Source organism: Dendrobates tinctorius, unplaced genomic scaffold (genome assembly GCF_039654945.1).
Source record: "Dendrobates tinctorius isolate UK_male_01 unplaced genomic scaffold, ASM3965494v1 ptg000270l, whole genome shotgun sequence".
In the NCBI taxonomy this organism is placed as follows: Eukaryota; Metazoa; Chordata; class Amphibia; order Anura; family Dendrobatidae; genus Dendrobates; species Dendrobates tinctorius.
This window is the reverse complement of record NW_027361937.1, coordinates 7,464,111-7,524,965: the sequence shown is the minus strand read 5'-3', so window position 1 is coordinate 7,524,965 and position 60,855 is coordinate 7,464,111. Positions and strand designations below refer to the sequence as shown.

At 45.5% G+C, this 60,855-nt stretch overlaps 1 protein-coding gene across 1 annotated transcript; it reads left to right on the top strand.

Annotated features, from left to right (window-relative positions):
* The first annotated feature begins 17,718 nt into the window (after positions 1-17,718).
* On the top strand, positions 17,719-45,660 carry LOC141069666 (fer-1-like protein 4). Its single transcript, XM_073559446.1, has 7 exons — positions 17,719-17,868; positions 32,707-32,868; positions 33,842-34,004; positions 35,649-35,743; positions 36,410-36,535; positions 36,842-36,890; positions 45,518-45,660. The coding sequence occupies exons 1-7, from the start codon at positions 17,719-17,721 to the stop codon at positions 45,658-45,660; spliced, it is 888 nt and encodes a 295-aa protein (XP_073415547.1).
* Positions 45,661-60,855: the final 15,195 nt, after the last annotated feature.

The following is a 60,855-nucleotide window of genomic DNA, read 5'->3' as shown; positions in this document are numbered from 1 at the left end:
GTCGGGCAGGGGTTTCCAACCTATGACATATAGGTACAGGAGCTGTTCCCTCGTGATCTCCACCTGGAGTTCTTCTTACATGATAGCTGAGCCTCGGCTGTCACAGCCAGGAGAGGTGCCCGCACTGCCCCAGGCTGTTTAACCCCCTAAATGCCGTGATCAACATTGATTACAATATTTAAGAGACTGGAAGAGGGACAGAACTCCCTCTCTCATCTGATTGGCACCCTAGCAATGTCATCGCAATGCAATGGCCTGATGTTCGCCATGGCAATCCGAGGTCTCTTTAGACCATGCTAGGAGCATGACAGGTATAATGTAGTGCTAGTGCATTGCAATGCGTTAGACCAGCCAGTAATAAAAGTTAAAGTACCATTGAGGAACTTGGTAAAAAAGTAGAAAAAAAAAATCAACATAATAAAATATAGCCATAAATATTTCTTTATGTAGAAATAAAAAAAGACATATACGTTATCACCTGGAATGACCTGTTCTATAAATCACACTAGTTAACCCCTTCAGTGAACGCCATAAAAAAATGAATAAACATGGCAAAAATGATTCTTTTTCATCATTCTGACAAATGAAAAGTGTAATGTAAATAACAGTGGTATAGCTGAAAACGGCATCTCCTACCGCAAAAAACAAGCTGCCATACAGCTCCATCAGCGGAAAAATAAAAAGGCTGAGCTGTATGTCCATTACTGCAGTAATGCAGTTAAACCTGTATTAGAAAAGATGGCTGAAAGTACAGGCTATTTGTGGTGCCAATAACTGTGTGTATACAAGAGAAGCTATCCATGATTTGGCTTCACACCAACACAAAGGATGTGCGTAGTTCAATTTTGTCCCCCACCCCTCCCAAGCACATATAACTAGATCATCCACTGCTAGTCTCTGCAAACTTCTATCTTCTCCAATCCTGTGCAGTACATCTCGAGACGATGCCCTCAAAGATAGCAATATTATAATGCTCCTGAATTAAAATATCTGCGCTACACTGAGCCCCTTGAATAAATAATTGCCCCCTACTATATTCCGTGCACAAAATGACCCCCAAATTGTCCCTCTGATGGTAAATGCTCTCAACACTGCCCTCTACTTCCCTCTTCACACTCTCCTCTCACACTGTGTCCTCCCCTTTAGACCCAGTCTCTATATTGTGCCCCTTCAGCACACTTCCCCCCCCCCCCCCCCCCCCTCCTTAGCTTACTAACCATGGCTGTGCCCTTACCTGTCCCCTCATGCTACTTCGCCCATTGCTCAGTCTTCATTCTGTGCCCACTCACACTTTACTCCCCCATGCTGCCTCCTCACACATCACCCTCGATCCTCATACTGTGTCTACACGCATTCCCTCACTCGAAATACTATCTTCACCCATCTCCCCATGCTGTTTCCACATACATGCCCCATCTCCCACTTGCTCCCCATATTGTCTGCAGCTGTCCCTTCCTTACATGCCAAACTTGTGTCCTCAATTCTTCCCCTCCCGTTACACTAAATATCCCCGACCCAGTAAATCTCCCCTGTTACATTTAATCTTCAGCGTCCACTCGTGTGGAGCACTTGCCACCAGTGTTCTTCCAGCTTCTGTGTGCCGACATCAGCATCATCACATCACCTGACCCAGCGGTCAGAGCTTGTATTCGTGTCTGAAGGATAGGCATATAACTTGGGCTGATGTGAATAATTTTTAGACCCTCCGTATAGCCATTAAGTTAAGTGCTGGTAATACAGTAACATAGTTTTGAAGGCTGAAGGAAGACCTTATGTCCATCTAGTTCAGCCTATTTTTAGTGCAGCTGTTCTGCATTGTTGATCCTGGGGAAAGCAAAAAACCCACAGAGTAGAAGCCAATTTTCTCCATAGGGAAAACAATTCCGTCCCCTAAGCTGGGTCAACCATCCACCTATAATATTCTGTTATTCGTACCCTTCTATACTGTTACTCACAAGAAAAGCATCCATTCCTTTCTTACATTCATTCAGTGAGTTGGCCATCACCACTTCCTCAGGAAGAGAATGGTGTTCATAGATTTCCAATGACAGGCACAAGGGTCATCTGCAGACCCCCGGCTGTCGTGACAACCCATTGGCATGACAGGGGCTCTGATGGGCGTGTCTTGTGATATGCTTCTGCTTGGAATGTGTTTTAATTTATAGAGCTTCCGTATAGCTATTAACCCCTTTCCGACATTGGGCATAATAGTACGCCGGTAGTTGGCGCTCATAGCAAGTGAGTATTTTTGCTACACACAGGCGATCTGATCATCATCTGTGTGTAGCAGAGGTGATCGAAGTAGTGCCGCTTCTAGTCTCCCATGGAGACTATTGAAACATGCAGAAAGTAAAAAAAAGTTTTTAAAGATATTAAAAAAAATAAAGTTCAAATCATTCTCCCTTTCGCCCCATTCAAAATAAAATAAAAAAACATATACACATATTAGGTATCGCTGAGTGCAGAATTGCCCAATCTATTAATATAAAAAAGAATTAACCCGATGGCTAAACGGCGTAATGATAAAAAAAAAAGTCAGAATTACGTTTTATTTTGGTCGCTGCTACATTGCAGTAAAATGCAGTAATGGGCGATCAAAAGATCGTATCTGCACCAAAATGGTATAGATAAAAACTCATAATGACTTGGAAAATCCTAATTGCAGGTCAGTTTTAGCATTTAGTGAGCATGCCGTTTCACCGCACTTCGAATTTTTTTCCCGTTTTTCCCTTACACGATATGTTAAAACCATTGGTGATGTTCAAAAGTACAACTCGTCTCGCAAAAAAACAAGACCTCACATGGCCATTATGACGGAAAAATAATAAAGTTATGGCTCTTGGAAGGGGTGCAAAAAACGAAAATACCTCTGGTCGTGAAGGGGTTAAGTAATGTGCATTGTCTAGAATTAATCCACAGTAGAGTTAAAAATAATAGCAGTGTGTTTTCGAAAACACGAGTTAATCACAAACTCTTTATACTAGTTTTTATTTCCATGCATTGGGAGCATTGCACACTGTTTTCTGATTCAAAACATAAAGAGAAATGTAGATAATTTTTAACTACTTTAAATAACAAAAAATGAACATTGGGCTCTTCGAAAAAAAAAAAAAAAAAAATAGCAGTGACCACTTTTTTTGTGGATTTAGCATTCCTGAGAATCACTAACCTAATATGTAGGTGTATACCCACAGTATTTTCGATCTGCTTCACATCTATGTTGCATAGTCATCAACTTCTGGCCCCTGTCAACTGTTATTCCAGCCCAGGATGCTTAGACTAAATCCCACAATTTTTTTGACATTTGCAGATTTTGCTTCAAAAACAACATTTTTAATGTCACCCCACAAGGGTTCTATCGAATTAAGGTCCGAGTATTGGGCTGGCCACTCCATAGCCTCAATTTTGTTGGCCTGGAACCAAGATTTTGCTCGTTTACTGGTTTGTTTAGGGTCATTGTCTTGTTGAAACTCCCATTTCAAGGGCTTACACTGTAGAGGGTAAGGGCCCCGTCACACATAGCGATCTCACCAGCGAGATCGCTGTGTGTGACAGCGATCAGCGACCGACCCCCCCCGCCGGTATCGCTGATCGCTGCAAGAAACTTCTGGACATTTTTTTCGTCGCTGATCTCCCGCTGGCCAGCTTGCATCACTGCGTGTGACAGGCGGGAGACCAGCGATCAGCTGGTAACTAACATACACATCGGGTATCCAAGGGACGTGCGTCCCTTGGATACCCGATGTGTACATTAGTTACGAGCGAGTTACAGGTGCCGCCTCCGCCTCACGCTGGGGACCAGGAGCCAGCGGAGTATGTACCTTAAGTTTGCCGCCGCCGTACGCTGGGGACCAGGAGGCAGCAGGACGCTGCCAGGAGAGGCCGGGGATGCAGGCGCACCCTCTGCTGGTGGAGGACTGGAACAGCAGGCACACTTGTCCGCTGCTCCCGGGCTCGCTCCTCACCTCGGCGTCAACGTGCTGATCGCTGGTGAAGCTGTCTGTGTGACAGCTCACCAGCGATCACATAGCGACTTACCAGCGATCCTGACACGTTGATATCGTTGTCGGGATCGCTGGTAAGTTGCTATGTATGACTCCAGCTTAAGGCAACATGATCTAATCAAGTACTTTAATATATGCAAACTGGTCGATGATCCCTGGTAATGCGGTAAATAGGTGCGGCACCATAGTAAGAGAAACATGCCCGTATTGTGATGCTTGCGCCACCATGCTTCACTGTCTTCAGAGTGTACTGTGGCTTGAATGCAGAGTTTTGGGGTTGTCTGATGAAGTGTCTGCAACCCTAGGACCCAAGAAGAACAAATTTACTTTCATCAGTCCACAAAATGTTTCTCAATTTCTCTTTAACCCCTTTACCTCCAAGGGTGGTTTGCATGTTGATGACCAGGCCAATTTTTACAATTCTGACCACTGTTCCTTTATGAGGTAATAACTCTGGAACGCTCCATGGATCCCGGTGATTCTGACAATGTTTTCTCGTGACATTTTGTGCTTCATGATAGTGGTAAAATTTCTTTGCTATGACTTGCGTTTATTTGTGAAAAAAAAAGAAATTTTTTGAAAATTTCACAATTTTCCAACTTTGAATTTTCATGCCCTTAAATCACAGAGATATGTCACACAAAATACTAAATAATTAACAATTCCCACATGTTTAGTTTACATCAGCACAATTTTGGAACGCAATTTTTTTATTAGGAAGTTAAGGGTTAAAAGTTAAACGGTGATTTCTCCTTTTTTATAACACCATTTCTTTTTTAGGGACTACATCACATTTGAAGTCACTTTGAGGGGGTCTATATGATGGAAAATACCCAAAAGTGACACCATTCTAAAAACTGCAAGCCTGAAGGTGCTCAAAACCACATTCAAGAAGTTTATTAACCCTTCAGGTGCTTCACAGGAATTTTTAGAATGTTTAAAAAAAAAAAAAAATTAACATTCAACTTTTTTTCACACAATTTACTTGAGATCCAATTTTTTTAATTTTACCAAGGGTAACAGGAGCAATTGGACCATAAAAGTTGTGCAATTTTTCCTGAGTACGCTGATACCCCATATGTGGGGGTAAACCACTGTTTGGGCGCATGACTGAGCTCGGAAGGCAAGGAGCCCTGTTTACTTTTTCAACGCAAAATTGGCTGGAATTGAGATCGGACGCCATGTTGCGTTTGGAGAACCCCTGATGTACCTGAACAGTGGCAGCCCCCCACAAGTGACACCATTTTGGAAACTAGACCTCCCCCCAAGGTACTTATGTAGATGTGTGGTGATATCTTTGAGGCCCCAAGTGTTTCACAAACGTTTATAACGCCCGGGTGTGAAAATAAAAAAATCATATTACTCTGTCGCCTCATTGGGGGACACAGAACCATGAGTGTTATGCTGCTGTCCACTAGGAGGCGACACTATGCATAATCTGAAAAAGATTAACTATGGCTCCTCCTCTGCAGTATACACCCTTGGACGGCGTTAGCCTTCTCCAGTTTTTGCTTAGTGTCGCATAGGAGGCACGCCTAAGGATTACAGTTGAAGAAAAGTGGGTCTCCTGCGAGACTCCCGACATGGCTCCTTCCTCGGCCCCTTTTATAGGGTATAACAAGAGAACATAGAATGGCAGATTTGCAAAAATTCTCTGCAGCCAAAAATATGGCAGTAATCAGCAAGTGCTGAACAACAAATACAGGGTTTTTTAGTCAATACGTTTTTTTGCAAAAAAATGTATACCAAGCTGCCTCACCAACGTCAAGGTAACCCGTGTCGAAGCAGTCCCTATCTGATGTATTTAATACCTGAACATCTGAACAGTGTCTTGACATGAACAGGATTCAGACAGGCTGCTCCACAGTGTGGGCTTATGGTCTGAGACAGCTCTTTTGTACACCTCACACAGGAGAGGGGTGGGGTCTCCCAAACCATGCTAAGCAAGGAAAAAATGGATTAAAAACACATGTGAAATGCACAAATGTGAACACGTCGGTCAGACAGTGTTTTAACCCTTTTATAGGGTGCCCGGTTGAAGTCGAGATGGCTATTCCCCATGTCGCTCCTTCCCCAGTCCCTCGGGTGCTGGTTCAAAGTCGAGACCCCCCTCCTTCCCCAATTCCCTTTGGTTTCTGGGTTGAGGTCGAGGCGAGGATAAAGCCCCCTGAAGGTGACAGCAGCACCCTCCCTAGTCCCCCTCTGGGGGTATTAGGTTGAGACGCCTCAGGTAGGGCGTGCACAGGCAGCACTCTGCAGCTCCCAGCGGTATGGGCCAGCACACTGCGCCTGCATCCAGGGACCCCAGCCCAGCTGTGGGCTCCTGTCGGGACCGGGGGGAGTGCAGGCAGGCATGGCACATCTGAGACACAGGGCTCCCTGCGCCCTGTTTCTCTGGCGGGGGGGATCCTTCAGCCCACCCCCCCACCACCTATAGCCCCACCGCTATCCTGCCTTCAATCAGGGAGGGCCCGGTTCAGATCCGATCCAGCTCCCGGGCTTCCGCGCCGACCTGGAGCCCTCTTGGGCATCAGACATCTACTTTAGGCTGCGGCTTCGGCCTAGCCGAGGCCGCCGCCCCCCCCAGCCCTCCCCCCGGATGAGAAATGTGACACTCTACAGTGTCAGAGGGGGCGGATCGAGACGGAAAGGGCGCGTTTTTTACACAGCCCTGCCGCCTTTTTTACTGCTCTCCGCCCCCTTTCTCCTTCCTCCCCTTCCCTACGGCGCCATTTCTGCTGCAGGACAAGATTAACCCTGCGCATCGTCCAGGCCAGCCAGTCTCCGGGGGGGGGGGGGCACAGGACTGTGGATCTTCGGCGCTGGACTTAGGGGCACACTGGTGGGGTAAGATCACAGCTGGGGTTCTTACTCGGCTGTGATTCCATGTTCATATAAGGCCCCCTATAGGTTCCTTTGCATAGCCACCCCTGTAAGGCCCCTCTGCATAGCCATCCCTCTCGTGCACTATGCCAGGCTCAAGGCCCAAGAGAACCAGGCAGGACTGCTTTTGTGCATTCTGCACAGCCTGCAGAACCACTCTTCCCAGTGGCAGCACGTACCCGCACTGCCGGGACTGTATCCAGACTACTGGGTCAGAACCCCAAGAGGCCCCTACCAATGCTTCGGTGTCTGATACCACGCCAGAATGGGCTACTCAGATGTCGCAGTCTATGACACAGTCTATAGATAACCTAACCTCCACATTGCTTCATGCTCTGCAGGGTCATGCCTCGGCTATGAACATTACCCAGCAAAGGGAGAGCTCGACTCAGGAACATGTCGTTCTGGGTACATCCAGATGTAAGCGGACCCACAGGTCGCGTTCATCTGCGTCATCCCATAGCACATGGTCATCCCCCTCTAGGGAGAGACACTGTAGTTCCAGGTCACCTAGACCGTCCCCTACCAGGGACAGACAACGCAGATCTCCACAGCGATCCTCGACCACAGAAGACCTCCACCCCAGTTGACCCACCAGGGGACGCCTCAGCGATACAAAGGATTCGGAAGGCATCTGTGTCTCGGACAACGAAACGGAGGGGTCCCTGATCCCAATTCCCCCTAGCAATACAGCGCTAGTTGAGTATGTAATCTCTTCCATCCATCGGGTGCTGGATATTTCTGATCTGCCCCCGGAGGCCCCAGAACACAAGATTTCCTTTGAAGGTGTTCTGAAACCGCCTAAGGTCTTCTCTAATCACCCAGAATTTAAGGCAATCCTTAATAAGCAGTTCTCACAGCCTGAGAAGAAATTCACCAATCGCAAATATTTGGAGGCAAGGTACCCCTTCCCGCAGAAGTACACCAAAGAATGGACAGATCCACCCGAAGTGGACCCCCCAGTCTCTAGACTAGCAGAACAGACCCTCCTCTCACTGCCAGATAGCTCAACCCTCAGGGACGCAGCAGACCGGCAGGTAGAACGCATGGCTCGTTCAATTTTCGAGGCTGCAGGGGCCTCCCTGGTTCCTGCGTTCGCTTCAGTTTTGGCTGCCAAGGCCATTCTCGCTTGGGCCAAAAAGTTACAAGCTGGCCTCCAAGCACCAACTCCTGAGCTGTCGGACCAAGCGGTTCAAATAGCAGTTGTAGCAGATTACATGCATGGATTCAGCAAGGGGTGTAGCAGGGATAGTATCAAACGCCATCACGATTCGGCGTATCCTCTGGCTGCGGGAATGGACAGCGGCCGCGGCCTCAAAGAAGACCCTCACGCACCTCCCGTACCTCAATGGGCGTTTTTTTGGTGAAAAGTTGGCCACAATGATATCCAACGCCACCGGGGGTAAGAGTACCTCTCTCCCTCAACGAAAACCTAAACGCACTTACAAAAAGCGTAACCAAACACGATTCCGATCCTTTCGGAATTCTTTGGGCTGGTCCGTCTCGCGTCCAGCACAAAATCGTAACCGATCTCCACGCAGGGACAACTCGAGGTCGACGCAAAGGCCGGACAAGACCTGGCAGTCAAAAGCAGGCCAGTCGAAGCCCAAAGGAGGAAAACCTCAGACTTTCTCCTCATCATGACTCACGAACTCTGGAAGACACCCCAACCGTAGGCGGACGACTTTGCTCTTTCAGCAAGTCTGGCTGCCTATTACAGAAGACAGGTGGGTCAGGGAACTAGTGTCCGAATACAAGATAGAGTTCACTTCCAACCCACCGAACCAGTTCTTCCTCTCTGTCCCCCCAAAACTGCCAGCCAAGGCTCGTGCCTTCCACCAAGCGGTTTCCTCCCTTCTTCAAGCAGGAGTCATAGTACCAGTTCCCGCGGCCGAGCGCTTCCGAGGGTTCTACTCCAATCTATTCGTAGTCCCCAAGAAAGGCGGCAGCGTACGGCCCATATTGGACCTAAAACAACTCAACAAATATGTACGGGTTCGTCACTTCCGCATGGAGTCCCTTAGGTCCATCATTGCGTCCATGGAGAAGGGAGAATATCTCGCCTCCATAGACATACAAGACGCATACCTGCATATACCGATTGCTCCCGCCCATCAGAGATTTCTCAGGTTCGCAATCGACCAGGACCACTACCAGTTCGTGGCTCTCCTGTTCGGACTCACCACGGCTCCCAGAATGTTTTCTAAGATCATGGCAGCCACCATGGACGTTCTACACTCCAGAGGCATAGTAGTCATTCCATACCTGGACGATCTCATCAAAGCTTCCACCTTCAAGGACTGCGAGCTCAGCGTCTCAATCACAATCGACACCGAGTCGCCTGGGCTGGTTAGTCAACCTACAAAAGTCATCGACTACCCCGAGTCAGTCTCTGACCTTCCTGGGGATGCTATTCGACACCTCCAGGGGTCTGGTGCTCCTTCCCAAGGACAAGGCACTGGCTCTCCGTCTAGGAGTTTGCATCCTCCTTCGCAGCCCCCCCCGATCTCTCCGGTTTGCCATGAGAGTCCTCGGCAGGATGTCGGCAGCAATGGAAGCAGTCCCATTTGCCCAGTTTCACCTCAGGCCTCTTCAACTAGCCATTCTCAAGTCCTGGGACAGGAATCCTTTTTCCCTCAAAAGGGAGATCCCGCTAACATCAACCAGGAGGTCCCTGCACTGGTGGCTCAAGCCAACCTCACTTGCAACGGGGAAATCATTTCTCACAGGTCAATGGAAGGTCCTGACCACCTACTCGAGCCTGACGACAGGTTGGGGTGCGGTGCACCTACATCACAGGGCAAGTGGTCACCAGTGGAAGCGAACAGGCCCATCAACATCCTGGAGATTCGGGCCATCCTCTTGGCATTGAGAGCCTTTCGTCACTTACTGGCAGCCTCTCATATCAGAGTACAGTCGGACAATGCCACGGCGGTGGCATATGTGAACCACCAAGGCGGGACCCGCAGTACCCAGGTGATGAGAGAAGTGACACACCTCCTCCGCTGGGCGGAAGACACGGGGTCGGTACTCTCTGTGGTCCACATTCCGGATGTGGACAACTGGGAAACCGACTTCCTCAGCAGACAAGGAATGGACTCGGGAGAGTGGTCTCTCCATCCTGAAATTTTTCGCCCAGATCTGCCATCGCTGGGGGACCACGGACGTGGACCTAATGGCATCCCAGCTCAATGCCAAGGTCTCCAATTTCATGGCCAGAACACACGATCCGCGGTTGCTCGGCGCAGATGCCCTGATTCAAGACTGGACCCAGTTCCAGCTTCTGCACATTTTTCCACCTCTCCCCCTGATATCCAGAGTGGTGAGGAAGATCAAACAAGAGGGAGTTCCAACCATCCTAATCGCGCCGGATTGGCCCAGACGTACATGGTACGCCGACATCGTACAACTTACAGCAGACGCCCCCCTGGCGTCTCCCCGACCGTCCCGATCTTTTGTCACAAGGCCCGTTCTACCACCAGAACTCAGGGGCTCTCAATTTGACAGCCCTAACCCAGGCAGGGCTCTCGCCGGACGTCATTGGAACCATGATCAGGGCACTGAAGCCAGCCTCCGCCAAGATTACCGTACCTGGAGAGCCTTCTCTACCTGGTGCGAATCTCGCGGCCAGATCCCACTCCATTATTCCCTCCCCAAAGTACTTGGTTTTCTCCAATCGGGTCTGGACGCCAGGCTGTCCCTGGGCTCGCTTAAGAGCCAGGTGTCAGCGCTCTCAGTGCTTTTTCAGAGACGCATTGCTAACAAGCCGCAAGTAAGGACTTTTCTTCAGGGGGTTTCCCGATTGGTTCCCCCCCTACAGACGTCCACTAGAAACGTGGGACCTCAACCTGGTCCTGACAGCATTGCAGGGACCACCTTTCAAACCCTTTAGGGAAGTCCCACTTTGCCACCAGAAAGACCACCTTCTGGGATAGAAGGCGATCACCTCGCTACCCAGGGTGTCTGAACTGTCAGCACTCTCCTGCAGATGGCCCTTCCTGGCTTTTCACCAGGACAAGGTAGTTCTCCGTATGGTCCCATCCTTCCTTCCGAAGGTTGTGTCCAACTTCCACCTCAATGAGGAAATTTCACTGCCATCCCTTTGCCCGGTTCCGGTTCATAGGGTGGAGAAGGCTCTGCATACGCTTGACCTTGTCAGGGCATTGCGTATATACGTGTCTAGGACTGCGCCCTTCCAGAAGTCTGATTTCCCTTTTCCTTTTTCCGGAAGGTGTCCGCCAGGGTCTACCGGCTTCCAAAGCTACCCTTACCAGGTGGAGCAAATCCACCATACAAGAGGCTTACCGCCTTAAAAATTCTCTTCTGGCCGGTATTACACTCTACACGGGCGGTAGGGGCCTCCTGGGCCATTCGGCACCAGACTTCGACACAACAGGTGTGTAAGGCGGCCACTTGGACTAGCCTACACACGTTTACTAAACACTACAGAGTTCATACCCAGTCCTCAGCAGACGCGAGCCTGGGTAGAAGGTGCCCCAAGTTTAGGGACCTGTCTGCACAATATTCGTCCATTGCTTCCCACCCAGGGACTGCTTTGGGACGTCCCATGGTTCTGTGTCCCCCAATGAGGCGACAGAGTAAAGGAGATTTTTGTGTACTCACCGTAAAAAATCTCTTTCTCTTAGCCTCTAATTGGGGGACACAGCTTCCACCCTGTTGCCCTTACTGGCCGTTATTACGGTTGAGTTCTCATATTGTTCTTTGAGCTCGTACATAGTGGCCTTCTTACAGGCATGGTTATGTTATTTCTGTTATGTTCCTCCTAATGCTTTTGCACAAAACTGGAGAAGGCTAACGCCGTCCAGGGGTGTATACTGCAGAGGAAGAGCCATAGTTAATCTTTTTCAGATTATGCATAGTGTCGCCTCCTAGTGGACAGCAGCATAACACCCATGGTTCTGTGTCCCCCAATTAGAGGCTAAGAGAGATTTTACGGTGAATACACAAAAATCTCCTTTTTCCCCACAAACATGATCTTTTAGTCCCCAATTTTTTATTTTCCCCAAGGGTAACAGGTTAAATTGGACCCCAAAAGTTGTTGTCCAATTTGTCTTGAGTACACTGATACCCCATATGTGGCGGTAAACCACTGTTTGGGCGCATGGCAGAGCTTGGAAGGGAAGGAGTGCCGTTTGACTTTCAAACCAAAACTGGCTGGAATTGAGATCGGACGCCATGTTGCGTTTGGAGAGCTCCTGATGTGCCTAAACAGTGGAAATCCCCCGATTCTAACTCCAACCCCAACACACCCATAACCCTAATCCCAACCCTAACCATAACCCTAATACCAACCCTAACCTTAAGCCAACTCGCTTTTAGCCCAACTCTAACCCTAATGGGAAAATGGAAATATATTTTTATTTTATGATTTTTCACTAACTAAGGGGGTGATAAACGGGGGTTTGATTTACTATCCTATCACAGTGATCAAAACGAACCAATAGGAAAAAATTTATTGTTGCTGGGTGCCGGCCGTCAGATCTCGGCAGGCGCACTGCGCATGCGACCGCCATTTTCTCCCGGAAAAAGAAACTAGCGGCCTGGGGGACTTCAGGGGGACCTGCCTGGACAATGGAGGTACTGGGGTGGTGAACGGGGGACCCTATTTCTCTCTCCTCTGTTGTGCGATCATATCAGAGGAGAGAGAAATTAAATGGAAAATCTGACTTTTTTTTGGCAGTCGCTGTTATACCGTTAATAATGGCGATCGCAACACCGGGGGTCTGTGTAGACCAACCCGAATCATGTTCTCTGGGGTCTCGGCTACCCCTGGCAGCTGAGACCCCGGAGAAATTCCAACGATGGGGGGTGTTGTAACCTTAAATCTCAGCGCCGTTAAAAAGCGGCGCTGTGGTTTAAGTACCTTAACTGCCGCCGTTAAAAGGCGTATCAGCAGTCGTTAAGGGGTTAAATGTAACTCATCATTCTCCTCTCCTCACGCCGATCGCCAGCAGAGCAGGGGAGAATGACGAGAGCCATGTTCAGCACCCGGCGCCGGGGAACAGCACTTACGGCAACACTTCTTCCCTGGGGCCCGTCCGTGTGGTACTGATGAGGCACACACATGCCACACGTGTGCAGTAAGTATTACACACAGACACTGACATCTCCGGTATCGTAAATATCAGGACGTGTGAAAGAGGCCTTATAGCGGGTTTTTTTGTTTGGCAGCTGTCACACGCTAAAATATGCTTTTTTTTTTTTGCAAAAAATAGTTTTTGCATCACCACATTTTGAGAGCTATAATTTTTCCATATTTTGGCCCACAGTCATGTGAGGTCTCGTTTTTTTGCGGGTCGAACTGATGTTTTTATTGGTATAATTTTTGGGCACATGACATTTTTTGATCGCTTTCTATTCTGATTTTTGGGAGACAGAATGAGCAAAAACCAGCATTTCCTGAATTTCTTTTGGGGGGTGCGTTTACACCGTTCCGCGTGTGGCAATATTACGTTTTATTCTTCGGGTTAGTATGATTACAGCTATACCTCAGTTATATTTTTTTTATGTTTTGGCGCTTTTATATAATAAACTATTTTATAGAAAAAAATAATTGTTTTTGCATCGCTTTATTCTGACAGCTGTAACTTGTTTTTTCGCTGATGCTGTATGGCGGCTCATTTTTTGCTGGACAAGATGACGTTTTCAGTGCGGTACCATGGTTATTTCTATCCGTCTTTTTGATCACGTGGTATTCCACTTTGTACAGCAGTATGATGATAAAGCATTGTTTTTTGCCTTTTTTTATGGTGTTCACTAAAGGGGTTAACTAGTGGGACAGTTTTATAGATCGGGTCATTACGGACGTGGCGATACCAAATGTATACTTTTTATTTAGCTTTTTTTTATTAAAATATTTATTTAATGATGTAAAAATATTTTTTTTCAAAAAAATCACTATTCTAACTAAAATTTTTTTTTTTTTTTTTACATCATTCTAATTTTTACATTTAGTTCCACTATGGGACAGTCATTTTTTGCAGGCTGATTGCTTTTATAGCATGCAGATGAAGCAGCATCTGCATGCTATAGAAGCTGTCAGCGCTGTATTCTGTGCACACTGACCTGAGAGACTTCCTGACATGCACAGCGCATGACAGAAAGTTTCTCAGCGCTGTTAACCCGGATGTCACATTCGAGCACAGTATTCTGGAGGTTAAAGTGCCAGGAGCGGTCCATGACCCGTCCGTGGTCATATTGGCCCTGGGGCACATGGATGCGATAGTACGTCTAACGTCAGAAAGGGGCTAAACCAGTTGATGTGCTCTTTGGCAAACTATATCCCCCTTCAGTACATGTTGTTGTTTTTTGTGTTTGTTTTTTTATAGGGATTTCTTCCTAAAAGATTAGTTTCACACGTCAAAGTACTCACAGGTAACTTGAGACTGTCTTTGATCATCTTGGAGCTGAGCATTGGCTGAGCTTTTGCCATTCTTGCTATTCTTTCATCCACTGGAATGGTAGTCTTCCTCGCTGTTCTTCTGAACAATGTCTCGAACGACCCATCTTTCTCAGGCTTTCAAGGAGAAATGCATGTGCAACATGTCCTGGCTTCACCCTTAAATAAGGGCCACCTGATTCACACCTGTTTCTTCACAGAATGATTGACTTCACTAATTGAACTCCACACTGCGATTATATTGAACACACGCTCCTTTCAATTACTTGGTAAATTGTTTGATATCTGGTGATATAATTTCTACCAAAAAAGTGATTAATCTGGTCAGTCATATTGGACTGCTATTATTTTTAACACTACTGTGTGCACTAGAATGTTAGTACAAGTAGAATGAAGGTGCCTTTCCCTGTACTTATGGAACTCCATGTGCAGTAAATTCTTAATAACAATACCACAGTATGTTTTGTTCTAGTTTATAAAGTTTAAAATTAACTTGTTACATGCACATAGTAAATAAACGTAACAAAAAATAATATTGGTTAAATTGCTGCCTGTAGTGGCAGTGTGGTAATAATTGTCCTGTGATGGGACTAGCTAGAAGTACTTATCATTAGTGATGAGCGAGCGTGCTCTTGATAAGGTGTTGTATAAGCACGCTCGTCTGCTAATAGAGTATCTTCGACATGCTTAAATACCATGTTCAAGTCACCATGGCTGCATGTGTCGCGGCGGTTCGACAGCCGCAGGGATTGCCTGTTCGGTAGGCAATCCCTGCATGTGTTGCGGCTGTTGAACAACTGCGAGACATGCAGCCACAGCGACTCGAGCATGCCGAAGATACTCTATTAGCACCCGAGTATTCTCAGATAATACCTTATCAGAGCACGCTACCTCAATACTAGTTACCGTATGTACTTGACCTTTAAAGCTGATCTGTCAGCAGGTTTTTGCTACCTCATCTGAAAGCAGAACCCAGAAAATAGATTTTTTTGGAGAAAAAAAAAGTCCAAAAGAGTAATAAAAGGTATAAATTTATTAAATACAAATATTACAATAGTAGTTACAAGTACCAACAAAATCAAGACACAAGAGATCAGGTAGAGACTAAATGCTGTGTCCACATCATGGCTAGCAATCCTAACAAAGTGCATAGTGCAAAATATCAAGAGGTAAACCCTGGACTAGAGAAAATCATATTGCTAAGTAGCAAGTAAAGAAGTGTCAATACACATAAACACTGGTCCAGTAATCCCCTAATTATAGTGCTTACCCATGTTGTGCTGTAAAGGACACGTGCTGCACGTTCCCAACGCGCGTTTCGCGTTCGCTTCAGGGTGTGATGAAAGTATTAAATTTAATCTAAATCACAACTATTTTGTGTATAAAAAACAGTATTATATACAAATTTGGGGTTCAGTTATGGGAAAGCAATTTTCTCCAAGCTACGCAAATTTGTAGGAAAATGGGAGGGATCAACTGTCTTCTCTGAAGGACTGTTATGAAATGGGTTAATACTATGACTACAAGTTATTGATGATACGACATACATTTGGGGTGGTTCGGGATAACAATTGAACAAATTTTTGAATGATTATAAACCAAAATACTTTTGGTCTAGAATTCACATTTACAACCAGTAAAGTGAGTTAATTTTCTGGATTTGACCATCTAGATCAGGGGCAGGGAACGTCTGGCCCGCGGGCCGTATGCATCCCGCAGCCACTTTGCTCGTTTTTTGGCCGTGGGCCCTTTAATTCTTCAGAGGTGCGTGCGGTATGGAGTCCGACGTGTAGGTGTTATCTGACTGACCAGACAACCCTGACTATTTCCAGTCAGTGAGACTTTTTACTCAAAAAAAACAAAAAAAACTTTATTGTTCAGCACGGCCGCTGACAGTCTAATCCTGGCGATTCTCAGCTACAAATGCTGTAAATCTTTTTATGGAGCGGAGGAGGGGGGACAACGAGGAGCACCGTGCACTGCAAGTGCAATCCAGGACCAACCCCCGGCAGCTCTGCAGGATGATCTGGAGCTGCACACTGTCACATTACATGTTGGTTGTAAAACTAGAAAGAGAGGAAAGGCAAAGTCTTTTGTGCACCCTCCCAGTCAAAGCAAGGGGGAGAATGTCTCAGCCTGGTAATGGAGGTAAGAGGAGCCCAAATTCTGGAGTTTGCACTGTGCAAATGCAAAATCCTCCTGGTGCATATGAGAAAGTGCAGGCAGCTGGCCTCCAGTGCATTAGTAAGTTTGAGCCTTCCCTGCTGCAGATGCATTTCCTGTTTGCTGGCTGCCCTTCTGCAGAGTTCCTGCAAGGCAGGGCTTCCATGCAACAATGTCTGGAGATCACCACTCTTAGTGCAAGTTGACATGGCTGCACTGGCATGCATGTACTTTGCATAGCCTACTGCATCTAGTCAAGTCAGCAAGCAACAGGTTAAAAATTCCATGCACGCTTAATTTAATATTTTTCTCTTTTTATTTTGCATTTTTTTCATGGTTGCAGCTTTAGGCATTTACTACTTAGCATTTTTCTTATTTTTTGCATATTCATTTGTGATTTTATTTTGCAAAGTTGCAAATTATTTCTTGTGCACTTTATATTTGCAGGCATTTTACTATCATTTTTTAAATATATATATTTTTTTTTTTTTTTTATAATTTTGCAGTTGCATTTTTTTCTTGTAAGTTATTTTATATTTGCATTTTACTAACTGATGCAAGCTTAGAAAACCAGTTGGGAGTAGCAACATCATAAATACCTCCCAACATAGCAGGCCTTACCAAAGAGAAGTCCTTCCAGCCATCACATTAGGTGGGCGTTATTTAAATGGAACTTTTCACCAGGTTTGGCCAATACGAGTTATGGCCACTGCTTTTCGGGGCTGATATGTAGTATTCTACATTGCTGTATATCTGCCCCAGAACCGATCTGTAAGAGAAGAAAAATAACTTTTTTTTTTTATGTTCACATGGGGCGGTCCGATCCGATGTGCGGCGCTGCTCCTGGTCCGGTGCCTCCCATCTTACGATCCCAGTCCTCCTGCTTGCTTCATGTGGATTACGCATCCCTGCATCATCCACACAGTCTCCCCGAAATCACGCTCCTGCGCAGGCGTACTTATCTGTCCTGTTGAGCGCAGAACAAAGTCCTGCAGTGCGCAGGCGCTGGGAAAAGTCAGAGAGGCCCAGCGCCTGCGCACTGCAGGACTTTGCTCTGCCCTCAACAGGGCAGATAAGTACACCTGTGCAGAAGCGTGATTCCGGGAGACTGTGTTGATGATGCTGGGATGCATCATCCACATGAAGCAAGCAGGAGGACGGGGATCGTAAGAAGATGGGAGGTTCTGGACCAGGACCAGCGACACCAGTTAACTAAAGACCAATTTTATACGTATCCATTGCAAACGCATGGACTTCAACCATTATGTCATGGAAGCTGAATACCTAAAGGAACAGTTTACAAGCAAGGGATATGATGCACAACATATAGAACATTCCTTAAAAGAAGTCCTGCACATCCCTAGGAATCAACTGGTACACTTAAACAAGGAATCAAAGGTACCACTCACCGTGATGCAACAGATTTGCCAATCTACTCAATTCCATGATAATTTAATGTTTCAGAAAATCATCTGTAAATATTAGTCCATTTTGAAACAGGTTAAAATCATTGGAGAATATCTACCTATTTAACCTAGATTTGTGTATAGAAAGACCCAAAACCTCAATGTCCAAAGCAACACTACACACATTCTGTTCCATTTGTGTTGAAGAATGTTTTGAAAATCAAGGCTCTTATCTCATGCTGTAGATCAGGGGTAATTTAATACATTCAATGTCCATGTGTAAAACTATGAGGGATGTACTAAACTGAATTTAACAAAAGGAATAAAAGAGCAAAACAACTTCACCAAGGACTATCAGGGTGACCACCTATATCAGTGGTGTAAACCTATGTCATGCGTGTCAAAGGGGGCATGCAGAGCCCTCCCGGTAGGCAACCGCGCCATCTCAACACTAGCACCACAGCCACTTTCCTCAGCCCGCTTGCCATCTCCCTCATCACTAGCGCCATGGTCACTCTGCACGTGCGCCATCCCATTAGTCTGTGCGCATGCCCACAGGTAGGACTGTGATATATGAAGAGACCAGATCAGTGCTGGATCGGCCAGAGGTGAGTTTTTTTTTTTATGTGAGGCCATCAAACGGTATGGAGCATCACATGGGGCCATTGAAGAAGCACAAAAAGAAAAATTGGGAAAAGCCTCACCGTGTGGTAAATGTAACGTTGCTTCTTAACACAGCATGAATCCAATGCCATTGACCACAGGAGAAAATAAAAAATGAAGAAAGAACCACATGGCCGTATGAATAAAAATCTGTAGCTTTATTTCACATGGTTAAGAGGGTGGCCAGACAAAAAAAAAAAAATGTCCATTCTGATGCATTTCTGGCTGAAGCCCTTAGTCATAGAATGTGGCATGATGCCAGCAGAGCCATTACACAGTATGGAGCATCATGTGGGACTGTTGAAGGGAAGTGCTCCAAAATGTATGTGTATGGACTTCTGGAAGGTGGCTGGGACAGCCTGTGGTTCGAAAGGCATTCTGATATATTGAAAGCACACATTAGGCATTGAGAAAGCTGTCTTTTCCTTGGCCCTCTGGGACATGGGGAATTGCCAGTAGCCCTTTGTCAAGTCGAGGGTGGTAAAGTATACCTCAAATTTGGACACTACATTGACCCTATGGTAGTCATTACAAAGCTGCCACTCACCGTCGGGCTTTGAAACAAGGACAGTGGGACTCAACCATCCGCCTTTGGACTCTCATCACACCGATATCAAGCATTCTCTTCACTTTGTATGAGATTACTTCACGCCATGCTTCGGGAATCCTATATAGCTTAAGATTCACCCTTATATGCGGCTCTGTCAGAACATCATGCTCCAGCACCTGTGTACGCCTCGGCAACTCCAATAATTGTTTATGGTTCCACTACAGCAGTTCTTGACACTGTTGCTTCTGGGCCGGTGATAGTCTCCACAATTGTGACATCTTCCAATTTGGCTTCGGTACAAGCTCCCAGGCAAAGGGGTTTCCCGATCTCACCATGGCTTTAGCAAGTTCAGAAGGTATATTTGGTGAGACTTTCTTCGTCCTGGCCGATGGACCTTGTAATTCACATCGCCCAGTTTTTCCATCACCTCATATGGGCCTTGCCACTTGACAGGAACTTCATCTCGACCGTGGAGATAAGCACCAGTACGCAATCCCCAGGGTGGAACTGCCTCAGAGTTGCTGATTGGTTATACACCCTTCCTTGTTCCTGGAGGAGATGTGCTTTCACAATAGGTATCACTTTTGCTATTTTTCCCTGCATCTAGGAGACGTGCTCTATGATGCTCCAGTGGGGTGTGACCTCGGCTTCCTTGGCAATATCCAGGAGCCCTCATGGATGTCAACTATACAAGAGCTTGAAAGGAGAGAAACTAGTGGAAGCTTGAGGAACTTCTCGGACTAAGAAGAGCGGGAACGGAAGCAGATTGTCCCAGTCTCAACCATCCTCAATGACCTGCTTGAGCATAGTCTTTAAGGTCTTATTAAAGCCATCCACTAGGCTGTCTGCAGATGGTAGATGGAGATTTGCAGCTGGGCAATCTGGAGGACTGGCACATCAAGATCTCCTTTGGCACGCTGGTCCTAGAAAAAATATGGACAAGCTCTCGGGCTATACACTTGGCGAATGAGTTCCTCAGTGGTACTGCCTCTGGGTAATGGGTCGCGTAGTCCATGACCACTAGGATGTACTGATGTCCCTGTGCAGACTTAACTAGAGGACCTACTAGGTCCATTGCAATTCTCTCAAATGGGACTTCTACAACAGGTAAAGAGGTTAATGGACTTCGGGAGTGGGAAGACGGAGTGGTTACCTTGCAAGTAGCATCCAGGCCAATAGAACCTCTGCATTATCCTCTCCTGAGTTTTTTGCTACACCCAGGTGTCACCCCAAAACATGTGAATGAGCCATGTCTAAAACTTTACCGATAGGGACTTGGAACCAATAGTTGCTCCACGATTTCCCCTCCACTTAGTTTAGTCACTCGAAACAACAACTACTCTTTGGATGTAAAGTGTGGGAACCTGGTGTCTGCCCCCACTCTTGAATAACCCCATTACAGACGGTAAACTTGTGAAACAACCCCATTAAGGTAAGGTCCCTAATTTAAGCAGTCCCAAAGTTCTCTCAAGACACACTCAACTCAGGGAGGTTGGTCTCATAAAACTCATAACTACAGTATATAATAAAGCAATAAATACAGTAAGCTTTTATAAATAGCTTAGATATGGAGCATGAATTCCACCAGTAAACACTGAATGTAGAGAAAAGAATATTCAGAGACCAGGATCATTCATTGCATATGAAATAAACTATATAATTGTGTAGAATCAAAAGGATGATCGAGTAAGATAAAGATTCTATACTAGTAATGAGTGAACGTGCTTGGTGATTCTCTGATATAACTCAAGTATCTGGGTGCTCGGATGTGCTCGGCTCTCGAGTATTTGCTGGTGCTCGTATTGAATGCTCAAATCCCCGCCCGCATCTTTCTCGCCTGTTAGCCAATAAACATGCCTTCCAGTCACTGTAATGCCATAGCCATCTTGGAAGTGGCATTACTGTGATTGGTTGGTCATAGTATCTCATCAGAAGTTATAAAAGGACTGGAACTGGCACACTGATGACATTGTATAGCTCAGGGACAGTTCTTTTTGGGGGGAGAGAGTAGTTGTCCAGGCCTGTGTACACAGCTTTAGGAATCCGAGTTCTCTAGTGGTGATACTTTGATGAACCATCATACTAAAAGTCCTTAGGGTTAATCTCGTGCTTAGCTGTTTCTTTGCGATATATTCTGAATTTAGCCTACAGACAGCTGGAGCAAGAAGAGTGGAGAATACAGCATCTAGGCAGGGCTTAGGGCATTGCCATCATTACTAAATATAAAGCTGCTGCAGGTGACATTTATACTTGAATGAAAAAATTGACTATATTAACATCCATACAGCTTAGGCCTGTTTCACACATCCGTTTTTTAGCTCAGTTGAAATCCGCCAAAATGGCGGAAAACTGATCCGTTGGTGGATTGAAACAAAAGGGTGTCACCGGACCGTCATTTTGACGGATCCGGAAAAGGCAGAAATATAAAGGAAACCGTGCCTGGAAAAGGAGAGAGAGATCCGCCGGTAATGCAACTCAATGGGAAAAAAAACGAATTCGCCAAGAAAAATGGCGGATCCGGTTTTTTTTAGCAAAACGATGGATTTTGACTGATGGTGACAGACGGATGTGTGAAAGAGGCCTTAACGTGCTTGGAGTAAAATTTACAGTGGTTTAAAATTTTTAAAATCCGCTTTGCCTACTACAGTTCACCATATTTTTTTTGTTGCAAAAATTGACTTGTCATCTATGCAGTTTAACATGCCTTGTGTAAAATTACGGTGATTTAAAATGTTTTAAGAACCGCTTGGCCTGCTACAAGTGACCAATTTTTTTTTTTTTTTTTTCAAATTAGCTTCAATTAATCAAGGAAACTTGGTTTCCAAAGACCTAGCAATTAGGAAATGCGTAAGGGATGCAATAAGGAATGGGGAAGTGGAGGTGCTGATGATGGTTCATGCAGATGGTGAGGACGTGGGGCAGGTGCGACTGCACCTATTGCTGGAGCACAAGCAACATGCCCATCCATGACATATAGCTTCCTTTCCCACTTTGCATGGAGGCATGGGACACCACTTCTGAAGCCACACCAGTGGGAACAGGTGGTCGGTTGGATAACAGATAATGCTTCCAGCATGCTTGCCAGCACCACCCAGTCTTCCACACGGTCCAATCACTCCAGCCAAGAGCCTGGATCACTTAATACTCACCCTGATCCTCCTTCCTCCCACAATGTTGAGTCCTAGGAGACCAGTGATTGCACATTAGGACACTCCAAGGAGCTCTTCACATCATTTCTTGATTGTGGCCTCTCACCCTGCATGTTCCAAGAGGGACAGGAGGACATGCTGTTTAGTGATGCACAAAACTTTGAGCAGCCACAGTCACAAGAAGATGACGATGGGGAACAGCAAATTTTGTCTAACGAGGTAGATGATGATGAGACACAGTTGCTGACAAATCAGGTTGTTGTTAGGTCACCAATCAGGAGGACCAGGATGCGGCGGTGGAAGACAAAGTCACTGACACAACCTGGGAAGCTGGAATGCAGAGTGAGGCTAGCAGTGCTGAAACGGAGAGATCCGCAGCACTGAAACAAGCAGGAAAAGGTAGTAGGGTGACCAGAGGGAGAAAGCGGCCAACTGTTTCACAGAGCATCTACACTCATGAATTTCTCTGTCAAAGAGTTAGCCTGGGACTTCTTTAAAGCGAGTTCTGAGAGGAAAAAAAAATGGTAATTTGGGACCTTTTTCCTACCAAGATCAGCAGGGGCCTCACCACTACAAGCATTGGCAGGTAAATGTCATCTAAGCACCTGACTTAGTGGGCCAAACAACTGGGTCCACAATTGGTGCTAGCTGGTGATTCCACTATCTCTTCTCCTGTGCTATGTGCTTGCCAATCTCCGGTCCATGACACTGGTGCAGATGTCTCACACCATGCACCTGTCCTTGCACATTCTGATGCACCATTATCAGGCACTTCCAAATCCTTGTCCCAGCACAGCGTTCTGCCATCCTTACCCCAGGCCTTGGAATAAAAAAAAAAGAAAGTTCCCAGCTGCCCACCCACAGGCCCAAATGATAAATGCCAGAAAAATGTTTCCGTTTAGCCTTGTAGACACAGAGGATGTCTGACAACTCGTGGCTGCAGCCATCCCTCGGTACTCTGTCCCCTGCCACCACTATTTCTCCCGGTGTCGCGTCACCAACTTGAATCGGCACATGTCCAGGAACATCACACGTACCCTTACCTACACAGTTGCTGGGATTGTCCACTTAACGTCCGACACGTGGACAAGTGCTTGTGGCCAGGAACACTACATTTCCCTGATGTCACACTAGGAGAACATTGTGGTCCCACCTCGTACGACATGTGCTACTGCTGCCCACCTCGTACGGCACATGTGCTACTGAAGCCGAGGATTACTGGCACTACTATCAGTGCTTGCTCCACCTTCTACACCAGTTCCTGCACTCAGTCCTGATCCTCCTTAATCTCTATTTCTAATGTGTCAGCTGGAAGCTCCACAGCTCTGCCTCAGTGAAGTGGTAACAGGCTCTGCTGAAGCTAATTTGTTTAGGAGACAAATCGCACACTGTGGAAGAGTTACTTAAAGGAGTAACAGACCAGACAGACCTGTGTTTTTTGCCACTGAACGTCCATCCAGGCATGGTCGTATGTGATAATGGGCTTAAGTTTGTGGCGACTGTGAAGCTTGGCACGCTCATACACGTACCATGCTTGGCCCATATGCTCAACTTGGTAGTTCAATGAAATCCTACACAGATTTGCCATAGCTTCTGGACAAGGTATGCAGCATCAGCATGCAGCACCCATTTCCCCAAGTTATCTACAGCTGCTGCTGCTCTGACATTGCTGCAGCAGCACATGCAAGTGCCAGCTAACTGACTAGTGTGCAACGTGACAACACGCTGGAACTGTACACTACTCATGCTCACAAGGCTTTGTGAGCAGCCCTATTGTGAAATACGAGCTTCAATATGCCCATCGGTATTCTAGTCAGCCTCTGCACATAGCAACTGAATAATTGGCATGGATGTCTGACGTTTTTGCGGTTCTCCATGACTTTGAGGACTCGATGGAAATGGTGAGTGGCGATGACGCCATAATCAACTCAACTATCCTGCTTCTGTGCCTACTTAAACAGTCACTGCTGAAAAATAAACATGAAGCTTTGCATGCAAACCAGCTGGAGATGGATGAAGACATGACACATGGAGCAGTAACCCAGTCCAGCCTCATCTCATCTGCTCAGCGTGGATTGGGTAACAATGAGGAGGAGACTGAGGAGGAACAGGAGTTGGGTGCTAGAGCAACAGAGGCTAGTACCCACACAAGCTAGGTCCCGTCTCTCCTATGTGGATGGGCTGAGGAGGAGGAGATGGGAGTATTCATCATGGTGGAGACAGGGTTGTTCACACTGCTAGACCAAAGCTACAAGGAGAATCTTGCATCTCCTCATAGATTGTAAGCTTGCGAGCAGGGCCCTCATTCCTCTTGGTATCTGTTATGATCTATGTGACTATTATTATGCTGTAATGTCTATTGTCTGTACAAGTCCCCTCTGAAATGTAAAGTGCTGCGGAATATGTCGGCGCTATAGAAATAAAATGTATTATTATTATTATTATCATCTCACCTTCCAAAGGTGGAGAGGTCTACTAAAATGGTGCTATACCAGAAGGCAGGGGGCAAGCTTGCTTGCTTGCCCAACCAAGGAGGAGAGGCGATAGAGACATACACCAAGTACAGCAGAGGCAGGGTTACACTGTCAATGGCCTGGGCCAATTTCTTGAAAGCCTCCTAGTGTCCAGGCCCTGAGGTCCAGGTATTTTTGACAAGGAGGGAAAAGTTTTTAAAGATCATCAAGCAATACCTGGCCAACAAAACCAGAATTCTCCCTAATTCCTGTGGGACCTTCAACTATTGGATCTCAAAGCTGGACACCTGGCAAGAGCTGACCCTCTGTGCCTTGGAGGTGCTGTGCTGCCCTGCCACTAGTGTCTTGTCTGAGCGTGTTTTTAGTGCCGCTGGGGGTCATAATAGACAGGCTCTTTCTCTTGTCAACAGGAAATGCTGACAGTCTCATAAAAATGAACAAAGTTTAGATTAACCCTAACTTTTCCACAGCAGCACATAAAGTGTTTTTAATGTTCAATATTTGAATTAGCCCTTCCAGTTGCCTTCAAGGGTGTATAGATGACCCTCATAATTTTTTCCTGGCTTTGCACTGTGAGCAGATCCTTTAGAAGTACCGCAACCACACTTTAATTTTTTTATGAGGTACACCAGTTGGTGTCTTCAAGAGTGTATGGATGACCCTCCTTATATTTTTTTTCTGACTGCACTGTGGACAGAGCCTTTATGAGTGTACAAGTACCACAACTACACTTTCTTAATATTTGAATGAGCCACCCAGTTGGTGCCTTCAGGAGTGCATTGGTGAATGGATGGACCTGATTGTAATTTTTGGCAGGCTTTTGCACTGTGTGCAAAGCTTTTATGAGTGTAGGAGTTCTACAACTACACTTTTAACAATATTTTAATGAAGTACTGCAGTTGGTGCCTTGAAGGGTGTATGGATGATCCTGGCTGTACTTTTTGGCAGGCTTTGCACCTAGTTCATAGTCTCTTCAAAGACGGATTGCCTGTAGAATTTTATGTGAAAGCATGGGATTTTCTGGGTGCTGATTTGACTGATATATGTAATTATATGTGGGAGAATGGTAAGTTGTGTGAATCAATGAAAGAGGGGGTGGTTGTGCTTATATATAAGAAAGGTCAGAGAAAGTGCTTAGAGAATTGGAGACCTGTAATGTTGCTGAACTCAGATTACAAAATCTATAGCAAATTGTTGGCAAATCGTGTGCGTGAGGTGATTGGTAGTTTTTTGGATGAAGATCAAGTGTGTGCTGTGCCTGGAAGGAGTATGAGTGATAACTTATTATTATTAAGGGATTTGATTGGAGACTGCATTGGAAGGAAACGGAAGTGTATGGTTCTGTCAATTGATTTTGAGAAAGTGTTTGATAGGGTCTCGCATGTACTTTTGTTTAAAGTTCTGGAGAGAATGGGATTTCCTAAAAAAAATTGTGAATTGGATAATGTCTTTGTATGATTGTGTGTCAAGTGAGTTTCTTGTTAATGGGTGGTTGAGTGAGAAAGTGAATATTAAGTCTGGTGTAAGGCAGGGGTGTCCCATGTCCCCTGTCTTGTTTGTATGTGTGATTGAACCTTTGTTGTGCTTGGTGAGACGTGATAAAATGATGCGAGGTTTACTGGTACCTGGGAGTGGTGGGAAGCATGTGAAAGTTCTTGGATATATGGATGATGTTGTGGCTGTGAGTGAAAGTGTTGCGTCTATGAGTAGGGTTAAGTTGCTTTTGGAGTTTTTCTGTGGTGCGTCTTGCTTTACATTGAATTGGAATAAATGTAGTTTTAAATGTTTTGGGGATGACAGGGTTAAAATGGAGGGGGTAAAGTGTGAGGGGGTGCTATTAAAGTGATGATAGTATTTAATAAGGACTTGGAAGGTAAGGAGAGCTGGGAGGAGTGTGGATTGCGCATAGAGCGTAAGTTAAATTTTTGGCGACTGAGAGACTTGACCTTGAGTGGTAAGATTTTGGTCATAAAAGCGGTGATTCTTCCGATTTTGATTTTTATTGCAACAGTTTTTCCACCGTCTTATAGAAAAATAAAAAGAGTGGAAAAGTTAGTTTTTACCTTTTTCTGGAGCAGTAAAATAGAGAAACTTAAGAGAGAGAGTCTTTTCAAGGCGTGTCACCATGGTGGCATGGCATTTCCAAACATTGAGATTTTTCTGGGGCTTCAGCATATCAAAACTAGTTATTTTGTTGAATAATGAAAATAAGGGAGTGTATATGGCAAGTTATTCTGCTGGTTGGATGTTATATGGCTAATGTTGGAGAAAGAGGGATGTGAGAGTGCCTGTTGCTTTCAAGTGTCCGGTCTGGTATGAGGCAATTGAGAAGTTTGTGAGGAAGCATGATTTACTGAGTTTGCCGATGAATGATTTTAGAATGGCTAAGAATGTGATGAAAATAATACGTAAGAATGATGTGGAATATAATATTGTGGGTTTGAGAGGGAATGAAGTTTCGGTTGCATGGAAGAGTTTGGAAACGCATGGGATGTCTAATAGACAAAGGGATATTGTATGGATGTCCTTGCACAATATTTTGCCTGTGCGACAGGTTCATAGAATCATAGAATCGTAGAGTTGGAAGGGACCTCCTGGGCCATCTGGTCCAACCCCCTGCTCAAAGCAGGATTCGCTAAATCATCCCAGTCAGATGTCTGTCCAGCCTCTGTTTGAAGACATCCATTGAAGGAGAACTCACCACTTCTCGTGGCAGCTTGTTCCACTCATTGATCACTCTGTCAAAAAGTTTTTTCTAATATCTAATCTGTGTCTCCTCCCATTCAGTTTCATCCCATTGCTTCTAGTCTTTCCTTGTGCAAATGAGAATAAAGATGATCCTTCTACAATGTGACAGCCCTTGAGATATTTGTAGACAGCTATTAAGTCTCCTCTCAGTCTTCTCTTTTGCAAACTAAACAATCCCAAATCCTGCAACCTTTCCTCATAAGACAGGGTTTGCAGACCGGTCACCATTCTGGTTGCTCTTTTCTGAACTTGCTCCAGTTTGTTGATGTCTTTTTTAAAATGTGGTGCCCAAAACTGGACACAATATTCAAGATGAGGTCTGACCAAAGAGGAGTAGAGGGAAATAATGACTTCACGTGATCTAGACTGTATGCTTCTGTTAATACATCCTAGAATTGCATTTGCTTTTTTTGCTGCTGCATCACACTGTTGTCTCATATTCAGTTTGTGATCTATTAGTATACCCAAGTCTTTTTCACATGTGCTGTTGCTTAGGCCTATTCCTCCCATTCTGTATATGCTTTTTTCATTTTTATTGCCCAGATGTAGTACTTTGCATTGTTCCCTGTTAAAAACCATTCTGTTAGTTGCTGCCCACTTCTCAAGTTTATTTATATCTTTTTGAATCCTCTCTCTCTCTTCTCTAGTATTAGCTATCCCTCCTAGCTTTGTGTCATCAGCAAATTTAATCAGTTTACCCTCAATTCCTTCATCTAAATCGTTGATAAAGATGTTGAACAATAAAGGGTCCAGGACAGAGCCCTGTGGTACCCCACTTGAGACATTCTTCCAACTGGATGTGCAGCCATTTACGACCACTCCCTGGGTCCGATCACTAAGCCAGTTATGAATCCACCTAACAGTTGCCTTGTCCATTCCATACTTAGTCATTTTTTCAATAAGGATTGTATGAGATACTTTGTCAAATGCTTTGCTGAAGTCAAGATATACTATATCTACAGCATTTCCTTGATCCACCCAATCAGTGATTCCATCATAGAAGGAAATTAAGTTAGTCTGACATGACTTATTAGTTACAAACCCATGCTGACTCTGTTTAATCACTTCATTCTTATCCAGGTACTGACATACATGTTGTTTAATAATTTGTTCAAAGATCTTTCCTGGTATAGAAGTCAGACTCACCGGAATATAGTTGCCTGGGTCCACCTTCTTCCCCTTTTTGAAGAGAGGAACAACATTTGCTCTTCTCCAGTCTTCTGGGACTTCTCCTGTTCTCCAAGAATTTTCAAATATTATGGAGAGGGGTTCAAAAATTTCTTCTGCTATCTCCTTCAGTACTCTGGGGAGTAATTCATCTGGACCTGGAGACTTGAATTCATTTAGGTTAGCTAAGTGTTTCCTCACTATCTTTCTGTTTATAGATATCCTGGATTCTTCTATTCCCTTAATAGGACAGTGAAGAACAGTTGATGTCACATTTCCTTTCTGAGAGAAAACAGATGCAAAATAGGAATTTAAAAGTTCGGCCTTCTCAACATCCTGTCTTACCATTTCATCATTTTCATCCTGTAAAAATCCTATAGCATCTTTGACTTTTCTTTTACTTTTGACATATCCCCAAAATCCTTTATTATTGCTTTTGACATCTCTTGCAAGCCTCAATTCATTGTCAGCTTTAGATAATCTGATTTGTGCCCTGCAGGTTCTGCAGACAGCATTATATTCTTCTTTAGATATGCCTCCCTCTTTCCATTTTATAAACATTTTTTTCTTCCTTTTTAGCATGTGCTTAAGTTCTGTGTTCATCCATCCTGGCTTCCTTAAATGCTTCCTATTCTTCCCTCTTTTCGGAATTGTTAACAATTGTGCTTTGAGAATTTCATTTTTCAAGATTTCCCATCCTTCCTGGACATTTTTGTCTTTAAGGATATCCAGCCATTGGATCCCTCCAATTCTCTTTCTGAATCCCTTAAAATCTGCCTTTCTGAAATCTAACCTTGACGTCTGAGTCTTCACAGGTCTTCCTCCTCTAGTTATCCAAAATTCTAAAATAGCATGGTCGCTACCTCCTAGGGTCCCAGCCACTTTTACCTCCTCAACCATTTCCTCCCTGTTTATAAGGATTAGATCCAAGGTAGCAGTTCCCCTTGTTTTCTCCCCTACCTTTTGGAAGATAAAGTTGTCAGCAAGAGAGGATAAGAATTTCCATGACCTGTTAGTTTTGCCTGAGAGAGATTCCCAACAAATGTCTAGATAGTTGAAATCTCCCATGACAACTATGTCATATTTTTGGGAGAAACTGGCCATTTGATGCATAAAGAGTTCATCCATATCTTCAGCTTGCACAGGTGGCCTGTAGTAAATGCCTACAATGGTGTCCTTTCCATTGTTCTGTCCTTGTATTCTTACCCAAACAGTTTCCACAGAACTCCCAGTCTCTGAAGCTTCAATCTCTGTGCAGATATACGCGTTTATTAATTAGATTCTTTTGTCTTTGTTCTTCCTGTTCTTCCTTTCCACTTCTAATAGCAGAGTTCTCAATAGCATTTGTCAGGTGTATGGCTTTTTCTAGTCTTTTGCTTCCCTTCCCATGTTGTTCTAGTTTAAAGCTCTCCTTACAAGTGTAGCAAGACGACTTCCAAATACATGTTTTCCAGTCTTCGTAAGGTGCACCCCATCTCTAGCAAGTAGTCCATCGTAAAGGTACCTCACTCCGTGATCCAGAAATCCAAATCGTTGCTGACGGCACCATCGACGTAGCCAGTTGTTCACCTGCAGAATCTTATTCCACCTCCTTGTTCCATGGCCATCCACTGGGAGGATGGAAGAGAAGACCACCTGCGCTCCCAGTTCTTTCACTTTCTTGCCTAAGTCTTCAAAGTCTCTGCAGATGGTTTCCAGGTCGTTTCTTGCTGTGTCATTTGTCCCCACATGTAGTAGCAGGAATGGGTAGTCATCTGTAGATCTGAAGAGTCCTGATATCCTGTCAGACACATCTTTAATTTTTGCACCTGGAAGACAGCACATTTCTCTTGAAGTTATATCCGGTCTGCAGATAGCGGCCTCTGTTCCTCTCAACAGGGAATCCCCCATGACAACCACTCTCCCTTTCTTCTTCACAACATTTTTCTTTCTCCATCCAGGAGGACTCTGAAGGCGTACAAGGTTGCTGTTTGTGGGCAAAGTCTTATCCTGATGTATTTCTTCATTGGTTTCCTGCGTGAGAGCCTGGTACTGGTTCCTGAGGAGTATGGGTGCTGACTGCCTCCTGATCCTCCTGCTTCTCTGGGTCACATGTCTCCATTCCTCTGTTTCTTCAGGTGCACTTCGAATTTCTTCTCTTTCTGTAACATGAAGAGATAATTCTGCTCTGTCCAAGAACTCTTCACCTTCCTTAATGATCTTCAACATAGCTAACCTCTCTTCGAGACTTTGCAACTTTTCCTCCAACAGGGACACAAGCTTGCATTTGTGGCATGTGAAGTTTGGCTTTTCCACTGGTAAGTCTGTGAACATGTAGCAAGAAATGCAGCTCACCAAATGGCTCCTGGCCTCTTCCATATTGAGATTTCTTAAAAACGATGAAAGATGAGCCAAAATTCGGCGCGCGGCTTTCCGATTTCCTCTTTTCAGCTGCAACAGCCAAAACCCAGTGATCGTTGAGCTCGCGGAGACTCTTCACTTATCCCAGAAGGCACTGGGAATATGCAGATGATCTCCTCAAGACTCTTCCCCTGGTTTTCCGATTTCCTCTTTTCAGCTGCAACAGCCAAAACCCAGTGATCGTTGAGCTCGCGGAGACTCTTCACTTATCCCAGAAGGCACTGGGAATATGCAGATGATCTCCTCAAGACTCTTCCCCTGGTTTTCCAATTTCCTCTTTTCAGCTGCAACAGCCAAAACCCAGTGATCGTTGAGCTCGCGGAGACTCTTCACTTATCCCAGAAGGCACTGGGAATATGCAGATGATCTCCTCAAGACTCTTCCCCTGGTTTTCCGATTTCCTCTTTTCAGCTGCAACAGCCAAAACCCAGTGATCATTGAGCTCGCGGAGACTCTTCACTTATCCCAGAAGGCACTGGGAATATGCAGATGATCTCCTCAAGACTCTTCCCCTGGTTTTCCGATTTCCTCTTTTCAGCTGCAACAGCCAAAACCCAGTGATCGTTGCTCGCGGAGACTCTTCACTTATCCCAGAAGGCACTGGGAATATGCAGATGATCTCCTCAAGACTCTTCCCCTGGTTTTCCAATTTCCTCTTTTCAGCTGCAACAGCCAAAACCCAGTGATCGTTGAGCTCGCGGAGACTCTTCACTTATCCCAGAAGGCACTGGGAATATGCAGATGATCTCCTCAAGACTCTTCCCCTGGTTTTCCAATTTCCTCTTTTCAGCTGCAACAGCCAAAACCCAGTGATCGTTGAGCTCGCGGAGACTCTTCACTTATCCCAGAAGGCACTGGGAATATGCAGATGATCTCCTCAAGACTCTTCCCCTGGTTTTCCGATTTCCTCTTTTCAGCTGCAACAGCCAAAACCCAGTGATCGTTGAGCTCGCGGAGACTCTTCACTTATCCCAGAAGGCACTGGGAATATGCAGATGATCTCCTCAAGACTCTTCCCCTGGTTTTCCGATTTCCTCTTTTCAGCTGCAACAGCCAAAACCCAGTGATCATTGAGCTCGCGGAGACTCTTCACTTATCCCAGAAGGCACTGGGAATATGCAGATGATCTCCTCAAGACTCTTCCCCTGGTTTTCCGATTTCCTCTTTTCAGCTGCAACAGCCAAAACCCAGTGATCGTTGAGCTCGCGGAGACTCTTCACTTATCCCAGAAGGCACTGGGAATATGCAGATGATCTCCTCAAGACTCTTCCCCTGGTTTTCCGATGATTTGCGGGCCTAAGTATATTCACTATGGCAAATCATTTCTCAGCCAAGCCTTAATAAATTCATATTCAATGCTGAATAACTGAAGATGAATGGCATAACATTAACATGTCTATTGATCCTGTGAATTCCAAAATACCATGACTCTTTCTTCTTGGTAATGCAATTTCAATGTTGAGGAGTATAATATAAGAAGGCAGCAGTGTTATTAAGGTACTGTATGGCATGATTATTTCTGCACTGTATGATTGCATTATTTGGTATCCCATATAGAATGCACTTAGTATCTAGAGTAAGTAAGACAATGGAAGCAATATTTTAATTATAGATTATATGTATGGACATTTTCAATACACATTTGTATTTATCGTTTATTTGAACATTTTTATTTTTAGGTTCTTTTCTGGGGACTGCGAGATTTACGAAGGATAAACTTATTTGAAGTTGAGCAGCCTCAGGTGCGGATTGAATGTGCTGGAAAAATAGTGGAATCTGAGGTTATACTGAGCTGCAAAGAATTTCCCAATTTCACTGAACTTGTGAAATATATCGATGTGGTGAGTAGTACAACATTGCCATATTTTTTTTTTCTAGTTTCTGGGTTTTTTTTTTTGCAAGGGCTTTGGCCATATGTAAAATACCTGAATTGTTCCAATGGTGGATTATTATTATTTATTATTATAGCGCCATTTATGGATCTATATATATTGTGAGTCAGTGACCGGTATCATATGCGAGGGTCGCTATGTGTCCCCCAGGATGTGCTCTGAAATGTATTAGCTCCGCTGGAGTGCCTTGTGATCACAGCAATGGGCCTGTGACTCGCAGGGCAGAATAAAAGTAAGTTTGAACCTGGTCAAGCTATTTGGACCAAGGAGTTTGTTTAGGAAAACCCGGTATGGGCTTTTAATTTTGAAACGGACTGCAGGAGGGTAGTGGGGTCCGGTCTGTTTCCTCCAGCCCAGGTCTTATGAGTGGCCTATGGCCACAGGTTGGAAAAGGAAAAAAAATCACTGCTGGGAGTGTTGATTTAGTCAGTGTTGCTCTGGTGAGGAAACAGAGCAGGTGATCTGCATAGCACGCCCTGTGTGAGTTAACACAGGGCCAGCGGAGCCAAAGGTACAGGCAACCCTCCCTGCATACCCAGCAGTATGTTGCTCACTGCAACTGCCCTGGACTGGCGTTTTGTTTACCCCGCTGCAATCCGGAAGATACAGCGTGCTGTGCACTGAGTGAATTTTTTTGTTGGACATTAAACACCTTTTTGTTTTGAACTTGCTTGGGTCACTGCCTCATAACTGCACAGCGTGGACACCGCTGCGTTACAATATTTTAACCGTATTTAATTGGCCAGTATGTTTGTAAGACAGCATGACATTTTTTTGGATCTCTCTATTAAAACATTGCATATATGTACTGTGAGTGCATATTGTACATATGTACTGTAAGTAGAATCACAGCAGTACATTTGAGGCTGACATGACCATTGTAACAGAAAAGAAATGTTGAATATTATCAATGCAATCACAGGAACTCCCAGAGCAAGTATATCTACATCCACCTCTGAGTATCTTCGTGGTTGAAAAACGAGCATTTGGCCGCTCTGTCATGGATGGATCTGCAGTGGTGTCTCATCTTATGAAGTTTGCACCAAAGGAATTGGAAGAGAAGAGTGAAGAAACAGAAGATAAGAGTAAGAATTCCATTACAATGTAGCCCTTGGCTCGGTAGAACTTCATGGCTTTAAAGCTTTTAATGTATTTGTCTTCAAAACCATCTATAAAGTGCAATCACAATAATTCAACCCTAACTAAGTTTATTAGCAAAATTTACAAACAATTTTAATACCTCAACATAACTAATATAATAAGTTGTTTCTTCAAATTCAACACAAAATTAAATTTTTAATCACTATTGATGCAATCGTGATATGTAGCCAGACACCAGCAGTGTTCTGGCAGTGTTGCTGAGAAATCTTAGTCCATTTATTTTCAGCAATTGCCCCTATTTTACTAATTTTCTTAGGATTGTGTGCTGCAAACGTCTTCTTAAAATCCCACTAAAGATTTTCTATGGGATTCAAGTCAGGCAATCGTGAAGGTTACTTCAAAATATTCCATGACTCCTTCTAAAAACAAGTCTTGGTGGATTTTTGAGGTGTGCTTGGGAAAATTATCCTGTTGTGAGGTTCAATGATAGCCAAGCTTCAGCTTCCTCACAGAAGCATGATGTTTTCTCCAAGGATTCCCTGATACTTGACTGAATCTATCTCTCCAGATACTGCAGGTTTCCAGTGTAAGAGAAAGCAAAGCTGTCCCACTGCCAAGGCACTGCCATGCTTTACTTTAGGCAGGATGTTCTTTTTAGTATATGCTTCATTCTTCGTCCTCCTGACATACCACTGACCCATAGGCCTGAAAAGTTTAAATTTAGTACATTGGTCCACATATTAGATTCCCACAACATATGTGACTCATTTATATGGTTAAACCTACTAGTGCCAATTTTCCTTGGCTTTTGGATAAGTAGAGGTGTTTAGTAAGCAAACTGAAACTTCACTCTCTGTTATGACTAAAGCTTGCTTCAGGTTCTTTCCTGTCAGGTGAGCATTTTTGACCATCTCCTTAGGAATCTGGTGGCAGTCAGTGATCACTTACTCTTTCTGCCTCTTCTAGGTAGCATAGCCAATGTACCTTTAACTTTGAACCTATGAACTATGCTTCCAGCTGTATCTCTAGGAGCATACCATGCCTTTACTATCATTTTCCATACCTTTCTCTGTGGAAGACAATCATCTAATCTCCTAACTTTGTGAAGCACTCTTGAAGTAGTCATATACCTAACATGCAATCAAACATCACAATTAACAACTCCCTAGCAAGGCCAGGTATCTGATGCATTTATAGCAGGCATAACTGGTGCAACTGATAAAAATCTTGATTATGATGCAACACTTGATTTGCAAATGTGTGCTCTTATGAGTTATTGTTTACAGCAGGAAGGGGGATATACTAAAATATAACTAATATAGCAAGCCACTTGTTGTATTAGTTGTTTTGAGCTATCTAAATTGTTCTTGACTGACATATTGAAAACAGCAGAAATTTTGCAAATTGTGCCCAAAAATCTAATTAGCAATAAATTTGAATCATTTTGATTGCGACTGTACATTATAGTATCTGTAACTTATCAATGGTTTAATTCATAGCTGCAGCAACATAAACATAGATTAGAAAGTTTTAATTTTCCAAATATAGATTTAGACCCAAGTAAGGAAACATGGCTGGACTACACTGCCTTCAAGAAATCTGAAACAATGGATTTTGTATTTTTGCAGAGAAGAAAGTCTTTTATCGGTTGAATTCACAGACAGCTGTTATCAATGTGGAGGACGAAAGGGATGGAAAGTTCAACCCTCTTAACCTAGTAATGGTATTGTACAACCAACAGATTATAATATAATTTTACATAAAATGCTTCGGAGAAGTATAATAATAATGATGATAATAACTTACAAGCTCTCAATGCAAGTCTTTGACCACCAGAACAAGGATCTCATAGACTTGTATTGAGTTGTGACCTCCAACTCGCTCGATAAAACATCCGTCAGGTCACAAACTGCCAGAGACCAACGAGAGCAGCTTTGATAGACAGTGAAGATGGTGGCAAGTTAGTATCAGATTAGGTGGATTCACTACAAATGATCTGATCTTTTCTAATTTCATTTTTTGGGGGCAGTGACGTGAGCTAAAAACAGTAATTCTGCCATTTTTTTTTCTTTAAACTGAAAATGTCCAATAAAGCCGAGGAACAGATTCGAGTTCATAGGTGTAGTAATATGGCAGCCACTGGGACCTTCATTAGACCCCGGCCGTCTTAACAAAACATCAGCATCCAAAATCACATTAACTATCCTCCATTCCTAACTCTTAAATTTTTCATCTCTCAGGTGCTGGTAAAATGCAACCTACTTTATATGGAGCTTGTCGCCCAAGGGTTAATTCAACAAATATAGCGTTAGGGACATAATCTAGTTTTTCATTGCCCCACTACAAGTGCATTATGTAATATATGCTAATTTCTATCTCCATGTTTCAGGATCCTTTGAAGAGCTTAGGAAAAAAAGTTACCAAAGATGAAGAGCTAGAAGAAGAGCGACCGGATCCTGAAGAGCTGGACTGGTGGTCTAAATACTATGAATCTCTAAGGGACATGGAAGATCATGTATGTGCCAATTGCTTATTCATAGACGTAATAGGCAAAAATTACAGAAAATGAAAATATTAAGCTCTTTATTTACCCTCCGTGAGCCTAGCCCTGTGTCTCCGCCACTGCCCCAATCTCTGTTTGGCTGCAGTGGTAATGTCACGTCGGCATCGCTTCCACCAATCACTGAACTCAGCAGTTTTGTAGAATCTTTAATGAGTGAACACTTTTTATTCTAGGAGCGAAATGCATCTAGTAACCTATGTCCAGCTTATTGTATAGAGGGATTCCACTACTGTATATACATCTATTGTTTTATTGTAGATGGATGTAGCTGACGAAGATGATGAAGGTGAAAATGAAGAAGGTGGAGGTATGAAACCCATGAAATTAGTAGAGGCAGGTGACATCACAGTGGAAAAATCAAGAATGGCGCAAAGATAAAAACCCTACACTAGAATGAGGCTTTAAATAAACGGATTCTTTAATAAACAGAAATATATTTAGGAGCGTTATTCTGTTTGTTCTTTTGCAAAATGTGTTGCACCGGGTCATGTACCTTCAATGTGCTGAATGAAGCTTCGTTTTATACTATTTTATAAACCAATCATAAAGAATAATTTGCAGGTTTTTATGGGATTATAGACATAAAATACATTAATATTGTCAGCCGTAAAGTTGTTCATTTCCTTTTCAAACGTTCATCGTACCTAGATTCGTACTGACAGGATGGCCGGTGAATTCTGTGATCACTAGTGTTGAGCGATACCATCCGATATCGTGAAATATCGGATCGGATTGGATCGGATCGATACCAAAAAAGTATCGGGTATCGCCGATTCCGATACCGGAAACCAATGCAAGTCAATGGGACAGAAATATCGGAATTAAAAAAAACCCTTTCTTTCCTTGTAGGTTAATTCTACATGAAGAAAAACAACAAAAAATAATGTAGAATGCATTGGGGGACGTGGAGGAGACATTAAAGGCATAGAGGTTTAGCCCAATCAAATGGAATAGCAGGAATAATTTTTTTTTTTTAAAGACGTTCGGAGTTACAAAGATATTGACTATGTTAACCTTTTTTATATTTTGTCAGATATGTATGTTTCACTACTTCCATGCTCTTCACCTTCTTTTTTACTTCTCCCACACTTTCTCCTTCATGATCCTCAGCAGTAGAAGCAGCATCTTTTTCATCAACTTCTTCACATTATTCATCTTCTTCTTCTTCTTCTTCTTCACCTTCTTCCTATTATTCTTTTTTTTACATTCTTCATATTCTTCTTATTCAACTATTATTCTTCTTCATATTCTACTTCTTCATCTTCTTTCTATTCCTCTTCTTCATCATATTCTTATTTGTGACAGGCATTCCTGTAGTTGTTATCTATAAAAGTTTGAAGATTACACCTTCCGTTCTGCCTGTCACAAAAGATTTACAACAGGATTTGTCCGCGTTCAGTTTGGCCTGCAGCAGCAGGCATTTTCCAGGGGCACCACGAGGAGGAACGGACTCACCCCCATACACTGCTTAGTCTTCTTCTGCTTATAATTTAGATAATATCTTTTGCTCTGATTTTTAGTCTTATGCTTAATGTTCTTCTGCTTTTTCTTCTGCAGCTTCTAGTTCTTCTGCTTCTTGGTCTTCTATCTCTTGTTCTTCTGTATCTTGGTGGTTGTCTTCTTGTTCTTTGTCCTCTTGGTCATCTTCTTCAGGGTCATATTCTTAGTCTTCTTCGGGGTGGTCTTCAGGGTCGTCGTCTTCGGGGTCGTCGTCTTCTTCGGGGTGGTCTTCAGGGTCGTCGTCTCCAGAGTCGTCGTTTTCAGGGTCGTCGTCTTCTTCGGGGTGGTCTTCAGAGTTGTCATCTTTAGGGTCGTCGTCAGGGAGATCCAGAGTGATTACCAAAAATCATTTGAAAAAGCTTGAACTTGGAAATGTAGCAGAAGGTACAAGAAGGCTGAGGAACTGCCGAGAACCAGCTGACGGTACTGGAACCCGGATGGGTAGCAGAAGGAACAAGAGACAATGGAACTACCAAGGACCAGCTGATGGTGCTGGAACCTGGAGGGGCAGCAGAAGGAACAAGAGCCAATGGCACTACCGAGGACCAGCTGACGGTGCTGGAACCCGGTTACTAAGCAAGAGGTACCTGTGCTAGAAAGCACTACCATGGACAAGCAGACGTTGCTGGAACTCGGATACTGAGAAGGAGGTACCTAAGCCAAAGGCACTGTCGAGAACCAGCTGATGGTGCTGGAACCCGGAGGGGCAGCAGAAGGAACAAGAGCCAATGGCACTACCGAGGACCAGCTGACGGTGCTGGAACCCGGTTACTAAGCAGGAGGTACCTGTGCTAGAAAGAACTACCAAGGACCAGCAGACATTGCTGGAACTCTGATAACGAGAAGGAGGCACCTAAGCCAAAGGCACTGCCGAAAACCAGCTGACGGTGCTGGAACCCGGATGGGTAGCAGAAGGTACACATGAAAAACAAAGTTGCAAGGCCGCAAGCCGGCCGCAGTTACCGAAACCCACAGTCCTACAGGGGGTGCTTGTCCTATTGGCACTACGGAACCAGCCTTTATTGCCAGATCCCGCAGCCCACATAGGAAGCCCATAAACTGCAGGCACCATAGACTCGGCTAACCTGACCGCAACATGACAGGACAACGTATTGGTGGCAAAGTGACGTTGACACTACCCGGAAACAGCAGGCGTGCTGGAACCAGGCTGGGCAGGAGGGAGTACCCGTGCCAAAGACACTGCCGAGAACCAGCTGACGGTGCTGGAACCCGGATGGGTAGCAGAAGCTACAAGAGTCAATGTAACTAGCGAGGACCAGCTGACGGTGCTGGAACCCGGAGGGGCAGCAGAAGGAACAAGAGCCAATGGCACTACCGAGGACCAGCTGACGGTGCTGGAACCCGGTTACTAAGCAGGAGGTACCTGTGCTAGAAAGCACTACCAAGGACCAGCAGACATTGCTGGGACTCGGATACTGAGAAGGAGGCACCTAAGCCAAAGGCACTGCCGAGAACCAGCTGATGGTGCTGGAACCTGGAGGGGCAGCAGAAGGAACAAGAGCCAATGGCACTACCGAGGACCAGCTGACGGTGCTGGAACCCGGTTACTAAGCAGGAGGTACCTGTGCTAGAAAGCACTACCAAGGACCAGCAGACGTTGCTGGGACTCGGATACCGAGAAGGAGGCACCTAAGCCAAAGGCACTGCCGAGAACCAGCTGACGGTACTGGAACCCGGAGGGATAGCAGAAAGTACCCCTGAAAAACAACGTTGCAAGGCCGCAAGCCGGCCGCAGTTACCCGAAACCCACAGTCCTACAGGGGGTGCTTGTCCTATTGGCACTACGGAACCAGCCTTTATTGCCAGATCCCGCAGCCCACATAGGAAGCCCATAAACTGCAGGCACCATAGACTCAGCTAACCCGACCGCAACATGACAGGACAACGTATTGGTGGCAAAGTGGCATTGACACTATCCGGAAACAGCAGGCATGCTGGAACCAGGCTGGGCAGGAGGGAGTACCTGTGCCAAAGACAATGCCGGGAAACAGCTAGCAGTGCTGGAACCCAGGGAAAATACTACAAACAGAGTGGAGACAGAGGCCTAATTGGAGCAAGTTTAAAATCTGTAGTAGTGGGAATGTGGAGGCAGCAGTAGACATTGCCGTCCACACAGCAGGGGAGCAGCTTGCGTTACTGAACCACACTAACACTGGAGCATGTGTTTTTCTCTGTGCAGATGGCACTTCTGAGCAGCAACTGGCGGTGTTGGAGCTCAGCCCACGGTCAATCAGGGTTTAGGCTGAGGCCTAATTGTAGCAAGTGTAAAATGTGATGTAGTTTGAATGTGGAGGGAGCAGGAGATATTGCCCAGGGTCAATCATGGAGCAGGCTGAGGCCTACTTGGAGCAAGTGTAAAATGTGAAGTAGTTTGAATGTGGAGGGAGCAGGAGATATTGCTGGACACACAGCAGGGGAGCAGCTGACATTACTGAACCCCACTAACACAGGAGCTAGTGATTTTTTTCTGTGCAGATGGAACTTCTGAGCAACAACTGGCGATGTTGGAGCTCAGCCCACGGTCAATCAGGGTTTAGGCTGAGGCCTAATTGTAGCAAGTGTAAAATGTGATGTAGTTTGAATGTGGAGGGAGCAGGAGATATTGCCGGACACACAGCAGGGGAGCAGCTGACGTTACTGAACCCCACTAACACAGGAGCTAGTGTTTTTTTCTGTGCAGGCGGCACTTCTGAGCAACAACTGGTGATGTTGGAGCCCAGGGATTACAGTTCAGGTGGTAGAAACATGAACACAACAGGAGACCTGGATACTGTTGCCAACCAATTATTTATTCTGGAAGAGGACCAGCAAATTCCGGCGAGATCCAGGCCTTGTTCATTTTCAGAAAAGTAAGCCGGTCAACGTTATCGGAGGATAGTCGCGTGCGACGGTCTGTTAGTACACCACCTGCGGCACTAAAGACGCGTTCCGATAATACACTAGCAGCGGGGCAAGCCAGCACCTCCAATGCGTACTGGCTAAGCTCTGGCCATGTATCCAGCTTAGAGACCCAAAACTTGAAGGGGGAAGAGCCGTCTGGGAGTACACTGACAGGGCAAGACATGTATTCTGTCACCATCTGACGGAAACATTGCCTCCTGCTGACTGGAGCCGTCTGTGATGGTGTAGACATTTGTTGCGGGCACACAAAACTTTGCCACATTTGGGCCATACTGATCTTGCCTTGTGCTGAGGCCTCTGCTCTGCTCCCTCTTTGTGCAGAGCTTCCTCCACTGCCTCGACGCACAGAGCTGCTTTGTAAAGCACTAGCAGCACTGCTCTCGGGTGGAATAGAGAACATGATGGAATGCACCAGTGTGTCTTGGTACTCCCGCATTTTACGCTCCCGGTTCAACGGTTTTATGAGGCTTTGTAAGTTGTCCCGGTAGCGAGGATCTAGGAGGGTGTACACCCAATAATCAGCCGTGTTGAGAATGTGGGCGATGCGGCGGTTGTTTCTCAGGCACTGCAGCATGAAATCAACCATGTGCTGCAGACTCCCAACTGCCAAAGAAACACTGTCCCCTGCTTGAGGCGTCATCTCTGCCTGCTCTGCATCACCCCACCCTCGCTGTACATACTGACTACTAGAGCATTGTGTACCTCCCTCCTCTGGAGAGATGTCTTCCTACTCCATTGACTCCTCATCATCCTTCTCACAAAGTGTCCCCTGCCTAGGCCTTTGTGAGGAACTACGTTGCGCAGACTGTCCAGAAGCAGATGGCATTTGTGACTCCTCATCCTCCACCTCTTCCAAAACCTCCTCCCTTAGTGCTTGCAGTGTTTTTTGAAGCAGGCAGATAAGGGGGACAGTCATGCTGACTAGTGCATCATCTGCACTCGCCATCCGCGTGGAATCATCGAAGGCACGCAAAACGAGGCAGATGTTCTTCATAGAGGCCCACTCAGTGGTGCTGAAGTGTGACCGCCGCACAGTGCGACTTGTTTGCGCCTGATGCAGCTGGTACTCCATTACTGCTGCCTGCTGCTCACACAACCGCTCCAACATATGTAACGTTGAATTCCACCTGGTGGGTAGGTCACATATGATGCGATGTTCCGGAAGGCGGAATCGGCGTTGCAGAGCTGCAATGCGCGATCTTGCCATGCTGGAATGCCGCAAGTGAGCGCACTCTATGCGGACCTTGTGCAGCAGTGCATCAAGATCCGGATAGTCCATCAGAAAGCTCTGCACGACCAAGTTGAGCACATGTGCCAGACATGGGATGTGAGTGAGGTTGCCTAGGCCCAGAGCTGCCACCAGATTTCGGCCATTGTCACACACTACCAAGCCTGGCTGGAGATTCGCTGGCACAAACCACACGTCGTTCTCCTGCTTGATGGCATTCCAGAGCTCCTGCGCTGTGTGGCTTCGATTCCCCAAAGAAATTAATTTCAGTATGGCCTGTTGACGTTTGGCCACGGCTGTGCTCATATTGGTCGTAACAGGCTCCTGCAACGCTGATTCTGAGGAACTGGAGTATGAGGAGGAGTCAATGTGTACAGACTGGATTCCTGCAATCCTTGTAGTTGGTAGAACACGTACAGCGCCACTCTCAAGATCTGTACCCGGCTCCACAACATTGACCCAATGGGCAGTGAGGGAAAGGTATCGTCCCTGTCCATGGTTACTGGTCCACACATCGGTCGTCAGGTGGACCTTCCTACTGATGGCGTTTAGTAGCGCATGTTTAATTTTTCCCTCCACATGCTTTTGCAGGGCAGGGACGGCTTGCCTGCTGAAATAAAAGCGGCTGGGCACGTTGTATTGTGGGACTGCCAACGCTATGAAGTTACGGAAGGTGTCAGTCTCCACCAGCCTGAATGAGAGCATTTCAAGGGACAGTAGTTTGGCAATGCCAGCATTCAGAGCCTGTGCTCGGGGATGGTTTGCCGAGTATGGCCGCCTTTTCTCCCATGCCTGTGCTACCAATGGTTGTAGAGTGGCCTGGGAGTGTGAGGATGACAGGGAACATGGTGCTGTGGGTGGAATGTCACTGGGTCTCTGGACAACAGTGCCAGAGGTTCTTCCATGGCGATCCTGTGAGGAAGCCGAACCAGCTGTGTGTGAGCTGGAGGAAGAGGCTACAACACGAGCTGAAGAGGTGGTAGGTGGTGCTGTAGGTTGGCCTACGTCTTCAGTGTGTCTTTGTAACTCCACCACGTGCTTGGTCCGCACATGTTTCCACATATTTGTGGTATTGAGGTTGCTGACACTTTTCCCTCTTTTGACTTTCTGATGACACAGCTTGCATTTGACAAAGCAAATGTCATCTGCAACTGTGTCAAGAAAGGACCACGCACTGCAAGTCCTGGGAGCGCCCGTTTTGGGTTTTGGAAGAGGAATGCTGCTAACGGGTGCCGAAGTGGAGGCTACAGGCAACCATGTCTGCCCCCTCCCTCTCTCTCCTGTTTTTGCCATTCGGGGAATCTCTTCCTCAGAGCTGCTCCCACCACCTTCCTGTTCCTCACGCCATGATGGGTCAAGGACCTCATCATCTACACTCCCCTCTTCAAACACCTGCTTCTCCTGGGTAGTCTCGCCAGCACCGTACGCACCAGAAAGTGGCACCTGAGTCTCATCATCTGATGCGTACTGAGGTGTGCTGACCATAGGCACTGGCCCACCCGCCTCTTCAGATTCAGAGAGACAAAGCAGTTGTGCATCACTGCATACTCCCTCTTCTTCACATTCTAGAATGCTGCTTGGCCGGCCCCCTCTTTCCAAGCCAACAGATTCAGAGAACAGAAGTAGAGAATGAGATGGCTCCTGTACAGGGCTCTCTGACTGCCTGGGCAATTTGGCAGGTGGTGAAGAGACAGTGCTCTGGCCCTGAGAGGATGTGGAAGTCATTGAAGTCGATGCGTTAGCTGCCATCCATCCGACAACGGCTTCAATTGGTTCGTCCCACAGCAGTGGGGTACGGCGAGGTCCTACAAAGCTGCGCATAAAGGACTGCTGTCTGGTAAAACTGGGGGATGCTGAGTCTCTGGTGCCCACAGCAGGCACAGAATCCCCACGTCCTCTCCCTGCTGAAACTCCACGCCCACGACCACGTGCCTTACTCCCTGCCTTCTTCATCTTGGTAGACTGATAAAGATAGGCAGAAAAGTACAAAGGGGGGGGGCTTAGTGTGCTTATTCCTGAACAGCTGCTAACAGGTATAAGAAACATTAATTTTATAAAGTGTGTGGACTACACTTTAATATGAGCTAATATGGCCTACACAACTGTCAAGTAGAGTGTTTGGTGAACTTTATTTACGTGTTTGTTTTTTTTCAGAAAAACAAAAAGGATGTGACCAAAGATGTGAAAGCGATAGTATCACAAACTTTTTGGAGCTATTACAATGCAGGAAGGTAACCTACAATGCAATAGATGAGGCTCCAAAAAATAGGCTAATACAAATCTGGCTGCGGCTGCAGGGCACAAGCCAGCAAAAAGGCTCCTCTATCTACTCCTATATAGTGTTTGCAACCAACCAATGTAGATGGATACGGATGGAAGCACACTAATAGGAGAACAAAATCTGGAAAAATGAGCTGCAATAAAACAAAAAAAGGACTATGTATGAGGCAGTGACGCACGCTGTGCGGACTACAACCAGAGGTGGCTGCAGAACACACTACAATGTGAGCTGCACTCACACACAGAGACCTCTCAGACAGCCGTGAACAGTGCAGAGAATTGGGCACTAGCACCGAAAGGCTGCAGAAAGGCTCCGCTGTCTACTCCTATAGTGTTTGCAACCAATGTATATGGATACGGATGGATGAACACTAATAGGAGAATTAATGAAAAATGAGCAGCAATAAAAGAAAAATATGTATGAGGCAGTGACGCAAGCTGAGTGGCCTACAACCAGAGGTGGCTGCAGGACACACTACACAGCGTGAGCTGCACTCACACAGACCTTGCAGACAGCTGTGAACAGCGCTGCAAGGCAAAAGAAAGCTACAGTGATTGATAATGTAGCCTGGGTAAAGCACAATATTGTTTTGAAAATCGCTATCTCTAACTGTCCCTCAGAGTCTTGAACAGCAGCCTGTCCCTAACTGAATTCACAGCAGAGTGAACCCTAAATGGCGGCGGCAGCGGCAGCGGCTTTTATAATGCATCGTGACATCATTTCAGCAGCCAATCACAGCCATGCCATTAGTTAACATGCCTACATGCCTAACAGGATGTGCCCACACTTCTGAGGATTCCCATTGCCTGAATCAAATCAAACTGGCTCATAGCATTATGGGAACTTCCGATTCCGGTATTCGATATGCTAAAAGTATCGGAACTCAGTATCGGAATTCCGATACCGCGAATATCGGCCGATACCCGATATTTGCGTTATCGGAATGCTCAACACTAGTGATCACACAATATCTTACATATTGTTATATGCATCTTGCATTTAGATGGAATGAATATCCACTCCATAGATGCTGCAGGTGAGGAAGAAACAGTGGAAGTGGAAATTGTGAAACCGAAAAGGAAACCAATTTCCACTTTAAAGGTATGCTTGGGTTATATGGTCATAAATAATTGGAGGAAATGCTGAAATGTTTCTGTGCTCCTTCTTGTGATGTGAAAACTGGTGGCGCCTTGCACTCTACTGGCATGTGAGATTTTCTGGTTAGATTGAGGTGGAATCTATCCCTGATATAACATGACACAACTTAAATGGAATCTGTCAGCAGGTATAGCTGTGGATTCTGATAGCAGAATAATGTGGAGACAGACAGCCTAGTTCCAGCAATGTGTCACTTACTGTGCTGCTTGGTGCAGTTTTGATAAAATCACTGTTTTCTCTGATGTAGATAAAGAGTTAAGACTTCCGGCCAATCGGGGTTATAAAGATTAGCCTGACTGTCCAAACAGTATTGGGGGCGGGGTTATAAGGATTAGCCTGACTAGCCAACACATGAGACCTAGTCCTGCAGTGATAATCTCCTGCTGATAAATCACTGATTTGTATTTAAACTACAGTGCAATAAGTTGGTACAAAGAGAAGGCTGGTAGTGCAATAAGAGACTGCGCTGCTGTGGTAGAGTTCAAGGTATCTTTATTGCCAACGCGTTTCCTGAGCCAGTCCCAGCTCACTTCATCAGGGCATGTTACAGAAGTTCATTGCAGGGGTATATGTACACATTAAAAAAAAAAAAAAAGGGGGAGGCGCCAAGAATAGTGAGGTGACACGTCAGCATGGACACATATACATGAATCATACAAAACAATAAAACTTTATTACAACCATATTAAAACGATGTTTAAAATGCCATAAAAAGAGTGTTGGTATAAAAAACGTGATTAAAAAATAAAAAGACACGGGGGGGATCACGAGGTAAAAGATTAAAAAAATGGCTCTCGAGTCCTGGGGTGGATTAGAACTTGCCTCAGAGGATATAACTCATGGTATTAGTCCACTATGCTACATGTGAAACTGGAAAGTAAGGAGAAAAATGGTTAAAATCATGTGTAAATAGCTAAAACTAGTCACAAATATCTTTTTTCTAGGTGGAGAAAAGAGAAGAACAACAAAAAGAAACTCTCTGGAATAGGTGATATAAAAGTGGTTAAAAATTAAGTGTTAAGACATAATAAAAATAAAAAAAAAAAAATAAAAAAAAAATTCATGGGTAAAAAAAAAAATGCATAAAATTTTTTTCTTTAAAAAACGAAGATGATGATATAAAGGAATTGAAAGTATAAGATATTAAAACACAGGGTCAAAATAAAATTAATAAAAAACATCATTGATGATATTAAGACCATTGGGCTCAATAGATTTGAGTTTGTAGATCCAAAAAACTTCCTTTCTGCATAGTGATTGAAACCTATTGGGGATGTGGTCTGGTATGTGATCAATGGGATAAATGGTGGCTTTACTGAAATCTCTGGAATGTGTGGTGTCAAAGTGTCATGAAAGTCCATGTTTTTGGAAGCCTATTTTGATATTGTGACGGTGTGAATTCATGCGACAATGTAGTGCTTGTGTAGTGCGACCTACATACAATCTGGGACAAGGACAGGAAATGACATATATAACATGAGAGGAATGACAAGTGAGGTGGAATTTGAGGGGAAATTTTTCAAGTGTAATGGGGTGGACAAACACAGACGTGCAGTGTGAAATGGTATGACAGCAAGCACAATTAGGACGGTGACACTTATAAATCCCTGGTGACAGAGGCGTATCTAGGCTTCCTGGCACCCGGGGCAAGAATTTGGTTCGGCGCCCCCCCCCACTCCAAATCCCCCACACATTAACCCCATCCCCACTCATTAACCCCCATCCCCACTCCAAATCCCCTACACATTAAATAACCCCCATCCCCACTCCAAATCCCCCACATATTAACCCCATCCCTACTCATTAACCCCCCCAAACAATAACCCCATCCCCACTCATTAATTCCATCCCCACTCATTAACCCCGCCGTCCATACTCCCAAATCCCCCAACACATTATGTACCCCCCACTCCAAATCCCCCACTCATTAACCCCCCAGACATTAATTCCATCCCCACTCATTAACCCTCCACAAATTAATTCCATCCCCACTCAATAACCCCCATCCCCACACATTAACCCCCCACACATTAACCCCCATCCCCACTCATTAACCCCCCACACATTAACCCCCATCCCCACTCATTAACCCCCCACACATTAACCCCCATCCCCACTCATTAACCCCCCACACATTAACCCCATCCCCACTCTTTACCCCCCACACAGTAACCCCCATCTCCAGTCATTAACCCCCCCACACATTAACCCCCATTCATTAACCCCATCCCCACTCTTTACCCCCCACACAGTAACCCCCATCTCCAGTCATTAACCCCCCCACCCATTAACCCCCATCCATTAACCCCATCCCCACTCTTTAACCCCCCCACACATTAATCCCCATCCCCACATTAACCTCATCTCCACTCATTAACCCCCCCACACATTAACCCCCATCTCCACTCATTAACCCCCCCACTCATTAACCCCATCGCCACACATTAACACCCCCCATCTTCGGTGGTTTCTTCAGCTCCACAGAGGAGCACACTTACCACCAGTGCTGAGCGTTCACTCTGGGCACCGGGGAGTGACGTCAGCAGCGTGCTCACATGACATGTCACGCTGCTGACGTCGCTCTGGCCCGGTGGTCAGAGCTGCAATTGTACTGGCGTCTATACAGACGCCAGTACAATTGTTCCCTGGGAGCCGGCACGCGCACCTTCTCTGCGCCAGCTGTCAGCTTGACAGCTGACACAGAGAACCGCCGACTCTCAGGCCCGGGGGGCGGCAGAAGGCAGCCACCAGGGAGGACACTGCGGACCGCTGCATTAGGCAGCCCGAGTGCGCCCCCTGCCGGCTGCGCCCGGGGCAAGTGCCCCGGTTGCCCCCCCCTAGATACGCCCCTGCCTGGTGATGAAATGGTATGGGTAGTAGGCTTCTGGGGTAGAAGTCTACTTGGAGCCAGAATATTATTTAATGACCTGGCCTTTCGGAAGGTGATAGCAGGTTTGTCTGGAAGGACCCCATTAAGTATGGGGTCCTTCTTAATGATGGGCCATAAATTATTTAGAACATCTCTTATCCTGTTCTGTTGTGAACTGAATGTTGTAATAAAATTTGTTCTAAAGAGTTCAGCATCATCTTTCTTTTGTTTAGCCAGAGATTTGCTGAGGAGAATATTCTGATTAAAATTTTTAAAAACATTATCACATGTAGAACTAATGAGTTTTTTGGGATACCTCTGAGCAAGGAACCTTTCCCTCAGGACCTCGGATTGTGTGTTAAAATCCTCATTATTAGTGCAGTTCTTTCTTATCCTTTGGAACTGATTGTGAGGAATATTAAAAAGCCATTTTTTGTAGTGTCCACTCTTAAAATGTACATAACTATTAGAATCCACCTCTTTAAAAAACGTTTTACTGCAAATCTTGGAATCCCTGATGAAAAATGTGATGTCTAAAAAATCCATGGACTGATTATTAACATGTGGGGTAAAAGTCAAGCCCCATGGATTATTCTGGATGGAACAAATGAGAGCACCCACATCTAAAACGTCATTGTCCCAGATTAAGAACAGGTCATCAATGTATCTTCTGTATAAAATGATGCCTTTATTAAAAGTCTCATTGGTGATAAAATTTTGTTCAAAGACCCCCATAAAAAGATTTGCATACGTAGGTGCTACTCGTGATCCCATAGCGGTCCCACGAGTCTGGTGATTTAAATTCCACCAGAAAAGTAAAAAAGTTATTATGCAAAATAAAATCCATCCCTTTGTAGATAAAAGCTTTTTGTGCAACAGATAAATGAATGTCTGATAAAAGGAACCTGTTAAAACATTCAAGACCCAACTCATGTTCAATGTTTGTATATAAAGCAGATACATCAAATGAAATAAAATAATAAGAGTCTTTCCATAACACATCATGAACCAGATTAATCAATTCAGTGGAGTCCTTCAGGTGGCTGGGTAACAAGAGAACATGGTGTTGCATTATTCGGTCAATAAAAAAGGACAAGTTACTTGTAAGGGACCCTATGCCAGAAATTATGGGTCTACCTGGGGGGTTGGTTGTAGATTTATGTATTTTAGGAAGATGATAAATGAAGGGAGTGGATGGATTTTTATTGACCAGAAATTTCTTCTCTTGATCATTGATGGTTCCTTCAGTAAAAGCTTCATTGATTAAAAGGTTATAAGCAATGGTGGCAGAAGGGATGGGATTGTGGGGGAGTTTTTCATAAAAATTGGTGTCAGATAAAATCCTGTAGGATTCCTGTACATAGTCTTTCCTGTCCTGTATTACAATACCACCGCCTTTATCAGCAGATTTGATGATAATATTGCAGTTTTTCTCAAGCTTAGTCAATGCTGCCTGCTCCCTACTAGTAAGATTTTTGTTGATAGAGGTATGCTCCTTATCTAGATCTTTCAACTGGTCTAGAAGTAGATCAGAGAAAGTTTCTGGATGGTGGCCTTTACTTTCCACAGGGTAAAAGGTGGATTTGCCTTTCACATCCAAGTGGAAGGAGGAATCAGTAGAATTGACCCCATTAGTGGGAGGAAGAGATTTTTTTTATCTCAAAGTGTCTGAGGAGTGTGATTTTCCTGATAAATCTTTGGGTGTCCAAAAACAAATCAAATCCATCACTCCTGGACGTGGGGCAAAAAGACAAACCTTTTTTCAGTAGACTGATTTCTTCAGAGGAAAGAACATGGGAGGAAAGGTTGAAGATATTAGATTTAGATTGTGTTAATGATCATTTTTGCCTTTTTTTCTCAATTCCCTTTCCTCTGCATCCTCTAAAGAATTTTTTCGTTTTTGTTGGACCTTTTGAAAAAAATGGGTTATGTTGTTCTTTTTGGGTGTTTTCTGTGCAGTATTCAGTGCTGCAGGTAAAAAAGAGACAGCAACTGAAGATCCTGCAGTGGAGTTGTCTATTACAATTTTTTCAGGAATGGTAGAAGGTAAGGTCTCATCAGTGGGATGGATAGAGAGATCCAAGATGTCTGGAGTGTCAGGAGAAACTTCAGGTTCCTGACAATCAAGGACTGTTAGAGCAGATGTGGTAGGGGTAAGAGAGGGACAGGGAGAATTAAAGAAGGGGAGTGGGAAGGAAGCAGATTTCCTTCTATCACTGACAAGGTTCACCACTTCAGTAGTGCTGGTTAGATCCATAGTTGGGAAAAAAAAACATTATTAGAGGCAATTTCTTGAAAGGAACTAATATTTGCACTCATTAATTCAGATAGAGTGGGTTTGGATTTGGGAGCAGGTTTGGCATTTTGATTTAGTAGTGCAGGGGGTTCTCTGGATCTGTTCCTATGCTGAGGAACATTCCTCCCTCTGTTACTATTAGTAAATACCCTCCCAGAGTCTCTATCAGAGGGTCCCCTGTGTGAGGTGGGGTAGGAGTTTGGTTTTCTAAGCTGTCTTGGAGCTTGGGGGATGGTAGGGGAATCCCTATCATCCTCAGGATCTTCAGGTGGAGAGCAGGGATCCTCCCTGTCCCTATTGAGTTTTTTAGATTTCTTCAAAATAAGTTCATGTTATAGTTTTAGAGCAGATGTAGAGATGCTAGAGTTGATCTTCCTGAATAAGGGATGACTGTCAAAATTCTGGAGTTGAGAATCTATTTCCAAAACATTCTGGGCAGCAGCCTCAGCTAAGAGAGCTCTTTTTTTGCATAAGCAGGCTAAAAGTCTCTGCATACAGTCTTTTTGTATGTTGTTCCAGGTTACTGAAAATTCTGGATCTTTTGGGAAAGGGGTCTGCAGAGAAATCCTTAAACCCTGAGGGCATAATTGTTCCTCTAGGTATATATTGAGAAACCTAGCATGTAAGCTATGTACAATTTCGTCCTTGATATGGTTCTCAAGGGTATGGAACAGACCTTTCATTGTCTCCGTTTCTTCCTCTGTATAAGAACAGAAAATGGGATCCTCATGGCTGGATAATGCTGGAATTTGGCCAACGGTTTGAAGAATCAATCTCTCCCGAGATAATAATCTGTGTTGGAAGTAATCCATGATGGACAAATGCCTGGAGCTGCACCTGTAAGTGGATCACCAACTGCTGTACCCCCGCCAAGGGGTCCGAGTGAGCTGTGAAAAGAAAAGGGGGAGACAGGGCGCTTCCAATGCGTAGGTCTGTATGGAAAGTAGATGAGTGCACAGCAAGTGTTAGGCTCACCTGATAGGGTGAAGTGAGCTGGGACTGGCTCAGGAAACGCGTTGGCAATAAAGATACCTTGAACTCTACCACAGCAGCGCAGTCTCTTATTGCACTACCAGCCTTCTCTTTGTACCAAGTCCTTGGACCTCGTGCAGACTGCTGCTGCTGTTTTATGCGATTATAGGTGTTGTGACTCTCACAACCCTATCAGGTGAGCCTAACACTTGCTGTGCACTCATCTACTTTCCATACAGACCTACGCATTGGAAGCACCCTGTCTCCCCCTTTTCTTTTCACAGTGCAATAAGTGACACATCCCTGGAATCAGGATCTCAGCCTCAACATTATGCTGATCTCAGCTTTAAATAGCAAAAACCTGGTGTCAGATTCACTTTACAGAGGTTTTAACTCACTATTTTTGTTTACAAAAACAAGCAGCATGGTTTGATAAAAAAAGCAACCACAGTTTACCAGTTCCAGCTGCTCTTCTCCTAGTACTGCTTGGTTCTCTGATTGGTCTTTTTGTTTCCTCCTCTGACTGAGATGGGATTGAGTCCATGCCAGCCAAATACTGGCTGCAGCAGTGACCAATAAGCAACCGTTTGTTGCATGCCCATGTAACCAAGTCTGGCCTACAGTTCAGGTTCTATAGACAAGCAGGCATCTTTCTCTAGTGCAAAAAATGTTTTTGAGTTAACTGTGGTGTTTGTCTAAGGCTGGTTTCACATTTGCGGACGGAGGGCTGCGGACTTCCTCCGTGAAGCCCCGCCCCCCGCCGTGCCTCCTCCGGTTAGCTATGCCTATTTCTGCATGTGGCTTCATGCGGCCTGCGTACCCTATCTTTAACATTGGGTATGCAGGCCGTGCCGCGGTATGTGGATGCCGCCGCATGCCTCGTTTTGATGATGCGGCGCCCGCAAAAAATTACAACATGATGCATTCTACGCGGGTCGCCGCACCGTCAAAACGACGCATGCGGCAGCATCTGCATACTGCGGCACGGCCTCCGTACCCAATGTTAAAGATAGGGTTCGCAGGCCGGATGAAGCCTCATGCAGAAATAGGCGGAGCTAACCAGAGGAGGCGCGATGGGGCGTGGCTTCACTGAGGGAGTTCGTAGCCCTCCGTCCGCAAATGTGAAACCAGTCTAAGGCTACTTTCACACTTGCTTTTTTTTGCAGCGCGTTTTTCCTGCAAAAAAAGCATGGAAAAAACACATACAAACGCATACAAATGCTGCGTTTTTTTCAAGCATTTTTATGCTCATGCATGAAAAAAACGCAGCGTTTTTATGCGTTTGTATGCATTTTTAGTGCGTTTTTACCGCGTTTGCGTTTTTTTCCCAACATTAGTTGGCCTCACGAAAAAAATCAAGATAGGGTTAGGATTAACACTAACCCAAACCATGACTTTACTAACCCTAACCCTAACCCTTAACCAAACCCTACTAACCCTAACCCAAACCCTAACCCTTAACCAAACCATACTAACCCAAACCCTAACCCTAAACCCCCTTAACTAACCCTAACCCCTAATTTCCATTGTCTAACCAATGGTCAACAAAAAAACGCATGTGCAAAAAAACACATACATGAGCATGCCAATGCGCACGTATGCGCACCCATACTTACAATGGGTGTCTTGCTGTAAAAAAACGCATTGCGCGCGCATGCGTTTTTTGAGGCAAGTCGGACGCCCAAAAAATGCAACAGGATGCATTTTGTGCGCCCGAGCGCACACCACAAAAAAACGCATGCGCGTAAAAACGCATGCAAACGCATATGTATTCGCACATAAGCGCATCCCATGCAAAATATTGGGAAAAAAAGCGCATGCGTTTTTTAGCGCTAAAATACAGCGCAAAAAAACGCAAGTGTGAAACCAGCCTTAAAGCACCATTTCAGCTTTTTTTAATTGTAGTGCTGGAGTGGTGCTACTAAGCTAATTAACCAGCCCCTCATCTTATACTTACAAGCTAAAGTTTTCATCTTTTCCTGGTGCTGCTCCGGTCGTTCTCCACTAGTTTGTGACCTGTCAGATTGTTTTAGTGTTTGATGGGCGATCCAGAAGTCATGACTAGAGTTGAGCGACTTTTGTTTTTTTAGGGTCGAGTTTCGTTTCATGAAACCCGACTTTTCCAAAAGTCGGGTCGAGCAAAATCGTCCGACCGAAACACGAAACCCAATGTAAGTCAATAGGGAATTAAAGTCGGCAGTGAGAGGAGGACAGGAAACACACCTACAGTGCCCATTTGAATGCCAAAAGCATCAATTCTTATTACTTAAGCTTGTCAACCTTAATTTACTTCATAATACAAGTTACGCACTGAAAAATGGGGGTTATTTGGCTACAGTTGTGGGGGGGGAGGGCTGGCTCCAGGTTTTCGTGGGCCCAGGGCCTAAGAGCGCCCCTTTAACACATACCACAACTCATGATGCTCCAATACGGCAGAGAAATAGCAGTATAGTACAATGAAAAATACTTCACTTCTTACATTTCATGACTGATATCCATTTTAAATTCTCCAATACCTCCAAAAACGGACAGTATATAATTCCATACAGTATTATGGCCAGCGCTTAGTGCGCTATACAGAGTAATGAGGCCCATATATTTCTCCATAGGGAATCATTGATCCCATATAATGTTTCAAACCGTATATGATGAGCTCCACATAATGCTATAGTATATGTTGGTCCCAATGGATGAAGCTCCACTGTCTTATGGGCCCAAATAATGCTCCATATATAGGGCCCCATTTCTACTGCTCTAGTGTATAATGGGCCCTGTAAATGCTGCTCCAGTGTCTGATGTCCACCTTTGGAATGCTCCAGTGTATGGTGGGCCCCATATATCATTCACCAGAGTATAGTGCTCCCCAAAAATTGCTGTCCCAACATTGAAAACAATTACATAAGTCTCCTTGCTAGGGAATCCCTGCACTACTCTGAACTCCTTGTCGTCCCCACCTTCCATCTCACTGCACTTGGCTGTTTAGGCCCTCCCACCGGCAGAGACACTTTTGCGTACTATGCGGTGCCCTGTGCCAGTGCCATCGCCCATGAGTATGCCCCCCCCACCTGCTCATGGAACCTGCACTTTCATCTGCACCTTCCTCTTTGACACCGTGTAAGGTGGTATAGTTTGTGGGAATGGGAACCTGAGTTTCCTCTGGGTCAGATTCTGGCAGTGTAGAGTGCGAGGGGAATGTAGTGGTCTGGGTCAATGTACCAGCAGCATCATCCAGCAGTGGCTGAGCCTCAGTGCACTTGTGGCGTCCCCAAGAGTACGGTCGCCACTGTGGCATTACCTTCCTCCTAGGGAGTGTGTTGTCAAGCTTGGGAGCAACGAAGGATCTCTCTAGCAGTGAAACCAACACACAACACATTTCCCACTCCAGGCTAGCAGGGAGACCTCTGAACCTGACTGCTGAGGAGCTGCTCTCTGTGGTCGGGAGGAGGTAAGTTAGGGCACTCTGTGCAGGGAAGGGGAAGTGTGTGGACGTGAGAAGGGGAGCTGGAGGATGAGCAGAGTTAAGGCTCACTCCTAGCTGGAGCGCATGGTCCCGATTCCGGTCTCCGAGTTTGTAGGGACACTGACGTTCCTGCAGCAGAAACCGGGGGAAGTAGCAGCTATAAATGCTCTGTAGCCAACTAAGGCTCGGAGGCCCCAGCATCGACGTGTGGGAGCCAGAAGGAAAAGGCTACAGCTGTCTGCCATACAAGTAAAGTCTGAGGAACATCTGTTAGAAAGGAGGCGCTTCAGTGAACCACGGTCCTGTAAGTGCTTCCCCTACAAGCGCTAGAAAGGAGACGTTCAGGAAGGTACATGTTGGCGGAGTGTTGGAAGGGAGCTTTCCATTTTGGTCCCGGAGGTTGGCTGAGGTCCTGACCCGGAGGACACAGCACGGAGGCAGGCATCTGTGTAACCTGCAGACTGTGAGTAAAGCTTTGGAACTGCACGCTCTGGTGTCCTACAGTTATTCCAGCACCGCTACATCTGGGTACCAGCACCTACACCGCCTGTGCCTTTCCCCCATCACTACATCTACACTTCCCTGGGACTCCAGCTCCACCTGTGGGGAGCCTCACCATCTTTGCTGCACAACACCATCAGTCCCAGAGGATCTGCATGCAGCGTCGGCCTGACATCTACATTGCCGAACACCACAGGTGGCGTCAAACTATCTATATAAACTCTTTACCATTATACCACGCCATTTACATGGGCGCCCAGGGCCACCGTCCGGGTCACCGCTGCTGTGACACATCCCACTGACACCGGCCCGGTACCGAGTACCCCACAGCCCTGGAAGGGCGACCCATATGCCGACTGCTGATCGGGCGGCGTTATTCCCACAAACCTCCAAACAGCGTCCATGAAGGCAAAGTTTTTCGTTTCCGGGGGCAGTATGATTGCAAAGCTGAACCTTAAAGGAATGTCCAAAAGAGCACCACCAGGAGTGGAGCCTGTGGCTTAATTGGACTCCACCCGGGAAACCACAACCATGCCACCTAAAGAAAAGATGCACACTTTGAAAGCTTTGTCGATTCTGTGCGTGGTGTGGCATGTGTGTTTGTAGTTGTGCTAGCGATTTCTCAGCTTTATTCCGTTAACAACCGAGACTCCGGCATGCCCCCGCAGTACGCAGTACGCATCAAGCTTACTAGAGGGATAAGCGAGGCTCTGGCACGTGAGATCGAGCAATAACAGGTCTAGCATTCCCGTACATGTCCAGGGCTGCATGCACGCTACACTGAAAGGACCAGCTTTTGTCGCTTACAGGTGCAGATAACCTGCTGAACTCCGTTAGTGATGGGGATCTGGGATTCAGATTATTCCCCGCGAACGATGATTTCCCAGTAAGTTCAGGTCAACCGCAATTCCGGAGTTAGGCCTAACCGTCATTCCTGAAAAAATTACGTGTCCAAACCACAGGTCCTGTAGCTTGCTTAACAGCTCGGCAGCCGTTCTCAGGCCCAGTATAGATTCAACAACATTGTAGAAAGTTGATAAAGGGTACAGTTTCACCGGATAACACGTATATATGTAGACTAGTTTACACATTAAAAATATATGTCTATAGATCAGGAGGCAGACTCAGATGTTCTCAGGCCCAGTATGGATTTGTCCAGATTGTATAAAGTTGAGAAAGGGTACTTTATCACTGGATAGCAGGTATATATAGCATAGTTTAAACATGTAAAATCTCCGTGTTCTCAGTATGGATTACACAGCAATCTAAAAAGTGGAAAAAAGGAAATGCATTTGAGGCGTACACAACTATATACTTTTGGTGTTATTTTTAAATCTTCATATATATTTCTGTCTCAGTAATACAGTCCAGCCTCTCCGCAATAGGAAATGAGATGCATACAATTACTGACATAAAGGCTAGTGATTGCAGAAATCTAGGAATTACTATTCACGGGAAAAACTTCTGTCACAATTCTCATAGGCGATGCTGACCCTCAATTAATTTGTGTGTTGAGACAGTGAAAACATTTTTTGTGAATTAAGTCTTGCTGTATTGCACTTCCGTTGATTCCATCACTGTTACTCATCTCAATCAAATTTTTATCACAGGGAGCGATGTAAACATGGTGTTCACTGGCTATCATGATCTGTCACGTAACTTTGGAGTGCAAAAGACAGAAGCCACAGGCCGTAGGCGATTCTATTTGATTGGCATGAGAGGGCACATTTTAAAATGTGCGCTGGAATGTCACACATTTGTGAGTAGGAAAACTGTGAAAGCTGATGATAAACCACCACTGCATGTCATTGCGAGTCGACGTCCATAAGAAATGGAAGCCATTGATCATCTGGAGCTAGAGCCCGGCCAGCAGGACAGGGCATAGCTACATCTTAACCATCATCTTTCAGTTCAATCAATTTGTAGTGGCACTCCCAGTGAAGGATTTGACAGCCCAGACTGCACAGCGGAGGAGCAGGGAGAGGTAAACATTGCAAATGCTGGGGCCCTGCCCAAGCAAGGGGGGCACACTCGTGGGCGTCGGTACTGGCACTGGGCCCCTCATAGTACAGCGGTGTGTCTGACGGCAGGTGTGCACCACCACTGTCATAGACACTTGATTGCACTATGAGGGACCCTGTGCCAGTGCCCGCGCCCAAGAGTCGGCCTACCCACCTGTCCAGGGCAACGGCGCTCGCACGGTTTCGTGCGCTAGGTGGTGACCCCGGCCATGGGGGGGGCAGCCCAGTTAGGGTGGTTTACAAAGTGGCATATGTTGATGTGGGACATTCAGCTGCTGCAAAAGGCGAAATAGGTCAAGTTCGCGGAATAGGAGGAGGACCAAAGCAAGCCATTTTTCTGGCAACCTATGTGTCATCAAGGGAAGGTGGGACAAAATCCTTGGAAACCCATGCATGGTTCATTTTAATGAAGGTTAGATCATCCACATTTTGGGTTGACAGATGGGTCCTTTTTTCTGTCAGGATTGATCCAGCTGCACTGAAGACTCTTTCCGATAGCACACTTGCAGCTGGGCAAGCGAGCTCCTGTAAGGCTGTAAGGCATATTGTGTCAATTCAGGTCAGGTGTCCAGTTTAGCGGCCCAATAGTCAAAGGGGAATGACCTGTGCGGGAGAACATCGATATGCTGAGGAAAAGTAGTTTGTAACCATAGTTGACAACTGCTGTCTCCTGTCACTTTCCATCGATGCAGTATTACCAGTTGTGTGAGCGGTACTTGAAAAATCAGTCCACAACATTGTCATGAAACCCCTGTCTCCAACGCCACTTCTGCTGTGTACACCACGAACACCTCTGCCAAGCTGCCTCCGGCCCGTACGGCTCGTGTGAGAACCATCACCGCTGCTGTGTGCTGGGAATGCCTCAACCAACTGGTTTACCAGAGTTGCTTGTTTATTAGCCAATATTAGGTCAAGGTTCTCCTGTGGCAAGATGTTTTGTAATTTGCCTTTATAGCGTGGATCCAGGATGCTGGCCAACCAGTAGTCGTCATCGTTCATCATTTTGGCAATGCGGGGGTCCCTTTTTAGGATCTGCAAGGCATAATCTGACATGTGGGCCAATGTTCCCGGTGTCAATGATGCACTGCGAGTGCTGGTTGGAGGAGCACTTTCTGGCAAATCCACATCCCTCCAGTCACGCACAAACCCTGTACCAGACCTTGCCACGCCAACATTTTCACTTGCCCCACAAGATGCATCCTCCTCCCCTAAGTAATCATCCCCATCATCATCCTCCTCCTCCTCTTCTTCCTCCACCTCATCCAGGAGAGATCCCTGAGCAGACAATGGCTGAATGTCATCAAGGATTCCCTCCTCCTCAACATTGGCTGCAGACGCCTGCTCCTTAAGGTGCGTCAAAGTTTGCATGAGCAGACGCATAAGTGGGATGCTCATGCTTAGGATGGCGTCGTCTGTGCTTACCAGCCGTGTGCATTCCTCAAAACACTGAAGGACTTTACAGAGGTCTTTCAGCTTCGACCACTGCACACCTGTCAACTCCATGTCTGCTCTCAAAGTGCCTGGCCGTGTATCCTCCCACAAATGCATTATGGCCTGCCTCTGTTCGCACAGCCGCTCAACCATGTGCAGGGTGGAGTTCCACCTTGTTGCAATGTCGATAATGAGGCGGTGGTTGGGAAGGTGGAGCAATCGCTGCAGCTTCTGCATACAAATGGAGTGTACAGGTGACCGGCGGATGTGCGCGCACAGTCTTCGCTAGAGTTGAACAAAACGGGTCGAAAAATTTCAAAAGTCACCGACTTTTGGCAAAGTCGGGTTTCATGAAACGAAACCCGACCCTAGGATGAGGTCGGCCACGAGGTCGGCGACTTACGCGCCAAAGTCGCGTTTCAAAAGTTTGTTTTGCGCTCTTTTTCAGCCAATCAGGATCCACGGACACTGTGGGCAACGTGATGACATAGGCACGGGTCACCACCATCTTTCAGAAGGGCATGCAAGTGATTGGCTTGCTTTGGGGGGCGTCACAGGGGGTATAAAAGGGCGTGCACGCCGACCGCCATGTTACTCATGCTGATCTCAGAATAGGGAGAGCTGCTGCTGCTGCTGATTTTGTAGGGAGAGCGTTAGGCAGGGAAGAAGACACCAAAAACTGCTTCTGCTGCTAGCGATTTTGCCTGTACAACACACCAGTCACTGTGTGTGCAGTGCAAGAGGAGGCTATATAGTGGTGTATCAGTGGTGTTGGTTGTTGGGCTGCCTTCTAAGGCTTCCTGACATTCCTGCATTGCTGTTTACCCACTGCTCCGCAAACTGCTTTTTTAAAAGCAATCCCAATTTTTTTTTTTTGTCCTGCTGAGAAGAAAAAAAACCTGCTTCTGCTGCTAGCGATTTTGCCTGTACAACACACCAGTCACTGTGTGTGCAGTGCAAGGGGAGGCTATATAGTGGTGTATCAGTGGTGTTGGTTGTTGGGCTGCCTTCTAAGGCTTCCTGACATTCCTGCATTGCTGTTTACCCACTGCTCCGCAAACTGCTTTTTTAAAAGCAATCCCAATTTTTTTTTTGTCCTGCTGAGAAGAAAAAAAAACTGCTTCTGCTGCTAGCGATTTTGCCTGTACAACACATCAGTCACTGTGTGTGCAGTGCAAGGGGAGGCTATATAGTGGTGTATCAGTGGTGTTGGTTGTTGGGCTGCCTTCTAAGGCTTCCTGACATTCCTGCATTGCTGTTTACCCACTGCTCCGCAAACTGCTTTTTTAAAAGCAATCCCAATTTTTTTTTTGTCCTGCTGAGAAGAAAAAAAAACTGCTTCTGCTGCTAGCGATTTTGCCTGTACAACACATCAGTCACTGTGTGTGCAGTGCAAGGGGAGGCTATATAGTGGTGTATCAGTGGTGTTGGTTGTTGGGCTGCCTTCTAAGGCTTCCTGACATTCCTGCATTGCTGTTTACCCACTGCTCCGCAAACTGCTTTTTTAAAAGCAATCCCAATTTTTTTTTTTTGTCCTGCTGAGGTACTGAGCGTGCATTTTTTCACACCATACAGCGGTGTACGCTCCTCACACAGTACCGTGTAACGGCTGTTATCACAGCCACAGTGAAGC

Coding starts and splice junctions, on each gene's coding strand:
- LOC141069666 (XM_073559446.1), top strand. CDS start 17,719: ATGGACTTCAACCATTATGTCATGGAAGCTGAATACCTAAAGGAACAG. Junction 32,869..33,841: donor TTGTGAAATATATCGATGTG/GTGAGTAGTACA, acceptor ATGCAATCACAG/GAACTCCCAGAGCAAGTATA. Junction 36,536..36,841: donor TAAGGGACATGGAAGATCAT/GTATGTGCCAAT, acceptor GTTTTATTGTAG/ATGGATGTAGCTGACGAAGA.